The sequence below is a fragment of the Solanum verrucosum genome, unplaced genomic scaffold (assembly GCF_900185275.1).
Source record: "Solanum verrucosum unplaced genomic scaffold, falcon-dt-bn FXZP01000165.1, whole genome shotgun sequence".
NCBI classification, from domain to species: Eukaryota; Viridiplantae; Streptophyta; class Magnoliopsida; order Solanales; family Solanaceae; genus Solanum; species Solanum verrucosum.
The window spans coordinates 1,519,963-1,592,051 of NW_026020340.1; the positions used below are offsets into that span (position 1 = coordinate 1,519,963).

The 72,089-nt window shown below is 31.4% G+C and overlaps 3 protein-coding genes and 1 long non-coding RNA gene across 4 annotated transcripts in view; 3 read left to right on the plus strand and 1 right to left on the minus strand.

Moving 5' to 3' along the window:
* LOC125837231 (pumilio homolog 4-like) overlaps positions 1-4,586 on the plus strand; it is a 6,557-nt gene extending 1,971 nt beyond the window's left edge. The window contains exons 3-11 of the mRNA XM_049516387.1: positions 124-733; positions 825-1,278; positions 1,361-1,502; positions 1,622-1,729; positions 2,045-2,257; positions 2,342-2,452; positions 2,989-3,183; positions 4,022-4,196; positions 4,286-4,586. Of these exons, the coding sequence (XP_049372344.1) occupies positions 124-733; positions 825-1,278; positions 1,361-1,502; positions 1,622-1,729; positions 2,045-2,257; positions 2,342-2,452; positions 2,989-3,183; positions 4,022-4,196; positions 4,286-4,344 (2,067 nt within the window). The 3' untranslated portion in view covers positions 4,345-4,586. The remainder of the gene's footprint in view (positions 1-123; positions 734-824; positions 1,279-1,360; positions 1,503-1,621; positions 1,730-2,044; positions 2,258-2,341; positions 2,453-2,988; positions 3,184-4,021; positions 4,197-4,285) is intronic.
* A 764-nt stretch (positions 4,587-5,350) lies between these two features.
* LOC125837260 (actin-related protein 7) lies at positions 5,351-13,425 on the plus strand. Its single transcript, XM_049516423.1, has 7 exons — positions 5,351-5,576; positions 7,040-7,252; positions 7,942-8,083; positions 9,634-9,878; positions 10,699-10,882; positions 12,759-12,826; positions 13,265-13,425. The coding sequence occupies exons 1-7, from the start codon at positions 5,499-5,501 to the stop codon at positions 13,415-13,417; spliced, it is 1,083 nt and encodes a 360-aa protein (XP_049372380.1). The 5' UTR covers positions 5,351-5,498; the 3' UTR covers positions 13,418-13,425.
* A 2,999-nt stretch (positions 13,426-16,424) lies between these two features.
* LOC125837116 (60S ribosomal protein L38-like) lies at positions 16,425-18,509 on the plus strand. Its single transcript, XM_049516260.1, has 3 exons — positions 16,425-16,518; positions 18,041-18,224; positions 18,350-18,509. Exons 1-3 carry the CDS (start codon positions 16,516-16,518, stop codon positions 18,370-18,372), a joined length of 210 nt encoding a protein of 69 aa, XP_049372217.1. The 5' UTR covers positions 16,425-16,515; the 3' UTR covers positions 18,373-18,509.
* LOC125837117 (uncharacterized) lies at positions 18,042-52,594 on the minus strand. Its single transcript, XR_007443500.1, has 2 exons — positions 52,546-52,594; positions 18,042-18,160 (listed from the first exon to the last, which is right to left on the minus strand). It is a non-coding gene; the product is annotated as an uncharacterized LOC125837117 (long non-coding RNA).
* Positions 52,595-72,089: the final 19,495 nt, after the last annotated feature.

Below are 72,089 nucleotides of genomic sequence, written 5' to 3' on the forward strand. Positions count from 1 at the left end.
CGATAAAATGCAGAAACGTACCTGAATCCATGAGTTCCAATGAAAACAACCGCGTTCTCCTCTACCACTTCTCATGATACTTCTGAGTCTTTTGAATTAAGATGAGATACTTTTATTTTTCAGGAAGGACTTGACCAATCTGCACTCTCGTCTGCTGATCTTTCACACGCTGAAAGCACAGAACACACAAAGACATTGCACACTGGAAATGCTCCTCCTGGCTTTTCTGGATTGGAAAAGATTCAGAATCCTAATCCACATCACCCTGATTCTTCTGCATCTGCTATCAATTCACCGATAAGGAGGAGTGGAACACCTGAGCCTCGTTCATTTACAAGATCACCTAGTCCCAAGATTTCAATTGACATAACTAGCTCAAAAGGCCTCAATGCTGACGTATCTGATCTTACTGCCTCATTATCTCGCCTTCAACATGACGATAATATGCAGCAGACTTGGCTTCAAAATAGAGTATCAAATGGTTATAGGCAGGGCGTGCAACATCAACTAAATGAATACTATGGAGCTGAAAATTTAGGTACTGTTTCTGATTATGCTGACCATAATTCCACATTCTACCTTGATGGACATACGGATTACCTCAGTCCTGAGTTTGTGAGTCAAAACTCTAGAGTCCAACACCATGTCAATAACAATCACATTGTTGATTCTACCGGATATTTACCTGGTGGATACAAATATAATCCGAAGATGGTGTTGAATAACAATCTTGGTAAGGTTTATTGATCAGTCGTGATATCGTGTGCATTTAAATTTTGAATCCTAAAGCCTTTTGTGCTCATGTTGTTTGAAAAATGTGTTAGGTTCTCATTTAAATGGTGTCAATGGGAATGGACGCCATTTGAGGAGTGAGCCGAAATATGCAACTTCTCATGGCAATACAGACTTAAAAGTTCTTGGAACAATGTATGCTGATGCATCACTCCCACAACAGAAGCAACAATATTGCCCGTCCTTAATACGTAATTCTTGTTTAACAGATAGGTATCATGTGATTCATGCTCTTGGCTCAGGCCAAGAGAATAAAATAGCAAATTCATTGTACGTGACAGTAGGATCGAGAAGTCCTATGTATCAGAGTGATCCTCTCCCACAGATTCCTCCTGCCTTGAGAAATTCTACCGATGAATCTAAAAGTTCATGGCATTCGGAGAACGTTGCTGATGGAAGTGTTTTACCGTCTCTGCTGGAAGATCTCAAGAACAACCCCAGGTCGTTGGACCTTTTGGACGTTCTCAATCATGTTGTCGAGTTCAGGTGCATCTAAGCTGCTTTTTCCGTATATACTTTAGCTATATCATCTCTTTTTTTCCTTTACTGCCTTTTTTTTATTACTTAGTAAGGATCAGTATGGGAGTCGATTTATTCAAAAGAAGCTGGAAACTGCCACTGTCGAAGAAAAGATGAAGATATTCCCAGAAATTCTTCCTCATGCTCACAGTTTAATGACAGATGTCTTTGGGAATTATGTCATACAAAAGGTACTGATAGTCGTTTAAACTATCGTTATCTTTTTCTTTTTTCTTCTTTTTCCTTTCCAAACTGTACACATCTTAGATGAATTTTGTATTGATTGTCATTTGTTAATCAATGTAAACAGTTCCTCGAGCATGGAACGGAGAGTCAAAGAAAGGAACTAGCAAGGCAACTTCTCGGTCATGTTTTGCCTCTGAGTCTTCAAATGTATGGTTGCAGAGTTATTCAGAAGGTTGATCCTTATACTTTATCCTGTACTAACTCGATCTAGTTTCAGAGCACAGTCATGTCTTGTGCATTCATATGTGTTTGTCTAGATCGATGACAAATAAGTGCTCCTTTCGTTTCAATTTATTTGTATGGTTTTGACTTGACACGGAGTTTAAGAAAGTCAAAAACTATGTTTTGTCACATCAAAGTAATTGAACTCTATCCGCTATAACAGTTAAGTCAGACGAAGAGATAGAGTACGATATCCTTGCTTAATAGTTCATCCTTTTGTCCCTTTTTTCTGGATTACGGAATGAAACATATTATATGATCACAGGCTTTGGAAGTCTTTGATGTGGAACTGCAGAAGCAAATGGCTACAGAACTAGATGGCTATGTGATGAAATGTGTTCGTGATCAGAACGGTAATCATGTTATTCAGAAGTGCATAGAGTATGTACCTCAAGATCGAATTCACTTTATTGTAGCTTCCTTCTTCGGGCATGTTGTGTCTCTATCAACACATCCTTATGGCTGCCGTGTCATTCAGGTACACTGATATGGTTTTTTTTTTTCGATTCTTTGTTTTGATGTGTTGAGTTCCCTCAACCACTTTGGATCTGTTCATTTTCAGCGAGTCCTTGAGTACTGCAATAACCCGGAGACACAAAAGACCATCATGGATGAAATAATGCAGGCTGCCGGTACTCTAGTGCTGGATCAGTATGGAAACTATGTCATTCAGGTAATCAACTTAAGACATTTTCATCTTGATGTCATCATTACTTTACGTCATTACTTAAGACTGTCTCGAGGCACTTCTCATTTGCCCTGGAACCGCCTTTTTGAATGCTGGCTTAAATCAACTACGCTCTTAGCAATGTAGACCACTAAGTTACAGGAACAAAGCTCTTTACTACACCTACTGATAAAAATTCAGGCAAAAATTAATACGTCGATTACAACTGGCACAAGAGGTTTCTGACTATAAGTTGTATCCACCTTTGCTAAAACGTCTGATATGCTCGACTTTACCTGATTGTATGTGTCCTGAAATCTTCAGCAATATCCTTTAGTTGGCTGAGTATTTAGTTTTTCTGCTGAAAAGATGAATAGGTGTTTATGCAGCTGCTGTTTACTAAGGTACTGGCTTTCATTTTTGAATTTCCGAGTCTGATAAACGTCTGCAGTAGATGATGTGGAATTCTTCGATTTTTTGTATTATAAGTTGCTGCACTTCTGTTCTTGGTTCTTATTTCGATCTTCTCCTTACTTCTCTAGCATGTACTCCAACACGGTAAACCACATGAGAGGTCTGATATAATAGGCAAGCTTACTGGACAAATTGTAAAGATGAGTCAGCACAAGTACGCTTCTAATGTCGTTGAGAAGTGCTTGATTTTTGCAACTCCAGAGGAGCGTCAAATTCTGGTGAACGAAATGCTTGGTTCAACACAAGAAAATGAGCCTCTACAGGTCTTTTACTATTCTTTATTTTCACAGATTTTGCACCATTCTGTTCTGCATTTGAAAGGTAAAATGCTGAAAAGCGGAAAAACAACTACATGTTATCTCTTATTCTTGCATGTGTTAAGTGAACGTTCTACATCCGTGCTTCTGCCATTTGTTTTAGGGTACTTGGTGCGATGAACATTCACTTCGTGAACTATAAAACACTTAAAATCCTGATAATTACGTAGTCTTAAAAAGACCGTCGTAGCAACAATATGAATCACTACAAACACTAGGATGCTAATCAGGACTTCCAGGAGAAGTCATAACATATTTGTTCTTATTATGGAAATCTTAGTCGTCATGACAATAGGATTGGTGAACCATGTAGTACTTCGATCCTTAGTTTAGTAATCGAAACACATAACAAGGTTGGAAAATATATTTGCTTAACTTGTTATTCACAATTGCTGTCCCTTCTCTTCCTTTCTCATCACCCTGTCTCCTCCCTTCCACGTCTATCAGTAAAGTTCAGCATGAAACTCAAGGTAAGTGCACAGAATAGGCTTCTCAGATAGAAACTAAGCTCTAACTGTAGGTAACCGACATGTTCAATTCAAAGACAGGTAAAAGGCTTAATCGAGAGAGTGATCATAAGTTCCAATCTTACGTATAGTTTGTGTGCTGGTCTTTCTCGGACCCTGCTAACACGTGATGCCCCTTTTCTGCATACACACCATCTCTACAATAACACAAGCCTCTCTTTTTCTTTCTCTCCTTGAGCATTTTCATCGTCATACAAAATCTATCGTGTTAAAGCTTAACGATCTTCAATCATGATCACTTCAATTTTCCAATGCAGGCTATGATGAAGGATCCATTTGGTAACTATGTAGTACAGAAGGTTCTTGAGACATGTGATGATCAAAGTCGTGAACTTATTCTTTCGCGTATTAGAATACACCTTACTGCCCTCAAGAAATACACTTATGGGAAACACATTGTATCTCGTGTTGAAAAACTCATCGCGACAGGAGGTTGGTACACCCCTCTCCCTTGATATGTTTCGTGATACTTTAGTCTTTAACAAACTTATAACGATCATTGTATCGTCTTATTTATCCAGAGAAACATGTGGCTTTATCGATGAATTCTTCTCGAGGCAATCCAGTTTTGAAGAACTGAAGACAATTTTTTTTTGTGTACAGCTTGTAAATAAGCAGCAATCCAGTTTTGCTTCTGCCAAAATAATTGTAAATGGAAACTCTGTAATTATTTTTTGGGTAGTGAAATGAGGCGACGTATTATATCCTAGTTGCTACATGTTTTTTTGGAACTATTGTAAATAAGCTGATACTTCTCAAGCATGAAAAAATTGAGGAAACTTTACATATGATTCGTTGTATAATCATCTGATATTTGAAATTCGAAATTCTATTTGTCTGATCCTGATTTACGCTACACAAGACATTTTAAGGGGGAAAACACTTTCTATTAGATTTCTACGTTCCTAAAATTTGAATTCGAGACCTAGAGTGGAGGGACGTTGTTTATATTTGTCCCATGGGTGATTACATATGAAATATGAAAAATGTTTACTTTATTTTTTTAAAATCAACTTTAAGTTATAGTATATGAATTTGACATTCATATCAAATCAATAAATACATTATTATTAGTAAATTATTTAGCTCCTAGAAAATAGTTTCTTTCTACTCTTTAAAAACATTTATTTTCTTCTAAAGTTTGGTAAAATATCTCACTTTTTAAAAATAGGTATTTTTAACCTTCGAAAATTGACCAAACAAGTTAAATGACACTTATAAAGTGGATACAAACACATTTTTATGAGTGCGGATATGGAAAAGTCGCTTCCCTTTTGCATAGGTCTTATGCGCGTGAATTCAAATAAATTCCAATACAAAATAATTTTTACACCAATAAGTGACCGCCTACAATTTTTTTTTTTTTTTGTATTTTATCAAGAGCGTGCAAAATTTATAGTCATAAGATCCCCGTAAAATTAAAATAGGTAACTAGTCAAAAGAATCGTAATTTGAGTGTGTTTAAACTTTTAGGTCATTTATTCATTTTTATATAAATAATAAATTTTCAAATATATATTTCTATCATATCAAAACACACGCAAAAAAAAAAAAAAAAAAACTCTCACCAAAAGCTCTTGGAAAATATAATATAAAAATGAAGAGTAAAAAAGATGAAAAGGGGAAGAAAATAAAAGAGGTGGGAATAGCAGCAAATTCAATTTACTTTCATCAGTTCTTGAAATTTGATTTACTCAGAGAAAGAGAGACAACAATTTCTCAGAGCCTTCAACAATGGAGGCAGTAGTAGTGGATGCTGGTTCTAAATTGCTCAAAGCTGGTTTCGCTATTCCAGATCAAACTCCTGCTATGGTATTTTTTTTTTTTTTTTTTTTTTTTTTACTTTTCTTAACTGTAAAATAGGAACCCCATCCAAAAAAAAAAGGTTCAAATTTGGAGTTTTCTAGTTATTTTACCTCAATTTGCGTGAAAGTTTGGAGCTTTGTAATGGTTATACTGTATCTGTTACTCTTTTCTTGAATTTGGTTGTGTATAGGCAAAGTATAAGAAAACCCCATATGGAAAGAGCTGCAAGATTGGAACTTTCTGCTATTTACTTGTTAATTTTGCCTCAATTTGTGTATTTTTTTGTGGGGGTGGGGTGTTATGGTGGTAATGATGTAGTTAATGTTTTTTGTAACTTTGAGAATGAAGTACAGGAAAACCCATATGAATTTAGCTTCAAGATTGGAACTTTTTCGCTTTCTGCTATTTGCTTGTTATTTTTGGATTTTTTGTAATGGTGATACTGTATCTGTTACTCTTTTCTTGATTTTGGTTGTGTATAGACAAAGTTCAAGAATACCCCATAAGAAAAGAGCTGCGAGATTGGAACTTTCTGCTATTTACTTGTTTTATTTGCCCCAATTTGTGTATTTTTTTTTTGTGGGGTGGTGTTGGTGGTGGTAGTGGTGGTGGTGGGGGTGTAAGATGGTAATGATGTAGTTAATGCTTTTTGTAACTTTGGGAATGAAGTACAAGAAAACACCATAAGGAAAGAGCTTCAAGATTGAAACTTTCTGTTGTTTACTTGTTAATTGCTTCAAACTAGTGTAGATTTTTTGGGTTTTTAAGATGGTAAACTTTGGGAATGAAGTAAAAGAAAAAACCATAAGGAAAGAGCTTCAAGATTGAAACTTTCTGCTATTTGCTTGTTAATTGCTCCAATTTTGTGTGCATTTTTGGAGTTTTTAAGATGGTAATGATGTAGTTAATGCTTTCTGTAACTTTGAGAATGAAGTAAAAGAATAAACCATAAGGAAAGAGCTTCAAGATTGAAACTTTCTGCTATTTACTTGTTAATTGCTCAAATTTTGTGTGGATTTTTAAGATGGTAATGATGTATGCTTTTTGTAACTTTGGGAATGAAGTACCAAAAAACCCCATAAGAAAAGAGCTTCAAGATTGGAACTTTCTGGTATTTACTTGTTTTTCCAATTTCTGTGATTTTTTTTTTTTGGGTTTTAAGATGGTGATGATGTAGTTAAGGCTTTCTGTAACTTTGAGAATGAATGTAAAAGAATAAACCATAAGGAAAGAGCTTCAAGATTGAAACTTTCTGCTATTTACTTGTTATTTTGCCCCAATTTTATGTGATTTTTTTTTTGGGTTTTAAGATGATAATGATATAGTTAATGCCTTTTGTAACTTTGGGAATGAAGAACAAGAAAACCTTACGAGGAAAAAGCTTCAAGATTGGAACTTTGTGTATTTTTTGTGTATTTAAGATGGTAATGGTATAGTTAATACTGTAAATTTGGGAATGTATGGTTTAGGTAATACCAACTCAAATGAAACGCATTCCTGAAGATGATGAAGGTTCCTTGTTTGAGGAAGAGGAAGTGGCTGTGGATCCCATTGAGAGAGGTTTCGTTAAAGATTGGGATGCAATGGAAGACCTGTTGCATCATGTTCTTTATTCTGGTCTTGGTTGGGAAATTGGAAATGAAGGTCAAATTTTGTTCACTGACCCACTCTGCACTCCCAAGGTGAGTTTGATATTCTTAAAAAAAAATTCAGAATTACAGAATTTCTGTAATTTATTTATTTTTGGGGGGATAGTACCAAATTTCCGTAGAAATTAGTGAATGGGTTTTGAGTATGCAAACTACTGTAGTTAGTAATGCACATGACAAGAAAATGATTTGAAGAATTGCATATTGGATGAGCTGTAATGTCAGCTTGAAAAGCTTTACTCCTTTGCTTAGGAATAATAACTGAGAGAGCTTGGAAATCTCACTTTCAAATCCTAGTTACAACCTTTAGTGTAAGCCCATTTCCTCCAGGTTGGTGGGCATGATTAGTATAACCTTGGAAACATGTGCTTGTGGACGCAACATATGGATTAGTCTAGATGCACACAAGCTGGTCCAGAAACCATCAATATTAAAATTGAAAAAGGAATAGCAACTAAGTGAATATGTCCTTGGTGGCATTGCTTTCTGTAATTCGGCATATCTAGTTATGAAGCATAAACAGGATCCTCAGGGATTAGTAATTGGCTTCGTCTTATGAGGTTAAAGAAAAGTCTTGAAATATAGAGAAAATAGTAAGTCATTGGTGCTGGATGCTAGATTTGGCTTTTTTGTTTTTAACTACAACATCAAGTTAGTGTCTTTTCTGTGTATTGGTATGGAAATGTAATTTAATATATATATTGCTGCCTTTGTGTCAACAGGCTGTTAGGGAACAATTGGTGCAGTTGATGTTTGAAACATTCAACATCTCGGGGTTTTATGCCTCTGAGCAGGCAGTATTGTCGCTTTATGCGGTTGGACGCATATCTGGCTGTACTGTTGATGTTGGTCATGGGAAAATTGGTATCTGCATTACCTTTAAACTTATCATCCTTCAACATCCATGTATTTGAAGATTCTTTGCTTTTTCTGACACTTAGTCTTCCGTTATCAGATTTAGCCTACTTATGTAGTCACTAGTCATTAGGTAGTAAACATACTTTTGTTTGTATTTCCTTTGAGTTGCAAAGTATAAGTGAGCAGATACATGAAGGCTTGAGAATGTGGGTATCATTGCAGTATTGGTTGGAAAAACTTAGTAGTACTGTTGGTTTTATTAGTTTCGAGAAACAGATCAGGGTAATAATCCAGTCTGTGGTTACTAGGGTTGATAATGCCCCTCAATGTTCTGCGTTTTCTTCATCTATTTATAGTTGAGCCTTTTTAAGCTGTACCTACTACAGTTAATGCTGATTTATGAAAAAAAAAAATGTACAAATGGGGCCCTTCAACCTTGCTTCAGCCATATCCCTCAAGGACGGCACCACACATGCATCCACTAAAAGCACTAACCTTAAATATGAGCTCTAGAAAAAGAGAAGGGTATCTCATGAAAGGTTTCAAGCTACTGGCTTTCCTGACCGAGGTAATATTTACAAAGAACCAGTACCTGGGATGGTTTATCACTTTGCTTAGAGGTATTAGGGGCACGTGGGTAGGTGCAATCTCCATTGATGAGAAGCATATCCACAAGAAGAGTGTAAAGAAAGAGATCAATGGTTGTAGAAGCCTGATTTTAGCTCTAGTTGACTGGATGTGCACAAGTAAAATATTGAGAACTGCAGCTAACAAGTTGTCTTGAAGACAAAAAGAGGCGATACCTCATTTCTTCCTGTTCAATGCACATGTCCACCTTGTGTTTCCACCTTCTTTGGCCATGTTCACCACTATTGCCCCAGTTTTTTTTTCTCGACATATATTCAAGAGAAGAGTGTGTTCTGGTGGACAGCACATCTGTACAGAACATGATAATTCTCATGACCTTGAATACTTTCTATTCGTCTTCTTGCATCTTAAAAAGTTGGATCTGGTCTTCTACAAGGTGGATATTAGCTTGCAATGTTGTAATATCACTGTTGCATATATATGCTACATATTCTTTCGTATAATTAGAGACTTCATCATTTGAGTTTAGAAGTATTGTAATATGAGAGCTCATTGTAACACAATTTTGCTTTTGAGAAAATTTGAGCAGTAGGATAAATATCTTTAGCACTCATCACTACTAAGGGTTGGTACCCTTTTGATGCTTACATTTTAAAAATAAATGGGCAGAAAGAAAAGAATCTCTTAGCCTCTATTCATATGGAATGGGCAGACCAATGATGCTTTCTTTTCTTGCCTCAGATCAAGGAACTGTGAGAATTGATTTCGCTCTAGTTGCTATCAGAAATATGACTTCTGCTTATTTTGCTATAATGAATATTCAAGTTTTTTTTCGTGTGCTTCTTTTCTTCTAAAGTTAAACTGTTTGTATTCTGTTTTGGAAATGTTGCTTTAATTTTCCTTGTTTTTTCTCTGATCTGTGTTGATTTCTCAGAGTTCTTCCGGTTGTCTTTTTTATGACCTTTTAGATATTGCACCTGTCATTGAGGGTGCTGTTCAGCACATAGCATCAAGAAGGTTGGAAGTTGGGGGTTTGGATTTGACAAAGCTACTAGCAGATGAGCTTAGTAAATCAAATCCCACAGTGAAACTCAATATTTCTGATGTTGAAAAATTGAAAGAACAGTATGCATGCTGTGCTGATGATGATATTGCCTATGAGAAGCTTCAACACTCATGCCTGGAAGAGAAACATACTCTGCCTGATGGCCAGGTTTTTGTGCACTACATTTCAGCTTATAAGGCACCATTATAAGAAGTTGATAGAAAACCAGTTGGTTGTATTTTAATACATCTTTAATTTCTAGAACTTATTCTAGTTTCTTAAGGTAAACATAAGCTTTTGTTTTCAAACCGCTGAAAGAAATCCTTCATTTGATTTCTCTAAAGGGCATTGTGGTGTAGAACAAGCCAGTGAATTACTGCCTTTGAACTCTCGTTTCTGATTGTCTTGTTCCAGCAAAGAGGCTTAAAACCTCCATTTGTGAATTCTTCTGGTGACCCATTATGAGGTTGAAGACTGATCTGATTTTAACATTTCTAGGATTAATGTCTTTCGCTGCCCCATTATGAGGTTGGAGACTGATTTGATTTTAAAAATTATAAGGATTGATCTTAGATGTTTTCTCTGCTTTTTTCTATGGAATAGCAGAAGTTATCCAGTTAGGGTTCCAAAGAGTGCTGCCATGTGCAATACTCATTTTCAGGAACAAGGGAAGCCTATACAGGAAAGTTAGAAAAGATTGAGAAAATGGGGTCTTACCATCAATGTGAATGATGATCCTTGAATATTAGAGAACTACATAGATATCATAAGATAGAAACTAAAGGCTGAGCTTTTTGCATTCCACTAAACATCTTACATTAATAGCAGTAAGGGGAGTTGTATTTTGAGATCATTGTGTATTCCAGTTTAGTGGTTTTGATAAAAAAAAGTTCTTGCAGGCTTTCGTTTATTGTCGTTATGTCATCCTTATCTAGCATGTAGAACTGTTTATGTCTGAATGAATCGCATTTCATTTTTTGTGATTTAGGTGATCACAATTGGAAAAGAAAGATACACTGTTGGAGAGGCATTGTTTCAACCATCTATATTGGGTAATGATACTCATGGAATAGTTGAGCAGCTTGTTCATAGTATTTCGTCTGTGTCATCTGAAAATCATCGCCAGCTGCTAGAGAACACAGTACTTTGTGGTGGCACTGCTACTTTAACCGGTCAGTTTTGTTCATCTCTTTGTTTTGTAGAATATGATTGACAAATGCTCATATTTTCCTGTATTTCTTCACGTCTGTTTGTTACTAAAACTTTTCTTCTTGTTTGCTCTTTGGTTGGTTTTATCTCAAATAGTTCAATTTTATTGTATGTATTTGAAATGCTTTTATTACAGACAGTCCTTTTCTTGTTCAAATTAATGCAACTGAGAACTTCCCAGTGGGAAGTGTGCTATTTCTTTTTAATGTTCCGTTATTGGTATTTTGTTTGGCAAGCTTTCAATATTTATCTACTGATACATTTGAGATTGGGTTGCTTTTCTTTTCCTCTTTAAACCCTTTGCCAATCATAGTGTAGGTGGATAGTCATCCTCAAATTCTCCGATGCCCTAGCCTTCTTTTATGTAGATTATCCCGTCAGCATTTCTTTCTATGCTTGGTTTGGTTTAGGTGGGGTGGGGGATGATATTAAGTATTTTCCCATCAATTGCCTAAGCAGCTCGCTATGACAATCTTGTCAGTGAATTTCACTATAGAAAATCTACTGGCCCAAGTCCAATCCATTGAACGTGAATGTATTTCCAATATACCTTGGGAGACTAGAAGAGGTCTGGTGAGCCGATATTTAGCTATTGGACCATAAGTAGCACTCATCAACAAGAATCCTTCATTGATTGGCTTGTGCTTTATATGCTTGATGGCTACAGCAACTGTTTGACAAACACCGAGTGAAACATTAAGGCAGTGTCAATATCTCCCTTCCTCTTCTCCTAACTAGGAAGTTTGTCTATTCCTGTAATATTCTTAATCAATGCCAACATCGTGATGATAAAACAAAATATTGAAATGCTAATGAGTGTGCCGTTGATCAGAGGGGTTATTTCTCCCCTTTGATTGGTAATATTTCTTCCAAGTTCCAGGACACAAATCCTCTTCTGATCTTACTATCTTTTCTTACCATACTGGTTTAGATTTATAGCTTGCACATTAAAATGACCCAAATGACTAGCGGGAAGAGCTGATCGACTTGTTTATGAACTAGCATTGGTAAGTCCCAAAATGGATAGCTTAGAGGTCGAGACACATGAGTAATAACTTGGAAATGTCCCGGTTTGAATCTCTGCTTCAACACTAAGTGAGAACCTATATGCTTCAGCCTTGGTGGGATAGGTTTGCATCGACACTTGTGTTTTTGGTCTGTGAAAGACTGCTAGTTGTATCAGTCAAGGAGTGTGCAAGGTTGTCTAGACACCACCGTTATTAACAAATTAGAAAGAGCTGGTTTTATAAAATAATAAATAACATAGCTATATCGGTGTAGTATACTTTTATCAATAACAACAAGAACACAACAACAATAATTGTAACTTGAGGTAGATCAGTTTGGAGCATCACATTGAAGAGAAGTAAAATTTGTTCCTCCTCCCCATCACTACTTAAGCTAACATATATCACGAATGAGTGTAAGGTGAAGAGGGGAATGGATCGAGAGACCCTCAATCAGTCAGTTGGCACGGATGGATTGGTCATGCTCAAATTGCCTCCTTCCTTCTGAAGTTTACACTGGCCATTTGTAAAGTCTAGACTCTGGTGTTCCTTGGGTCTTGTGGGCTAACATACATGTGAATGAAACTTGTATATGGTGGAGCGTTTGGAGAGAAATGCTAGGTGCTTTGAAGACGAACTGCTACGTGTCTTTTAAGAACTTTTTTGTAGTTGAAACAGAGTCAATATTACAGTTCTTAGAGTCCTTACGTAGACCAGGATAGATAACTCTTTGGATATTTGTAAATTTGTCTACCAGCATAGCATTTGTGCTGATGAATATACTGTTACCATTACAAAATAAATTAAACTTTTGTGTTGCTCATGGTTGCAGGGTTTGAGGAACGGTTTCAGAGAGAAGCTACCCTTTGCTCATCAGCAGTTCGTCCTTCGCTAGTAAAGGTATCTTTCTTGTAAATCCTTGGTTGACAGCTTAGGTTCTTTTTGCCTCTTTGCCATATTTGTGCCCCTTGTCACAATACCCTACCGCTTTCATCTTTCCATCATAAAAGCGACTTAGGATTGTCAGCCCAAGTCATTGTGAGAACTCCCAACTTAGAGGAAAATGGATTGATTTTGTTTTTAATAACCGAGAAATCTGTCTGGAGCCAACCCTTTAGGCCAACCACTCCTCTACCCTTCTCCATTTAAATAGTAGACTTAGTTAGCTTAGCACAAGGCTCGAACTTGTAACCTATGATACAAGTCCCTCAACCAATAGAGAGAAGGTAGTGCGAATTTTTCCTTAATCCCGAATCAGGAACTACCACGTTGCTTCTCTAATTGAGCGCGATGTCATAAGCTACTTATTGAATTTTGTTTTTGTGATATTCTTTACAGCCTCCAGAATATATGCCAGAGAACTTGACTTCATATTCAGCATGGATTGGTGGTGCTATACTTGCCAAAGTTGTCTTCCCTCAAAACCAGCACATAACCAAAGCTGATTACGACGAGAGTGGCCCTTCTGTTGTTCATCGAAAATGCTTTTAAACACTAGGCGCGACACACTTTGAGTACAGTACTCTTTCCTAGAATGGTAGTTCCATCGACTTCTTGTTTGTTATTAATGCAGTTGCAGTCTTGTACAATTTCTTAGTTTAAAACTACTTCAGTTGATATCTTGGCTACAAGGGATTTTTTATTTTTTTTAATTTTTGGCACCTATGAGAGTGGTAAGAGGATTTAACTATTCATCGTTAATCAGATCTCGGATTTTTAATAGAGTTACTCCGTGTATTCTGAATTTGCATATAGTTTCAAAAGTTATATAGATTTTAATTTTATCTCATGAAGATCGAGAGGTCAATGATCTTTGTTATTCGAACGCAAACTTGGAGTGAGAGAGAGGGTTGAATATATTCACAACATATCAACTTCTAAAAATATCTTTTTTCTTCGAATGCAAACTTGCAACTTAATAATTTATTTAAGGATAATTTTTGGTATTTAAAATATTCAAATTTTATACAAAAATTTGTATGAATAGAACTAAAAAACTTGCAAATTTCAACAAGATAATTTTTGGTATTTAAAATATTCAAAATTTATACAAAATTGAAAGTTAATCACTTTGATTTCTGAACTTAGACTTGCAAATTTCAACAAGAGTCTAGAGGTTCCACTCTCATGAAGTTTTAATACAAAAAAATAATAGAAATTTCTAAATACAATAGATGAATTTATTGATCAATTTTATCTAAAAATATTAATTATGTCCTTAATATCAATATAAGAAGGATTAATTGGAGTTGGATAATCTTGATTATCACTTTCATCATCATCCGACATTATCATGACATCTTCAACTTCTTCTTCGTCTTCCGTTTTTTCTACATATTGTTTTCTTCTCTCTGTTTTAATCCAATCTTCAACACATACTGCCATTTCCGTTGTCTTCCTAAATAATGACCGGTTGTTGTCACCAATCAAAATCCGCGTTGAAACAACTGGAACACTTAACACATCCCGAGCCATTTTCGCAATAACACGTGTAAATTTTGATCTATCCTTCCACCTCTGCAAAATACTAATATCAGACGATTCACCGTGTTGCCTCACATAAGAATCAAGCTCTCTTATTTTACCTATACCTATTAAATTTTCCATAAAATCATCATCATCTTCTTCTTCTTCACTAGAATTATTTAATTTTTCATCATCTATTAATTGCTGATAATAATTAAATAATGCTTCTGTATTTGAAAATAAACTTTCCAAATCTGGTTTTTCTTCCTCACCAATTTCTAAAAATTGATATAATATTCCTGTATATCCTTTTGCATAAATTAATTTTATATTAGGATTTAATACAGCAGAAATTTGAAAAATAGGCGGCATAGGAATAAAATATTTTTTGATTTTTTCTTTTATAGGAATAATAAAGTCTTTATAAATTTCATTATCCTTATATTTAGAAAGTAAATAAGCAAAATCAGCAATATGTCTTAAAATGCCACAAATATTAGGATCACAATTACTAAAAAATTCTTTAATAACATTATGAAATTTTAATAAAATTTTGACAATAACTTTAATAATATCCCAATCTGAATCAAATAAAAAATTAGCAGAATTTTCAATATAATTATTATATGTAACAGAAATTGGCTCCCTATATTTATATGCAACATTTAACATAATGTATAAAGAATTCCAATTTGTAGAAATATCTATTGATATTTTTTTTGGTTTAAGGTTAAAATCATTGCAATTTTTCATAAATTTTTTAATTCTTGTTTTTGATTTATTTTGAAAAATAAATGTTATTGCTCCTCTAATTTTGGTAATATAAGAACTAAAAAGATCAATTATATCATGTACAATTAAATTAAAAATTTCACATAGACATTTAACATGAAAATTTCCATTTAAAGGTGGTACAGATTGTATTTCTAAAGTTGAAATATCATTAAAATTATTATTAAAAGAAATACACATAATTTTATCATTAAGACCAAAAAAAGTCAAAATATCTCGAATAGATGTAATAATAAAAGGACTATTATTTTTATCTTCAATAAAACGACAAGCAATAATACGATTTTCCAATATCCAATCAGAATTTATCCAATGACATGTAACAGTTAAATAATCTAAGTTACGAACATCACTACGAATATCAAGTGCAAGAGAAACTCTACAATCAAGTTTTGAAAATAAATCACGTAAATATTGTTGATATTGTGTATAAAAATTCATAACATCATTTAAACTAGTTATTCTAGGAATACTGTTAATCAAACAATTAGAATATAATCTATTGATATATGCATTAAAATCTTTAGGAGAAGTAAAATCAAGATGTTTTTCACTAGCTATTGATTTTATAATTTCTTTTTTATATTTATTTCTATCACCAAATAATTTTTTATTATTTGAATCATCTTCAATAGTTTTTTCCATACTAGAAACATCCTTAGATTCTTCCTCCTCACTCGATACACTTTCGCGATTATTATTATCATGCATACAATCTTCACCATCCTCTAAAGAATCACCTTCAGACTTACGAGGAAGTTTTTGATTAATAGAAATAGATGACTTGTCTTTATTCTTACGCCCTCCCTTAAACATACCTTTACTCGAAGACATAATGCACTAACAAATTCAATATGTAAATTAAGAGATGGAACGAGTTTACCACAATTGTCGTATCAAGTCAAAACCAGATAGCCGTCGAATAGCAAACAACTTGAGAGATGATTTGAGAGAGAGAAAGTGAGTGACAAAAAATGAACTTTTTTGGGTATTTATAGTTGGGATTTTGGGACTAAAAGTGTAGTTTTTCAAAGTTATATGGAAAGAAAATATATCCGTTATTGGGCCGTTGCCCAACGGCTAGTTAAGGCCTGTAAGGAAGGTGGATAATTGTGCCGGGCCTGCCGGGATCTTAATGGGCTGGGCCGGTTCGGTTTCGGTTTCGGTTCCGGTTCCGGTACCGGTTCCGGGTTAGGGGTAAAATTGTAAAGTGAACAAATTAGGTTTTTTTTAGCGATCCCATTTATATAGTTACCGCCTCTTTGTTATTCCATTTGTCTTCTCCTTCAGCAGCAGCAGCAGCAGCAAAACTCTAATTTGAAGACCTAATCATGGTGGGTTTGTCTTCTTTTTGTGTTTTACATTGTTGAATTTACTATGCTTAGTCATTTTGTTGTGAAGTTTTGTTTCTTAGATGAGTTTTTGATGATTAAATGTTTTGTTGTAGTTTTTTTAAAACTAGTTTGTGTTGTTTGAGGTAAATCTTGAGGCTTTTGGGATGGGATTTGTTAATTATTAGGTTTTATGTGATTTAAGTTTTGTTTTTTCTCTGTTTTTTGGGTTTGTTCAAGTGTTAGTTTTTCAGATGTAACCTAATTTTGTTTTAGGTGCTTTTGAAATTAGTACTTCTCTGGGAGATTTTTTGTGAATAATAAAGCTAAGCTTGAGTGTTGAAGGGTTTGATTTAGTGGTAAGAGCTTAGGTGGTGATGTGTGAGTTTAGTGGTTGATGCAGGTTTGTGGCTGGAAGTATAGTGTCTAAGTGGTAAGACCTTAGGTGGTGATGAGTGAGTTTTGTGGTTGAAACTGGTTTGTGGCCAAAAGTGTAGTGTCTCTTAAGTGGTGGAGGGATGAGAGGAGGCTCGTTATTCGTTGAGTTTTGAACTGTGAGGTAACTTCTAGGAGTTTTCTGTTGTGAAAACAACAGTCCTGATGTATGGGAGATATTAGATTCTTTTGGTGGTGCTTGAAGTGTTATTTTCTGGGACTTTTTTTGTGAATAGTAAAGCTATTCTCGAGCCTCTGGACTCTGACCTTGTGATTAGATCTTAGGTGCTGATGGATTGGTTAGGATCTTGTTTTGCAAAAGCATGGGGTATCTAAGTGGGAAAGGTCTCTGCTTTTGCTGACAGAAATCTAAGTGGAAAAGGCATGATGACATGCTTATTTATTGTCCACTGAGTTAAGAATTTTCTGTTATGATAAAAGAGTCTTCATGTATTGAATACATGATGTGGATATATTAGATTCTTTTAGTGGTGCTTCATGTATTGAATACATGAAGTGTTATTTAGTCCAAGATTTTAGCCCTCTTTTAGTTGCTACTGAAGCAACTGGATATTATCCCCTCTAGGTTCCCTGATTTCTTTCTGAACTTTGTCAGCTCCCAGACTCTTAACTAGCAATGTAAGAGCTGACTGTTTTGCTACTTTACCTTTGTAACTATTATGCATCTACTTGATGCCAGGAATAGAGTTATTTTCTTGTCTTGACTCTCGTACTTCTCTGCCTATGTGTGCATTGTTAGATAATTTTGGTATATGTTGAGCAGTTGGGGGAATGTGGATGAAACTACTTTTCTTCTAGTTGCTAGTAGGTCTTGAATTGGTAAAAGAAATGAAGTTTAATAATTTGATTATAGCTTATATCTTGATGAATGTGATTCCTTGTTTTCTTTTTCCTCGCTTTATCCTACATACATTAGTTCTTACTTGCTAATCAGACAAATGTTTAATGTGCATAGCCATTTGATTTGTTGAGGGTTGTGTATGGGAACTTGATTAGGACTATTTTGTGCAAAATTTTATCCTTGTGGGAGAGATGACTGCTTAACTGAACCTTTTTTTATTGGTTTCAGCCGAAGCAAATCCATGAGATCAAGGATTTTCTCCTAACAGCAAGGAGGAAGGATGCACGATCTGTCAAGATCAAGAAGAACAAGGATATGGTTAAGTTCAAGGTTCGCTGCTCCAAGTACCTGTATACACTGTGTGTGTCCGACTTTGAGAAGGCTGACAAGTTGAAGCAGTCACTTCCTCCAGGTTTACTTATCTTTTGGTGCTTTCACTTTAGCTATGCTGTTCCAGTTGACTAGTTTTATAGTCCTATAGTTGCTACTTATTGATGATCATGAATCTCATTGTTTCGAGTATATTTTGATATGTAGGTTTGAGCGTGCAAGACCTTTGAAGATGGAAGAGTTAATGTGTCCCCTCCCCCCTAGATTGATTAGAAGATACTCGGGAATTCGAAGAACTTTTGTGTTCCTTAACCATTTTCTTATCCTGTCGAATATTTAAAGTTTTGTTCATTCTAGATATTGTGTTACTTTTTCAATTTCCACCTTCGACCTTATTTTGTCGAACCCTTGTGGTGTTTGAATATCGAAATTTTGGTTGATCTGCATGATTTCAATTTCCTTGGTATAATGGTATCTTTAACTTTTCTCAAAGAAGAGGAATGCTAGCTTTTCTTGTTATGGAAAAATAGATAAGGAGATCCAAACAGGGACCCAGGACTTGAAATTGAGATCTGTTGCTTTTATAGAAACATGGTAGCATAATAATTTACTGCATAATTAGTTATCAAATAGGGAAAAAGGGTTGAGAAACACAATAAGTTATCATAAGTTTATACATTTAAATTTGGGGGTTATCATGAGGAATTAATAGAGATAATGGAAATATAACTTATGAAGATAAAAACTATTACTCCCTCCGTCGGGTTATCATGAGGAGTTAATAGAGATAATGGAAATATAACTTATGAAGATAAAAACTATTACTCCCTCCGTCCCATTTTATGTGGCACCATTTCCTTTTTGGTCAGTTTCAAAAAAAAATGTCACATTTTCTTATATGATAAGTATCTAAAGGTACAATTCTTCTTTTATTCTTGTTGGTCTCACTTAATTTTAAAATAATACTCCAATACATTATGATGAGAGAGAAAAGTGAGTTTACTTTTTAAATGACAATTTGATAAACATTTCAAAGTCTTCATTTATTTCTTAAGCTTTGTGCCTGGTCAAATATTGCCACATAAAATGGAATGGAGGGAATAATATATATGAAAATGTAAAATATAATGAAAAAGGAGATATTACTTAGTTTAAAAAAGGAAAATTAATGAAATTAAATTTAGGAAATGACAAGTTTAAAGTTCTAATTAAGTTTGTACGATCAATTTCTCTCTTTATTTATTTAACAATAGGAGAAAATGAAAAGATAAAGGTTTTTTATTGGATGGCTGTTGGCTTGTTGGTTAAGTGCTTTGTTAATGTGGGCACCATCACTTGCCAAGAAATATAACTTTATTTTAAAGTGTCATTCGAAACCCATAAAGCCTCCCCTATGAGCTCTTCAAGTTAAACAAACCAATCAATTAAGATTCATTTTTGCATATGTTTAGATGTTAAATTACTTTACCAGAAGTTTGAACTGTATTATAGCATGTTTGGTCAAGTTTTTATATGTCAAAAATGTTTATTTTTAAAAAATAAGGTATTTAGTCAAGCTTTTGAAGAAAAATAAGTGTGTTTCGGGAGTAGCAAATACTGTTTTTCAATATCTAAAAAAATAGCTTTGGTCTGAAAGCAATTTTTTGAGAAAAATACATTATTTACTTGGCCAGACACTAATTATTTCAAAAAAATATTTTATAAATTTATTAGTCAAGATAAACCACTTCTCGCCAAATTTTTTTGGAAATAAAAACTTTTTACAATAAGTTTGATTTTAGAAGTTTAGTCAAACAGGACTATTAATCCTAAATCTAAAATTCTAATGTTCAAAAATTAGTTGATCTTTTCTCTAATTTGTTCTTTCTTTAAGTGACGACACCACTTTCAGAAATTTTTACGTACGCCACTAAGGATAATTGTGTCTTTAATAATGTTAATGCATGTATTAAAACACATTACATTACTAATGCATAGAATTTCATGGTATCTGCAACAAAATAAGAAATTAAAGTCTTAAACGGCGACGTGCATTGATGGTCCTGTGTCCATGGAATAATGATTGGGCATCTCTAAGTAGAGATTTTACGTGTGTTTTAGTCTAATCTCTGAGCAGAGGTGTGCAAAAATCAAATCGATCGATAAATCAAACTGAAAAAGTGTTATTGGTTTATTGTTATTGGGTTAACAATTATTTAATGATTTTACAAAAAAAATTATCGGGTTATGAGTTCGTTATTGATTTTTTAATATTGGGTTATTGGGGTAACCGATAACCCATTAAGAATATAATAATTTACTATTTTAATTTTTAGTTATACATATATATAATATATTAAACAAAAAATATTAATATAATTAGTAGTATATTAGACTAAATATAAAAACTTTACGCAATAATTAAGACTACTTAGCAGTTAACTCTCCTCTCTACTTTTAGTTATTTAACCTTTAGGGGTCGTTTGGTTTGAAAATGAGTTATGATGGGATAAGTTATGTTGGGATAAGTTATGTTGGGATTAGTTATGATGGGATAAGTTGTGTTGGGATTATTTTTTATTGAGTGTTTGGTTTGTTGTATTCAAAATAATAAATTTTAAGAACAATTTATTTGTTTACAAAAATGCCCTTCATTAATGTAAAAAGTGATATAACAAAAGGGTTGAAAGAGACATTTTTGTCATTTACCTATTTTATCCCGGGATAAGTTATCCCGGGATTACTATACCACCCAAGGAGAAGGGATAACTTATCCCGGTACTAATTATTAATCCCGGGATAAGTTATCCCGAACTTGCCAACCAAACAACAAAATAAGCGGTACTATAATTTAATCCCGGGACTATTTGTTATTATACCTCACACCAAACGAGCCCTTAGGTTTTACTTTTTAGTATTACTTATTTACTTTAGTTAGTTTATGATTAACTAATATTAGCTTTTGCACGATTGTAAATATCTGCAATTTGATTAACGTCAGAAATTCAGATTTTGTGTGTTTTTTTTTTAAAATAATGTAAGAGCTTCATTTAGTTGGAGTCTTTTCTTTATACACGATTTACCATAAGCATGGCCTCATTTGCAACTGTTTCGACATTTGTCCATGATTTGGTTTTATTTGATTCTCTTTATTGCATAAAGGGACCTCGTTTTATATGGTGATCGAAAACTGACCAAGACTTTGTTGTGATGACCAAAATACAACAAGTTGGTCCCTATTTTCCCGTTTGGGATGATTATTTCGATGTATGTGTATTGTTGACACCCAATTTTGGACTTCCACAATATAAATTAATCATCGAGCTTCCTCAATTCCAAACGAACTGAAATAATTGACTTTATAAAATTCAAAATGTTTTTCAAGTCATTTTAAGTAATTTTATCATTTTTATAAATTTTAAAATAATAAATATGATATTTTATATAATTATGTGTCTAATTAGTATATTTTATGAATGTTCGAAAATTGTCTCAAAAAGATTTCAGTTTTATTTAAATATTTGGTTATTTAGTTTAATTAATTAATAACTTATATTTTGAGTTAATTAGTTTATAATTAAGTTAATTATTTTATCTTGTTAAGATTAAGAAGCTCGTTAGTTAATTATATCAATTTGTCTTATTTAATTACTAGCCGAGCTTATCCTAATTGATTAAGTTTGGCTACATTTTTAATCTCCAATTGGCTATAATTTAAATTCATTTGGCCAAAGCTCAAATTCAATTCTAGCCTATTTATTTTAAAAGACCAAGTTGGGCCATTCATTCAATAATTTCCAGCAACCCCTTTTCATTTCAGCAGCTCACCAAGAGCCCAATACTCATTCCCAATTGTCAGCCCAATCTTTCAGCAACAACTTAATACCATCTAAGCCCAAATTCTTTATTTCTCCCTAGTCCAAACTCACTCCAAAACAGTACCCCCAACCCCTGTACTCACGTCTTCTTCCTCAATACAATGAGCATAACCTAAAAAATTAGAGAAATAATTCGCCAAAACTCAAATCAAACCCGAATCGTGGACTAGCAGCCCAGCTCACTCGTGCGTGTCCAATCCTCCCTCTCTCCTGTGACCTCTCCATTTTCAAAAATCATCCTTCAACATCCAGGTGTCTCAATCGTGTTGCTCCTTTGTCCTTGCTCGTCAAATCAACGATCCTCCACTCAATTCCGTTGGAAAGTCGTACTAATTCAACCTGGCAAAATTTGAATTTCAAATTTAAAATGTCATCCAAATCTGCCCGTTTTTCCCCATATCGATTCCATTCTCCCTCTATAAATACTCTCATTCTGTAAAAAGGGGAGGTGAGCTAGGATTAGAGAGGAAAAAGATTGGAGAAAATATTGAAACTTAACTAGCATTAGAGAGGAAGAAACGGACTCTAACCATATAGTTCTTGAAAGCATAGAGAAACCAGAATTTCCGATTTCGTTCAGTCTTTACTCTAGCTTGTTCTGTTTGTTCGTTCCAATTCTCGGAATCGTACCTTAGTGGTGGTGAAGTCTGTTGAGATTAATTAGGCCCTAACTAATTATATGTAATTGACATATGTAGATTAGTTAAAGTGACAGTTGTAGAAAGTTTGTTACAATTAGTTAGATGATTAGTTGTCACATGGTGTAGATATTTTCCATCTTTTCATACATGTGTATAAATACAGGAAGAATGAGGAATTGGAGTTTAGTTTTTCTTTTCCCAAATTGTGATCTCGTCCATCTTCTTCATGTTTCTGTATCATCCTCAATTGTTAGCATAAGCTCCATTAATGGAGTTCTCAACTGCTCAATTACAACTTTGACATGGTATCAGAGCAATATGTGCTCTTCTCTTTTTCAAATTCCGTTACATTTGTTCTTCCTCTGTTTAATTCACATTCCAATTCTCATCTGGAATCCTCGTTGCAATTTGCTCTCGATTGCAATTCTCGTTTGTTTCAGTTTCGACTTTGATTGCATTTTTCCTGTCAAGTTTCCTTCAAAAACATGGCTCCAACAAATGAAACAAATCCAAATCCCACGAATCTAAATCCCGCACCACCAACCATCGATTTCAATGATCCTTTGTACATGCATCCATCGAAAAATGTCGGATCTTCAATTACTCAGTTTTCTTTGATGGAACAGGATATATATCCTGGAGGCGTGGTGTCCTTCGAGCCCTTTCTGTGAAAAATAAGATCGGCTTCATCAATGGAAAAGCTTAGAAACCAGATCCAAGTTCGCCTGCATTTGCCTAATGGGAACGTTGCGATGACATGGTCACATCGTGGATTCTCAATTCATTGTCAAAGGATTTAGCTGATAGCTTGCAATACGTCAACAACGCGAAGGAATTATGGGATGAGTTAGCCGATCGTTATGATCAAACTAATGGTGCGAAACTGTTTCAGCTCCAACAGGAGATCAATGACCTCGCACAGGGAAATCTGGATATCACAGGGTATTACATCAGACTTCGTCGACTTTGGGAAGAGCTCTCTACTTTGGACGCCAGCACTCAGTGTACATATCTGTGCAATTGTGGTGGTTAAATAAAAATGCATAAGGCAGAGCAGGATTGCAGACTGATTCAATTCTTAATGGGACTAAACGAGGTGTACACTGTGATGCGAGGTAGTATCCTAATGATGAACCCGTTGCCTACCATGCCACAAGCTTTTTCCATTCTAGTTCAAGAGGAGAAACAACGAGAGGTCAAGCCCTCTACTCGTATTTCTTTGGCCTCTACTTCTCTCAACGCTTCCACATCTCTTGGTGCTGTTTCTAAGAGTAATAGTTTCAAAACAAACTATTCCCAAAATAAGCACACAAATGGAAACAATGCTTATAGAGGTCCTACAAACCATTTTCAGAACTCTAACAGGAACAACAACACCCATCCTTTTCCAGATATCAACAGAGTTAACTTGTTCTGCGACTATTGTAAGAAGACTGGACACACAGAGGCTAAGTGCTACAAACTACATGACTTTCCCCCAAATTTCAAGTTTACTAAGAGTAGGCACTCCGGATCAGCAGCTAATGTTCACTCTACATATGACGACCCTAGCCAGGGAGCTCAAGGTTTGACTCAAGTTCAATATGATCATTTGGTGAAATTGCTTGAAAATACTCAAATACAGGGAACAGGTAGGAGCACAAAGGAGTCTGCGGACAACATCATGAGTGGAGCTGTGAACTTTGCAGGTATCATGGCTTGTCACTCCTCTATTACTGAAATTGGTGATTTCTTATGTAATTGTTCCAAGCTTACTACTGAATCCTAGATTATAGACTCTGGAGCCTCACACCATATGACTTTTAATAAAACATTACTCACCAATATCAGACCTTTACTTTACCCCTTCCTAATCACATTACCTAATGGTTATAGAGTTAGAGTGATAGAAATTGGGGATGCACATTTAAATTCAACACTGATTTTATACAAAGTATTGTTTATACCTACTTTCAAGTTCAATTTTGTCTAAGTACATTGCTTAGCTTCTCATCTCAAAAACACAGTCAGTTTCAATGATATTTCATGTTTTCTGCAGGGCCCTTCACTGAAGAGCCCTCTAGAGATTGGTAGAGCAAGGAATGGTCTTTACTTCCTGTGCTCAAAATGCCACAATGCTGCTATTTCAACTTGTTCTTTTGGTTCTTGTGTTTCATCTGATTGTCCTCCTTTGCATAATGCCAATAAACAAGCATTACATTTTCCTGCCTCTGTAAGATTTACTCATTCAAGTAATAAAAATGCTTGTTGTAATACAAAATCGACTGCCATTTCTGGGAATACTTCTGCATCATCAAAATGTTTTTCTCTTTGTACATCTCATGGAGACAGTGTAGATTACCTGTGGCACACTAGGCTAGGACATGTTCCTTTTGTCAAAATGAAAGGTATCCATACCATACCTGTTAAATTTTCGCCAAAACAACCTTTTTTGTGCACCATTTGTCCCATGGCTAGACATGCAAAGTTACCTTTTCCATCTAATGCTACCACCCTTTCCACCAAGATTTTTTATCTCCTCCATATAGATTTATGGGGGCCATACAATATACCAACTCATGATAATTACAAATATTTCATCACAATAGTTGATGATTATAGCAGGTCAACCTGGACTCAACTGATCAGTTGCAAAACCAATACTCTACAGTCCATAAAGAATTTTACAGCTCTAGTAGAGAATCAGTTCAACACAACCATTAAGTCTAGTAGAACTGACAATGGTCTTGAGTTTGTCAATAAAGAAACGACTGTGTTCTTGCAAGAAAAAGGCATCATACACCAAAAAACTTGTCCATATACACCACAACAAAATGGCGTGGTGGAAAGAAAACACAAATACCTACTTGAAGTTGCAAGAAGTTTGTTGTATCAATCAAAACTTCCCATGAGATATTAGGGGAAATGCATCTTAACTGCAACCTATATTGTCAATAGACTCCCTTCTACAGTCATCCAAAACAAAACTCATTTTGAAGTCTTATACCAAAAACAACCCACATACTCACATCTAAGATCTTTTGGTTGTCTTTGCTTCCCTAGCACCCTTAAAACTCACAGAGACAAGTTTGAACCACGATCCACTCCACACGTTTTCATTGGATACCCTTTCAACACAAAAGGTTACAAAGTACTAGATTTGACCACCAAGAAAGTACATATTTCAAGAGATGTATTGTTTCATGAGAATGTTTTTCCTTTTTTTCTTCCTTTTCCTGATTCTACTTTTAGTTCTGTACTGAGACATCTTAATTCTAATACTGATTTGTTTCATCCCACAAACAATATTTTGAATAAAACTCATGATTTAAATAAAGACAACCCCATTATTGTCACAAATAACACTATTGAGACCAACCTGCCACATACCACACCTATAAATATCACTGGAGACTCATTTGATGAGACCACTCCTATATCAAACTCTCTAGAAATAATTACTGCATCATCTCATCCAGAGATACCTTGTTCACCTCAGATTACCACTACTACCCTTTCCAGCTCACATCCTCTACCTGCACTTAGGAGAACAAGTAGAATCCATACTGTGCCAAACTAGCTCAATGAGTACAACTACATACTCCCTAAACTACAGCCTCAACCCTCACCATACCATCCTCTTTATATCACTGCTCAAGAACATGTTTCACTCACTAGTTTTAATTCAGAGAGTCATCAATTAGTTAGGAACATCACTCATGATAGTGAGCCAAACTCATATGAAGAGGCAATCATGAGCCCTGCTTGGCAATCAACAATGACACTTGAATTTGAAGCTTTACATGCTAACAATACTTGGAATCTAGTTCAATTACCTGCAGGAAAAAAGGCAATTGGGTGCAAGTGGGTTTACAAAATCAAACATAAAGTTGATGGGACAGTCGAGAGATTCAAGGCTAGATTTGTGGTAAAGGGATACACTCAACAAGCTGGCATCGATTATACTGAAACATTTCCCCCCGTAGTTAAGATGACTACGGTGAGGACCTTGATCAGTTTGGCAGTAAAGAAGGGCTGGGATTTATATCAACTAGATGTGAACAACGCATTTTTACATGGTGATCTAAATGAAGAAGTTTATATGGAACTCCCACAAGGACTCCAAGTTGGTGAAAAGGGACTTGTTTGCAAGCTAAATAAGTCTTTATATGGCTTGAAACAAGATAGCAGGCAATGATATGAGAAACTGGCAGAAGCATTGTACTCAAGAGGATACTCACACTCCACCAGTGACTATTCTTTGTTTTACAAAAGGGACAAATCATCCGCAGTGTATGTTGATGATATAATTTTGACAGGAACTGATCTGGCTGAAATTACATCCCTGAAGTTGTTCCTACATGATCAGTTCAAAATCAAGGATTTAGGGAGGCTCCATTATTTTTTGGGTTTAGAGATTCTTTACAAACAAGATGGTGTGCTTATCACACAAAGAAAGTTTACTACTGATTTGATCAAGGAGTTTGATTGTCATCATCATAGTCCAACTTCTTCTCCCTTTGATGTTGTTGTCAAACTAAAGTCACATGAAGGCACTGTGCTGCAAGATCCAACATATTATAGGAAATTGGTAGGAAAATTAAATTTTCTTACAAATACTAGACTAGACATTGCATTTAGTATGCAACATCTTAGTCAGTTCCTACAGACACCAAAAGAGCCTTACCTAAAAGCTGCCCTTCATGTGTTGAGGTACTTGAGAAATGATCCTACACTAGGGATTTATTTATCTAAAGAGCCGAACTATACTATCACTGCCTATTGCGACTCGGATTGGGCTGCAATGCCCTGACTCCAGAAAGTCAGTAAGTGGATATATAGTGCTTATAGGGAATTGCCTTGTGAGCTGGAAATCCAAGAAGCAAACGACTGTCTCACTTTCTTCAGCAGAGGCAGAATACAGAGCAGTAAGAAAAGTGGTTGGAGAGTTGGTTTGGATTGAACGATTGCTTCATGAATTAGGTAAGGGACCTTCCTAACCTATATCAGTTTTTTGCGACAGTCAAGCAGCTATACACATTGCAAAGAATCCCGTATTTCATGAAAGGACTAAGCACATAGAGGTTGATTGTCACTTCGTTTGAGATAAGCTTCAAGAGGGACTTGTAACTCTTCACCACATTCCAACTGTAGAGCAATTAGCTGACATATTAACCAAGAGTCTTACTGGCCCCAAGCACTCAGACATTTTGCACAAGTTGTCTGGAAGTATCTCCCTTCCAACTTGAGGGGGGGGGGGGGGGTGTTGAGATTAATTAGGCCCTAACTAATTATATGTAATTGACATATGTAGATCAGTTAAAGTGACAGTTGTAGAAAGTTTGTTACAATTAGTTAGATGATTAGCTGTCACATGGTGTGGATATTTTCCATCTTTTCATACACGTGTATAAATACAGGAAGAAGGAGGAATGGAAGTTTAGTTTTTCTTTTCCCAAATTGTGATCTCGTCCATCTTCTTCATGTTTCTGTATCATCCTCAATTGTTAGCATAAACTCCATTAATGGAGTTCTCAACTCCTCAATTACAACTTTGACAAAGTCGTTTCAAGCTTGTTGTCCCACGTCGCTGCTCCGAAGAAGGTAACCTCTCTTCCTCTTAAATTTGTTTTGCCATTTCGGCTGAATTCAAATGTATGTAATATGGATTTAATTTACTTTGTGGTTCGATTTGATGATTCCAATCTATGATATGCTCTTCTTGATAAAAGATGTGGTTGTGTATCATTTTAAAGTGGTAAAATAGTAGGCAGAATCTCGAAAAGCAAATCGATGTGGAGGTTGTGTGTTGTTTCGCCTATTGTTCGTGGAATATGACAACTTGTTTTCTCCATTTCGAATCTCATGGTCATTATACTCGCTCTAAGTTTGGTTTATGCGTTTGTTGATCACCAGGACATCATCCTGTCTTTATTTTTTGTAGTAGTTTTCTTGTTTTGGCTATGTGTTCTGAAGGTGTCAAAGAAATTATTATGTTGTTTCTTTTCTTTGTAATTTCGGGTATAAATTAGCAAGTTTCGTTCACATCAGTAGAGCTCCGTTTCTTTATTGTCATCTTGTAGTGTAAGTGTTTTTCTTTTCGATATAGGACAATTCGTTATGTTCTCCTATAGTTGATGCCTCTCTGCTTTGTTTCCTGCCAGTAGTAGGTTCATCTATATTTTGTTTTATGTTTTTAAAAAATACTTTCCTTTTAGGAAGATGATGTGTTGTTTAACTGTGGTTCAAGCATTGAGTCAACTTAGTACAACATGCCTTGAATGAGTTCTTATTGCTTCTTTGGTTATGGGTTCTGCAAAGGACATCTAATCGTGTTTGTTTGCTCGTTTGCCTTGATTAATTATCGCGGTATGCAAAGATATTTCCTTTCAATATTAATTGAGTTTAGGTTAGTTCATGAATTAAAATTGATGTATTCTATTTGACCAGAAAATTGAGTTGATTGGGCATACCTTGAATTTCGATTGTTGAGTAGCCGCATTTTGAGCATGAAGTAGCACATTTGTTTGTGTTCTCTTATTCTTCCACTTTGGTTATTGTTTTTCCACAATACTAATTCTTTTTTTAATTTCTTATTTATGTGAAATCTGTCCGAGTTCACCATGGACTCCTCCCCTTGCATTTTCTTGTTGAGCCACAAAGGCTCAAACCCTTTCCTTCGAGTCGGCCAGCCCTTGAAATTGATGAACAGGTGTCGGGAAAGCCATACAAGGTTGGAAGTTGACTTCTCAAGTCCCAAAAGCCCCCAAAAGGGGCTATATATGTGATGTATACCTGCTGTATACATTGATATACGGGGGAAAATACTGAAATATAGATCTAAAACGCGGAAATGCGGGTTAAAATGCAGCAGCTACAGGTTGAAATAATCACAGGGTCGGAGATGAAATATAAATCCCGTATACGTTATATACTTGATGTGTATACAAGGCTCACTTTGGCCAAAGCCCAATTTTACTCGATTTTGCCATGGTTCCAGCAGATCCTAGCAGAAAATTGCCCAAAAGGTCCAAAAACGTGACCAGGAACAGAATTTTGAGTGAATACACCCAAAATCAAAATTTTAGTACTAGGACAGGTTCAACAGATTTAAAATTTGGGCCAAAAGCCCAAGTCCAATATTCTTTTCCTTTCCTTTTCTCTATTTGTTATCATATTCGATTAACTTTGTTTATTTTATGGTTCAATTTAATTATATTCCCAAGGATGGTCATTTCATTTTTCAAGTTAAAGTATATATATTTTATTATTTAGTTCTTATTTTAACATATTAGTTTTATCGACACTCAATTTATTCCCCTTTAGAATAACCCCCCTTTAATCCTATCTCCCGTAAGATGATTAAAAGAATAATGATAAAGAGAGTTTTTTTTACTTAGTTAAAATTTCAAAATTAGTCAAAGTCATTTTTAGTCAAATTGCTGGTCAACCGCAAGTTAGCGGACATTCTGAGGGCCTAACACCTTCTCAGAATGTACATTGAACTCGAACCCTTTTCAATCGATTTTATCTGTTTAAATCTTTTGAAAACCTTAAGTTTTTTTCTTGATCTTTACTAAAAAAATTAAGTGGTGACTCTGTTCTTTTGGAAATTCTTAAACCATAAGTTTAATCGATTTTTTTCGAAAACTCAATCATTTTTCTTTTATATATCTTTTCTATTTTTATAGTAAAACATGTATCACGTCAAAATGTTGGATAAGTCATATATTTGTTTTGAAAACATTTTCTTATTGGTTAAATCGAAACCGAACCGTTAAAGACCTGAAACCGATAAATTGAAAACCGATAATAAATATCTTATTGGTTTGGTTATCGGTTTAGCATATTTAAAAATCGAAAACCAATAAATCAAACCGATAATACTTAAAACTGAATCGAACTGACCGATACACACCCTTATCTCTGAGTAGAGAATTTACCTATTATAATACCTTCAATTAATTACTTTTGAAAAAGGTAAAACTTCTCGAGAATCTTAAGTTTTTAATTCATCCATTTTATAATTAATAGGGGTAAAATAGTAAACTCATTATGTCAATTAATAGGTGTGTCAATTCAAAAGTGGACAAGTAACTAGGGACATAGGGAGTATATATCTATTTAATTTACATATTATACATACATACATACATATATATAAACAACCGAGGTTGTTGGGTGGTGTGGCACCCCACCATTGTACATAGATCATCCCTGGGTAAACTCAGGATTTGAAAACTTCGGGTGCATCAATATCATAAACCCCCTTTAAATTTAAGACTTATAATAAAAACATTAACATGTGGTTTTGGGTAGGCTTGAACCCAAGTCGCAACGGCGAAGCGCTACCCTATATCACCAACACCAAATGCCATCTTGTGCGTTGTATATATGAGTGCACTGTTTTTAAAATTTGTTTTTTTATCAGTTTCTCAATATATATAAATATATATATAGCATGTTCGTGCTCAGTTGCGTTGCGTACGCAAAATTTTCTAAAAATGATGTCGTCACTTAAAGAAAAGAACAAATTAGAGAGAAGATCATCTAATTTTTGAACATTAGAATTTTAGATTTAGGATTTAATAATTTTGTTTGACCAAACTTCTAAAATTAAACTTATTTTAAAATGTTTTTTTATTTTCGAAATGCTTTTTCAAAAAAATGATTTTGGCAAGTAGGGGGACAAGGATATCTAGATTCTAGTGCTTTTGTCAAACATGGAAAGAGGCTTCATTACTCAGTAGCTTCACTTTTTCTTCCCTTATGTCTTTGTGTCTTCTTGCTCACTTTACAACGTCGGCTCTTTATTCATTTTTTCATTTAAACATTTGTATATATAGTATTTTCATTACTATTTAGTATTTTCTTTGTATTAAATTTATTTCTCTTATTCTTTTTGTTGGTTATTGATTTAAGAATAATATAAATAATACTATAAATCACAATAATTAATAACATAAATATTTAAAAGTTATATAAAAAAAAAATCGATTGACTCTTGACATTTTATTGGTACCACATAAAATTGGTTAGATGATAAACATATATTATTTGAAATTGACGTAAAAGTATTAGATCACAATAATTAATAATTTTTTTTAAAAAAATACATATAAAAAAATCACTTGACTCCAAAAAATCTATCAATGTCACATAACTTTGGACATGAAAAGTAGCATATACTATTATTTGAAAATTACGTTAAAAAGGTATTATAAATTATAATAATTAATAATTTAACATATTTCAAAGACCAAAAAAAAGTTAATTTTTGAAATCCTATATATGCCACATAAATTAAAACAAAGAGAATAATATATACTATTATTTTAAAATTATGTAAAAAAAAGTACTATAAATTACAATAATTAACAATTTAAAATAGACCTTAAAATATTTTTAAAATCATACTATAAAAAATTTGATAAATTCACAAGTTTCATGATATTACATAAATTGAGACAAAAAAATTAGTAATATATATTGGTCCCCATGTTGACACGGAGTCTTGTATCTAGTATTACTTATATACTCTTAAGTAAGGGATGAAGCATTTTTGACGCGCACATGTGTTCGTTTAACATGTTACTTGTTGGTATCAATGGATCTTCTTGTGAAGAGAAAGTGACCCTTCTTAAATTAAAGTGTGTCACATTCATTAAAAAATTCCATAAAAGAATAATAATTTCTTGTGAAGAGAAAGTGACTCTTCTTAAATTAAAATGTGTCACATTCATTAAAAAATTCTATAAAAGAATAATAATTAAAAAAATTAAACTAAATGAACTAAATAATCTTAAATGACAGTAAGAAAATATTATAAATTACAATAATCAATAGCTTCAAATATTTTTTTTTAAAAATATATAAAATTTAATTGATGCTTCAAATTCTAATTCTGCCACATAAATTGAGACATAGAGTAGTATATATATATATATATATATTTATTTTTTATTTATTATTTATTTATTTATTTTTTTTTATTTTTTTTTTATGACAAGGAAAACCCGTAGCCGCTACCCTTTGGGTGAAAACAGGGTAAAACCTCCGCTCCTATGCAATAGCTCGCAAATCACGTAGGAGAGGTAGCCCGCACTAGGCAAGCCCAGTGCGATGAGCTCAACCCAGAAGGCAAACCCCTTGCTTTCGCTGGCAAGGGGTTTCGAACTTGAGACCTCCAACATGGAAGTCCCAAGCCCAAGCCACTGGGCCACCCCGAAGGGTTAATAGTATATATTATTTTAAAAATTACAATGAATTACAATAATTAACAACTTAAAATATTTTAAAAAAATTATAATTTTTTCAATGAATTCTTAAAATTTCAATTGTGTCACACAAATTAAAATTGAAAAAGTAACATATATTGAATTCGTGATGGCATGGGTCCATATCTAGTCTTAAGTACGAAGAGTCATAAAATACAAATATAACATAATACCAAAAATTGTTAGGACCGAAATAAGCAGGTGTAATGCGGAAACTAGCAAAGCAAACCTCGAAAGACCATGAGTAAGAAGACAAACGAGAAACACACCAAAAGAGACAGATTTAACGTGGTTCGGTCAATCGACCTACGTCCACAAAGGAGATGAACAATCTACTATAAATATGAGAGTACAAAATATAGAGAGAAACAACCTCAAACAATTCACTCGGAATACAAGGAGGTACACAAAATTCTCCCCCATAACCGCAACTCTCAAAACCCTAGGACTACATTGTGAATGCTAATTAAGTTAGAAGGAACAAACCTATATTTACAGAGTCCTAAACCTTTCCTACAAGAAAAGGACTAGTAAAATATTAAAACCATTTCCTAAAAGGAAAACCTATTTATAGTAAGAAATCAGGGCAAATAAACCCCAACAAAAATATCATCATAAAATTAACTAGCTACTTTTCCATATTATATTACTCTATATATATATATCAGTAAAATTACATGATTGATACTTACTAAATAAGGATTAAATTTTAAGAAAGATATGGTATATATCACCATGAACATGCACATTACTGTTAAGTTTGTTCTCAACATTTCGTTGATCTTTACTATCCTAAGCATGGCTATTTGGTGGTGGCACCGCCGCCGTAGTGGCAACGGCACAGTACCGGCAACGGTACCGGCCATAAATTCATCCATCAATTTCTCAGTTGAGGACGTCTAAATAACAACCCCGTCACAGGTAATTAACAACATTCTTTTAAATGTGGATATTGATGCAGTAAAATATGTACCGAGTTTTGCCTTGATTTTCTTACTTTATTTGACTCAAATTGTGATCGGCCATTTACCTCACTTCCCTCCGGATTTCATCAAGTACTGGTCATGCTAGAGACATAAACAGTTATGGATAATTAAATTATGAGATCCTTCCGAATGAGCTTAGAGAATCTTTTTTATGCTCTTTCGTTTTCTTAATTGAAGAAATAATTGAAAAATAAAACAGCAAGTACAAAAATGAGTAGAGACTGGTACGATTCAATTCAACATTTTGTTCGTTTGAGTTTGATTGTGTCGTAACTCTATAATTTGGATTAAGTTTATCGTTGGATGAACTGCATTGTTGATATTGATCCCAAAAAAAGACTATAGGATCATTTAAATTCCTCGAAATGAAAATGATTGCCATAAAGTACCTGGTGAAAAGTGATTCCTCAAGAAAAATTGATAATCATCCTCGTGCCAATCACAATATGCTTAATTTGCGGCAATTATTTTCATTCTAAGAAATCTTAAAGAATCTTATAATCACAACTAGTTGAGTCAAAACTCAATTCCAAATTAAACAAGAAAATTCCTCCATTGGAAATTTTGGAATGAAAATTGTACAATTGTTTTCTGTGAGAAACTCTATAACAAAAATATGTGTCTATTTAAAAAACAAACGAAAACAAAAATATGTGTCTATTTTCTGCACTAATTATTGTTTTTAATTTGTGTCAGATGTGTTAAGGAAACAATCTATCAAAGCAGCGCACATCGATCAGCAAATTAGGAAAGGAGTGAAAGATATTCTATTAATGTATTTTAATTAATTAATGTGATATGTATTCTATTCATGTATTTTAATTAATTAATGTGATATGTATTTGGTTTTCATGTAAGAAAAATATTTGTTGTTTGCAATATCGATTAATAAATCTTTATATGCTGATATAATTTTTGAAATTGACATTTATATTAACTCATGCGAGAACTTAGCCAATATAAATGCTTTGAACTTGGCTTGGTGTTTGACGTCCCTTATGACCCTAGATCAATACTCTTGATACACTTGGTAAAGGACTTTATAACACATGAGCCATGAGCAAGTAGGACATCACCCAGTTCAAGCTCATATACTTGTGACAAACAATTCAGATTTTAAGGGTAGAGTTGCAACGTGTTGTAGAATAATTTAGGTCTTAAGTTAGAAATTTTCCGAGTGTTACCGTATAATCATTTCTAGTTGCCTTTCCTAGTTAATTAGCTACGTTTCATTCTGGTTATAAGTAGCTATTTAATGACCTTTCTTATCTTGATTTCCATAATGATTCATAATAAGAAGCAGGGGCTGTATACATCTGATATACAGACTATGCAGAAATTATACAACAGATTGTATACACTGGTATACATGGGCCAAAGAACAAGTGTGGCAGCAGCTGAGGGTCCAAAACCAGTCCAGGCGGACAACATCTGGATTTTGGGCCCAATAGTCCATTTTTTGGGCATTTTGTTAGACCTGGATATTTTCTTCTTTAAATGTTTATTTGAATGTGTTTTAACTCTTAACTCTAAATGTTTTGGTTAATTTAATTAAATTCCTTAAAGATGAACTGTTTTTGGTTATGATAATTTATTCCATCTGAAAATTTTCATTTAATTTGTTTTCTTTACTTTGCCATTTTTAACAAAAAAATGTTTTCCTTCTTAAATTATTTCAAGTGTTCAAGTTCATTTCTTTTCAATTGACTTTTTAAAATGATCATTCTTTAATTAACTATTTTTCAAAGTTAGTCAAATAAAATAATTTTTCAAGTTGTGGGATAATCTTATGTCAGCGGACACTTCAAATTCTTTAAAAACCTTCTTGAAGTGTATATAAGAACCTTGAATCATTTTTCTCATAACTTTTAGGCTTAATTTTGTTTAGAATCTTTTAAGTTTTCTTAATTTCTTTTAAAAAATTAAGTAGCTACACTTTTAAAAAGTGATTTTCTCTTAAACTTGAATCAATTTTTTGAAACCAGTTATTTCTTTTTTTTCGATAAAATAATGAGTATTATTGGGTATCAACCTCATTTAACATCAACCCAAGAGATTTACATATTAATGTTGTTGCATATTTATTAAGTATTATATTTTAGAAAGATTAAATTAAATATTATATAATTAAGTGACGATCCTAATTAACAACAATCCAAGAGAGTACACCACTGACTATAGGATCCTTTAGATTCCCCGAAATAAAAAACAATCAAAACTCAATTACCCGATGACTTTTCAATAAGACCCTTAGTCAATTCTCAACTGCACTTCTAATTTTTTTATTTTGTCAATTATACCTAGGGCACTAATTAATGTTTTAATTTGTGTAGATGGGTTAAGGAAATATGTATTTGGTTTTTATGTAACAAAAATATTTGTTGCTTGCAAATAAACCCATTCATTCTTTCTTGTCTTTTGAATACACCATACATTTTCCATGTAATATTATTTGTTGATACTTGCTTTACAATATGCAAGTAGTTTAATCAATTCATTTCATTGAACATTGAGTTATCCAGAGAATTAGAGATCAACTCCCCGTTGAGCAATTTTATATTGACAAGCCATCGTTGAGCAATTTTACATTGACTTATTACCTTAATAACAGGCCACCGTTGAGCAATCTTATATTGACTTATACATAAAAGTATTTACTTTGATATAATTTATAAATATTTTTTATATTATAAATAGTTTTTAGAGTATCTTTTAACATATTATTTCATGATTGGGGATTAGAATTTTGAATTGTCCAATAAAAATTATAATATGTAGCAGGGGCGGAGGCAACATATAATGAGGGGGTTCATCTGAACCCCCTCGGCGAAAAATATTACTATTTATACATGGTTAAAATTATTTTTTAGGTATGTATAATAGATGTCGAACCCCCTTCCACTAGTTCGTGTGTTTACTTCTCAGATTTTGGACCCCTTATTAAAATTCATGGTTCCACCACTGATTCGTAGATATTACTTACTCTAATAAACCTCAAATCAATACTAATGCTAATATGAATTATTTGATCTTTATTTTTTACATTGATTTAGATAATTTTAATAATTTTTACAACTTATAAAATTTTAAATTTATATATAAAAATACACCTTAAAAAATTGTGTACACAAATAAACGTTTCATTTCATGTAGTAAAAAAGAGAGTCAAGAATCTCTCGGGATTGTTGAGGCTGCTTTTCAAGTGGGACATGTTGAGTCCATTCATTAGTGATTTTTGAAAGAAAAAGAGAGAATTCTTTTTTTTTTTTGCCATAATAATTTTGGTCATAATGACCCGAATGCATATTCACATTATAAACTGATTTTCCTTATCACCTCTTACCCTTGCAACTTTAGTTATGATAATTTATTCCATTTGAATAATTTCATTTAATTAATTTTCTTTACTTAGTCAATTTTAACAAAAAAAAATGTTTTCTTCTAAAATTATTTCAAGTGTTCAAGTTCATCTCTTTTCAAGTTACTTTATAAAATGACCATTCTTTACTTAATTATTTTTCAAAGTTAGTCAATTAATTTTATTTTTTAAGTCGTAGGATAATCTTAACAGCGTGTTAGCAAACACTTTAAATTTTTTGTAGAGACAAAATACTAGATAATTTATCCTCATCTCTTCTAGCCTTGGTAAACAGAATTATCTGATATTTATTACTAGTCCGGAACCATGATTAATAAAAAATAAGTATTAAAAACACCTCCAAACTCGACGTGAATTGTTAGTTTCATCCTCGAACTATTGACAGTGACTTAAAAACACCCTCTTACTTGACTAGTTGAACTTAAATACACCACCGATTTTGCAACATGAAATACACCCCTAAAAGATGAAAAACATTCTGCACCTCTACTTGATTTAAGTTACACAAAAATAACATACACCAATTAATTTTGTGGATTCTTATGCTAGTATAGTATTTTAATTTTTTTTCATTTCTACTTGATCGGGAAAATATACTAATGCATACGCATTTGTCTGTCTATACAAATAAATGTTTTGTGTTCACATATACTTTGGAAGTCTTCGAGATATAAAAAGTTTTCCTGATTTGGTTAGTCTTGGTCCAAGACTCTTGGATAGCTAAAAACAAATTATTCCACTGTTGTACATTTTGTATAATTCGTGTGTACGTTTGTATAATTGAGTTATTTTCGTTTGTATTTGATATAAATATGATAAAACTTGAAATAACGAATTTATACAAACACAAATATCTCAATTTTAAACAATTATACAAAAGTTATACAAATTATATTATATAAATTTCAAAAATTATACGTTTATACAAACTTTAAAAATTATACAAAAAAATTTGAATGTAACTGAAGATAAAACTAAAATACTAAAGAAAATCACCGTCGTATACAAATACAAATCAAACAAAAAGTTGTTAATAGTAAATTATATAAACTTAAACCACAACTCACGTAATTAACTTTAAATTATAAATTAATTATACCATAGTTATATTAACTAATTAACTAGTACGTATATATTTATAATTTCCTCAATTTTATATCATTGAGTGACACATTGTTGTGTGGTCAAGTTAGCACAAAAAAGATACGGGTTGGACCCACCTAACGCAGTTAGAACGTATTTTGATTACTTGTATACAATTGACAATATAATATAATATTATATGTGTGATGTATTGATTTTACGCCCTATAAAACCACACTTGGTTATGCGTTATTACATGCAAGTGAAAACTACAATATTACAAAGATTAAGAATTAAGATCGACATGATTTATATTATCATGAACATCAGTATTACTATTAAGTTAGCTACTATTGCAACCATTTTAGCCCTTGCTATATGGTGGTGGCGCCACCGCCGTCTGCCACTGGCAACGGCACCCCCCATAAATTCATCCATCAATTTCTCACTTGAGGACGCCTAACTAACAGGTAATTCTTTTTAATTTTCTCCGTCGGACTACGTCACTATCCGTTGTGGGGCACGTGGATAGTGATGTAGTCCAACATAATTAGATATCCTTAGTTTTAGTTATATTTTTCTTAAACTTATTGTGCTATAAAAATGTTTATTGATTTAAATGGGCGGTATGATGTTTTATACATCGTAAAGTTTTATACTCCTCTGTCCCTAATTACTTGTTCACTTTTACCTTTTTAGTTGTTTCTAATTATTTGTCCATTTTGACAAATCAAGAAAAAAAGACAAACAAATTTCCTATTATACCCTCAATTAATTACTTTGAAAAAAGTATAACTTCTTCAAGATCTCAAGTTTTTATTCATTTGAATAATTTCATCTAATTAGTTTTAGCCATTTTTAACAACTTAAATTATTTCAAGTGTTCAAGTTCATTTCTTTTCAATTGACTTTTCAAAATTATCTTTTTTTACTTAATTATTTATCAAAGTTAGTCAAATAAAATAAGAAAGTTAAAATTATTTTCTCTTAAAGTTGAATTGATTAATTAAAACAAGTTATTTCCTTGATTTCTTTTTAGGGAAAAGGGTCAAATATGCCCCTAATCTATTCGAAAAGGTCTAGATATACCCCCATGTTTAAAGTTTGGCTCACTCGTGCTCTCGCCGTCCAACTTTTCGTCTAGATATGCCCTTATGGGCGTTAAATGCCAAATGGAATTGCCACGTCATTTTTACATTACCACGTGGCATTTATATTAAAGGGAAAAGGGTCAAATATACCCCTAAACTATTCGAAAAGGTCTAGATATACCCCCTTTTAAATAAACTACCCAACCCGTTTTCAACAAAAAAAATTCGGTAAATCCCGAAAATGAGTAATTGACTAATAAAAAATAGTAAAAATATGAAGAAAAAAAATATAAAATTAATGCCAAAAATTCACAAATAAATATAGTAACCTTAAATTTAACAATTTCAACAATTTTTTAAATTTTTTTTTTTTTTTTCGATGAATCCCGAAAATGAGTAATTGATTAATAAAAAATATGAAAATGACTTTATGCTGAATTATTAGGTTATATTTTTTCAAGTAAAAGAATGTTTTTATTAATAAAAAAATTGTATCATTTAATATTTTCAAAACATATTAATTCTTCTTTTAATCAAATGCATTAATAATAATTATTTTTATTTAAAATTTCGTAAGAATAACTTCAAAAATGTTATACAGGTTTGTGATAATAAGTGTTTTGCTATGGAACCCCTCCATAAGAGAATCACAATTAAACGGTTTAAGAGTAAAAGAGAAATTGAATTTGGGGCCTGAATTCTCTGCTGTCTGAAAGGTAGGGTAATGGCCCATTTCTGAGTCTGCTGAAACTTTTGGGTTTTGGCCCATTTCTGAGCCTGCTGAAACAATAAATAATTTGATTATAGCTTATATCTTGATGAATGTGATTACTTGCTAATCAGAAAAATGTTTAATGTTCATTGCCATTTGATTTGTTGAGGGAACTTGCTTAGGACTATTTAGTGCAATTTTTTATCCTTGTGGGAGAGATGACTGCTTAACTGAACCTTTTTTTATTGGTTTCAGCCGAAGTAAATCCACGAGATCAAGGATTTCCTCCTAACAGAAAGGAGAAAGGATGCACGTTCTGTCAAGATCAAGAAGAACAAGGATATGGTTAAGTTCAAGGTTCGCTGCTCTATGTTTATGTATTACTTGAAGGAATGTTAAATAATATATGTTGTCCTCGTATATTTAGGACTTGAACTCGTGATCATATGAAAGAGATTGTTATTCTTGTTGATGAGAGGATTCAATAATTTATTGTATAACTAGTTATCATATATTATGCAAGGTTTAATATCTCCACATATTTAAGTGATTTCTATTACAGTTCAAATTCAGATTTGATTGTTTATTCTAAAAGATTTATATAGATTCATAATTCATTTAGAGTTCTCTAAATTGAAATATAGCTTACTTACAAGAGAGATATCAATAGTTACAACTAGAATTTTCATAACAAAGCGACTAAAACGTTAGTTCAAAATCTACGCTTATCGCGCAACTCTATATCACTAGTATATATACCTATAGAAAATCTATCGTACTCAAAACAAGAATGAGTCATTTATTTGAAACATCAAATGTTTTTATTACATCAAACCCAAATATCACATTAATTAAATACACAGGGTACACTAGTAGAATAAACCAACTATATTGTATATAAACTCATTTTGCTGATGTACGCTGCTTCATAAATGCTTCATTTATCCTCATCCCTATAACACAAATTAAAACATTAATTAGTACCAAAAAAACATTCAATTTAAATAAGGGTAATTAACTTTTTTCTTATATACAATTAATTAATAAATTATTTTCAATTCAATAGATTATGGAATCATCTCAACCTTTGATTCCTCCGTTATTTGTATTACATGTCTTTTATATGAGTTAATTTGTGTTGTCTGGTCTTATTAGAGTCGTATAATTAAAAATTGGTTCTTTTTTTTTTGTGTACAGTTTTTGGCTTCTTTTTTTTTTTCAATTTTGAACATCCCCTACATCTTAATATATGCTCGTACATCTTGTCTATAATTAATTGTGCTAATTTAAATTTGACAATCATTGTAAATTTTATTATAAAATGGGCAAATTATATCATCTTTCAAACTAGAGAATTTTATGATATGAATTAAAAAATAATTAAGTAGATATGATTGCATCAAGTCTTTCATGATTAAAATAAGTTGTAGGACCAAGAAGGAGTCAACAATTATAGTAATATAGTCCAATGAGCATATGTCAAAGAGTATTTTGGTCGAGCTTCATGTCGTAAAATACCAAATACATTTATTATACTCAAATTATTATAATAAAACAGATATTTAGTGACAATAAATTTTTATTTCAACAATATTTAGCAGTAGTTGAGTTTAGAGTAGTAAAAATCCTTAAGCAAACATTTGTATAAAGTGTTAATTATAAATATTCATATTTATTACTGTCGCTAAATTCTTTATTATAATTTGTTGTAGTGAACAAAGAATCTAGCTATAAAAAATAAATTAATGGAAAAAGACATAAATTCACCTCTGAATTGTTTTGAAAAATCAGTTACACACTTAAACTATCATGTTGATTTATTACACATTTTTACGATTTAAAAAATGAATTTATTTACCCCTTAAAACTAACATGGCAAAAAAACAAAACACATTTGGTAAATAATAAAATAATAAAATAAATCAAAATCCTTTTTCCACCACCACCTCCACCCTACCCCCGCCCCTAGCCCCCACCCCTCGTTTTCTTGTAATATAAATCAATCAAAATCTTTTTCCACCACCTCCACCCTCACCCTCTTTTTCTTGTTAAAAAGGTAATCAAAATCTTTTTCCACCACCTCCACCCTCATCCTCTTTTTCTTGTAAAAAAGGTAATCAAAATCTTTTTCCACCACCTCAACCCTATCCCCACCCCCAAACCCCCCCCCCCACCCCACCCTCCCTCTTTTTTCTTGTAAAAAAAATTAATCAAAATATTTTTCCACCACCTCCACCCTATTCCCACCCCACCCCTCTTTTTCTTGTAAATTTTTTTAGTCAAAATCCTTTTTTGATCACCACCTCCACCCTACCCCCACCACTCTTTTTCTTGTAAAAAAAATTAATCAAAATCTTTTTCTTGTAAATTTTTTTAAATCAAAATCCTTTTTTCATCACCACCTCCACCCCACCCCCTCTTTTTCTTGTAAAATTTTTTAGTCAAAATCTTTTTCCACCACCTTCACCCTATCATTTAGTGTGATGGTTGGTGAGTGTAAAGAAGAGGGAATTGAAGGTGTGAAGAAGAAGAAATTGAAATTGATAAGTGTGGTGATGGTGACTTTGTCCTTTTGATGGTGATGAGTTTGGTTATAGGTGTTGAATTTTGTGGTGGTTCTTTACAATATGGTGACAATGGTGATGGTTTCATGAAAGAAGAAGTAAGTGAATGATTTCTTTTTTTCGAAATTTGACATGGCAGTGAGATGGCATTAAAAACACTTCACTTTTGAGTAGCACATGTAATAGATCGTCATGATAATTTAATTGTGTAACTAACGTAATCTCTTAGAAGTGAAGTTTCATAACTTCCACTTTTATGAAAGGTTTTCTTTTAAGTGGAAGTTATATTCCTGAAAAATAAGAAATGTTTTTACTAACATATATCATTGATTAAATAATTATATCTATTGATGACATAAAAACGATAAATTTGAAAGAAAGTAATTAACATTATATTTTATTGATTACGTGAAACACTATTTATTTTACCCCAAAATGAAAAAGGTACCTTTGTAACTTAGTTAGACATCCTCAAATGAGACGTGGATGGATGCCGTGGCGGTGGTGGTGGTGGAGGAGCGTCATGTTCATCGGCATTATGGTTGTTCTGATGGCGGCAGCGTAGGATAATGTGGAAGCACCACCATAGAGCTACGGTTACAATAGTAGAAATGAAGGCAAATTTGAGAGCCAAGTTAATTGTTATGTGGATGTTCATGATCAACTCCATGATAAACCTAAATTATGAATTATAATATATAGTTTTATAGAAGAGTATTACATTGGTTTGATATTGCATGATACCGTCATAGTCATACGTTGAATTAATTAAATATGGAAAATGATAGGTGCGCAGCCACTACAAAAAAAATCATATATTGCTGCAAAATTAGCTGTAGCTAAATATGAAAAAATTTCATGGCTAAACACTTTAGCTACAATATTTTCTTCCGTAGCATTCGTAGCAAGATGTAGTGTGGCTAAAAGTTAGCTACAAACTTTACATGGTCCGTGGCTGAGAACTAATATCTATTGCTACCAAATTTTTGAGTTGTAGCTGTACTGATAAAAAGTTTTTGCCACGCAAAATATATATATAGCAAATAACTTTATTCTTTTGCCCCGTCAAAAATGATTTATAGTTATCTTTTTAGATACAGCCACAAAGCTATTACATTGTAGCAACATATTTAATTTGGTTTTCATGTAAACAGAAATGTATAGCTATTTCTGGCTATAACATGAAGTATTTGCCACAAGCATTTTCGAATTATAGCTAAAAATTCATATCTTTAGCCATGAATATATAGAATTTTAGCTAAAAATCCATTTGCTACGTGTCACGACCCAAAAATGGACGTGATGACACTCGTCTTATTCCACCAAGACAAGTCAGCCTAAAACTCAACCATTACAATAAAATGCGGAAATTTCATAATTAACTCAAAAATACCCCAAAAATCTGGTTGTCACATGTACAAGTCTCTAAAGTATTACAATTGATTCAAAAGAAATACACAAGTCTCAAATGACCTTGTTTCTAGAATAGAACAAAATCATAAATAGGAGTAAGAAGGTCTGCTGAGATGACAAACAACAACTCACAAATCTCCAAGAAGCCTCGGAAAAGAAGAGAATATATCACAAAGGTTCGGGCTAGTAACCTACAAAAAAATGTAGTAGCAAGGGGTGAGTACCAAACCATGCGGTACTCAACAAGTAAACCTCTAAACACAAGCTAAGGGGATAGAATACGGGTACTCCTTACACCCAACCGAACCTCCACAACTACAACCTGCATAAAATCAGCCCAACTTAACAATTCACAATTCACATAGCACATATCTCAACAGTAACATTCTAACAATCACATATTCTCAACAACAAGCTCAATATTCATCAATTACAATCTCCACGACTACAACCTGCTTAAAACCAGCCCAACCTAACTGTTCATAATTCACATAACACACAACTCAACAACACACTCTAACAATTACATATCCTCAGCAACAAGCTCAATATTCACCAATCAAAATTCCACAGAAAGGCACTCACAAGATCAACAAAGCACAATATCAAGTTCACTAATGATAAATATATGCAATGCAATGAAATGCAATGTCAAGTATAGTGATGCATGTCTGACCTAGTGATACACACCCGCTGTCTCTCAGTCCAAGACCCATGGGGGGACATATTTGTCAATGCATCCATCGCGGCGCGCGATACGTCCCTCGATATATAGTATCCATCGCGACGCGCGATACGTCCCTCGAAATGGTACATCCTCTTATCACATAACACTTATCACAACCATATCTCAGAACTAATGCAAATGACATGTTCACACAAATAATGAGGAGATGACCATTTTCATAATACACAATTCACAACAATACAACTGTGATACAATATCAACAATGATTCAACAAGCCTTTCAACTCAGTTTCAAACATCACACGTCAACAATTAAGCACATTGCCTTTTATTACCCCCTTTTCATCATTAGAAAATAATCAATATGTACAAGTCAACCCATCACCAAGTCTCATTACCCCCAAACACATATCACAAGGAAATACACGAATTCCATACACTTAACAAGGGTTTAGAAATCCACTTGCCTCAATTAATTCGCAATTCACTCTGAGACTTGAGCCTTTCCTTTTCGTTGAGCTTCCAAATCAATGCAATCTATTCAAGTACATAGTCACAATAAGATTCCGAAACTAACAACACTCATGTTACTATGGGCTTAGCCTAAACCCAAAAGCTTACCCAAATTTATAATTAAGTTCCTAAGTCTTGATGCCCATTAACTTGTCAATCCTTCCAATTCCTTCAAATACCGTAAATCTAATGACATCCACAAAATACGATACACCTAATATTTAATTACCTATTTTAATATATCAAAACTAAAATTACTGATAATAACATAAGAATTATAGATTTTCGGAACCACTGATTACGAAATCAGTGGTGGGAATCGATAAAATCAAGACATTAATATGTCACCTGCAGGTTCCTAACTTTATAATATGAAATCATTACTTTATCCCCACAATTTTCAAAACCCACCAAGTATACAACAATGACATTATTCCTTTCCAAGAAATCAATTAGGTCTTAATATATATAAAGTAACAATCTAAATCCTTTAGTGAGCATTCAACATACTACTTGAAACTGTAGCGTAGCATTTATGGAATATATATATATATATATATATATATATATATATATATATACTCCTAACAATTCAATTCCTTTAATTTCAAAAAATTGATGACAAACCAAAAAGGAATATAATAATAATATTAGCACTGTTTCTTGTCCCTTATTATGTTCAAAGCCGCCAGAAACAATGCAGCAACACAATATGACTTCACCATTGCCAACTTTCAATTTAATACAACATATATACTAATATAATAATATTATATATTGGCTACCTTCACTAAATTCCAAAAATCCCCACGAATCACCACTACCCACTCTAATTAATTTCATATAAAAATTGAATTTAACAACATAATCAACGGTTGGAAACCAAAGGTTGTAAGTGTAGAATTTACTAAATTACAACTAAATTGCTTACTTGAAAGTTGAATGGTGGCGAAGATCTCTGTGTTTGTGCTCGCCGCAAGCGCAGATGATTTCTTTCTTCTCTTTTCTAAATTAATTAGGTATTTAAAGTAATAATTCTTACTAACCTATTTTTAATATTTCAGACTTGATTCATTATTATTAAAAATAACCAAATTACCCGCAAATTAATTAATTATAGTTAAATAACTGTTCAAAATTATCAAAAATGACCTTTCGGGTCATTACACTACGAAAAGTCAAAATTTATATACATGCTTTTTTTACGTGATATATATAGAAAATTTGTTGCATTCAATATATAATTCTATTATTATTAGAGATTTTTTCGCAAGCTTTATTAGTTCCCAGAGCTGCATAATGTAGCTATGAATTATTTTTTAAGATTTCAAAACACTTCCTAAATTACATATAATTACAATTTACAATTTTAAAAATATTTATAATTATATACAACTCCTGTAATACACTATCTTGTTTGAGTACAAAGCAGTATAGTCTTCTCTTATTTCTCCTTCCACAACGTTCAATTGAATCTTAGCTTGATTGACACCGATCTTGGCATTTAGATGCTTTAACTCCATTGATATACCTGTCAAAATGATGAAGTATTTCAGCACCAAAAATCATTACCAACTAATTATAGATGAGAGTGTGTGTATATATAATATTTCAGGAAGAAAACAAATTTATTTATATATATCATTAACTAAAAAATTTGATAGATACAAACAAAAAAATGCAAGAAAAAAAAAAAAAACAAATCAATAAACTTTTACTTCTTAAAAGAATCTTCACCTCAATTGTGACATTTTTTGCGGTCTGCGAATTATGACTCCTCTCAACACTATTCAAACTTTAAAATCTTCACGATCTGTTCATAAATAAGATGTAATATTTTTTAAAAGATCTGAAATAATCTAAACCCAAAAATCTAAGTCAAATAAGTGAAACATAAATTCGAAAATTGTAAATAAGAAGATATGAACATACCTTGAATTTAAAAAACCTACAAAAAGAAAAAAGTTAATTAGCAAAACATTCTACATAAAAAAAAATGCAAATTAAACAAGAAAATGAGATAAAGAATAGTGGGGAGGCGATGGGTAAGGAAAAAGGGATGGGTAAGGAAGGGAGGGTAGGTTTTCTAATTTGGTTTAAAAGTTTTGGGGGGGAATTTTGGCTTTTTAAATTTTTTTACTTTTGGGGGGATATATTTTGGGTTTGGATCTAAACGTGGAAGGATTTTAATCCTTATAATTTATTTTTTATTTAATTATTAATATAAGAATGTTATATAATTGTGCATGTGGTGGCACAAAAATTAGCTACAAATTTCATTTTCATAATAAAAGTATAGTATGTATGTGTGTATATATATATTTTGTATGTGCATTTCATGTAATTTTATATAGATCTGTTCGAACTATTATAATTTTACAAAAATATGTGCGTAATGAATAATAAAATACAACAGTTACAAATAAATCTTAAAAAATATGATGAGAACTCCAAATGAGGCACGTATTTTAATTTTTAAAATTAATTTATTTGAAGAAACCAACTGTAAACTTTAAACTTTGGTTACTAGTGTGCAAATTTTCAATAAAGTCAAAAATAACCAATTTGAGCCCAAATAAAAATACAGTCTTACAATAATCATAAATTCATATTAAATTATATAAAAGAATTTTAATTGGAGGAATCGCGAAGATTTACCCTTCTTTATGTATTATAGTTTTGTTATTTGAAATTTAATTGACACTTATTTATATCAATATCACGTATTTATTTAAAACTTATAAACAAGACTCTATCAAGTTTAATCGAGTCAAATGACCTTTAATAACTCTAAACTATTAAAAGATATTGTCCCAATAAATCACATATGTGTCAAATAATAATTCTAAAAACACTTGGTCAGGATAAAGTTTGACTGAGACTTATTGAAGGTTTACTAATGATAAAATTAGTTAATTGAAGTAAATATAATCACTTATTTATTAGCTTAAGTTATATTTAAGATTTGCAAGCTATAAAATTGAGTTGAATCGAACAATTAATACTTCTAGTTATATTATATTGATAAAAATATTATTTTGATGAAACAAGTTTAAGTCAAACAACAATTTTAAAAGCACTTGATCAAGATGAAATTTCAATGAGACTTGAAATTATGTTAAATTCGATATAATTAGTTAATCCAAATTAACAAGATATAGTCACTTATTTATTGAAATTATATTTGAATATAAGTAGAGTTTAAAAATTGAATCGGATCAAACAATTAACACGCCTAATTACACTAGATTAGTATTGCTATAACTACATTTCAACTCGTGATAAAAAATAATTATTAACTATGAAATTTATCAAAATATTAATTTTGTGGTTATATTATTTTGTTATGACAAATAATTATAGCTATATGAAGACCATTATTACCACAACTTTTTAGTACTCGGGAAAAAATATTTATTTAATTATAATAGTTTATTTTAAATAACTCTTTTATGGCTAAAACATTACTATTGATATAGCATGTTTCAATACGTGGAAAAAATTAATATATGACTATATCATTTAATTATTGCTATTTGCTACATTTTATTTTATTTTGTAACTTGAGGCAAAATAATTTATTTAATTAGAATATTTTGTTTCAAATAGTTTATTATGGCTAAAGTGCTACTATTACCACAAGAAGTTTCAACTCATAGCAAAAAACTACTAATTGGGTACGAAATTTTACTATAGCAGAAAAGGCGTGGATATATATCATTTAACTATTGCGTCAAGTTTTTATATTTTGAAGCAATAATATTTATTTAGCTACAATATTTTGTTTCAAATAATTTATTGTGGCTAAAGTGCTACTATTACTACAATAAGTTTCAACTCGTAGCAAAAAGCTACTATTCGCTTTGAAGTTTTATTATAGCAGAAAAGACGTGGCTATATCATTTAACTATTGTCACATGTTTTTATAATTTGAAACAATAATATTTATTTAGCTACAATATTTTGTTTCAAATAGTTTATTGTGGCTAAAAGGTTACTATTGCTACAATAACTTTTATGTCGTAACAAAAACTTATGATCAGTTATAAAGTTTTATTGTAGCAACAAAATTGTAGCTATTTAGCCAATTATTGCCTCGAGTATTAATAATCGTAGCAAAAATGAAGAATTGGCTTTGTCAATTAGATTTTCGTGGCTAAGAAAATTTACGAGTTAGTAGATATCTACAGAAGTCAAATTTGTGTGGCTATTATGATGTAATTGCTACGAATTTTATATTCATAGCTTAAATTTTGTAGCTATAGATACTGTCACACCCCTTTTTGCGCATGGCGGCGGAAGGGTTTTTCCAATTTAAGTGACGGTATTGATTTAGGGATTATTTTTAATTTTCAGAGTCACCACTTGGAATTGAGTTATGGTGTTCCAAGTCACCTTTTTGTTTAATCCCTAATCATAAGGAAATGACTCTTTATTTGGTCTGCGAATCAGAAATTTGGGTAAGGAATTTTGTTGACCGAGGGGAAGGTATTAGGCATCCCTCGAATCCCGTGGTTCTAGCACGGTCGCTTTTATTGACTTATACTTATCTTGATGTATTTTTTGGATAATTTGTGTCTATATGCCATGGTTTGCTTATTTTTAATTGTTGAATTTTTATTAGTCTTAAACCGGATGCATAACTGTATTATCGGTCTTGACATTTGGAGACATAACTGTCTTCCCCTCTCGAGTTCATCACACCTCATAATCTCAATTTACACTTCTTGGTTTGAATTAACAAAATTAATTATTAAAATAATTTGGTCAAGGTGTGTAACCGCATCCTTGAATTTATTAAGTATCTCAAAAAGATGTGGAACCACATTCTTAATTGAGATGAAATTTAATTATTATTACTCATATAATGTATAATAGAGCCTACTAAATACCTATGATTATACTAAAATAGTCTAAAAATAGATAGAGACATCAAAATATTATAGTGTTCAAAATTTTCCTATATTTCAATTACCCCCACTCGGCTTACTAAATTTAATTATGTTGAATCTTATCATCTTGACGCAATTATGCTTCCAGATATTAACAAAACAGAGCATGGTTAATTTATATATATACTTTTTACTATTCTAAATCTAAATAATAAATTTGAATAAAACAAACATATGAATTAAAATCACGCTTCAACTAATGATTAATGACACATGTTGACCTATTTTATTAACAATAAAGTAAAAAATAAATAAAAAAATCTTAAGATAAATTTTTTATTTTTTGTAAGTTATTAAACCAAATCTAATAATATAATTAATGAACCCATAAAAAGCCTTTTTTAGAGAAAAGATTAAAAAAAAAAAAAAACTTTAGTATTTATACTAAATTTAAACTAATATTATCTACATGTCATATAGAATAACAGAAACACTTTGTTTTAGATAACTTTTGTACTTTTCTTTTTTTTTGCACATTTTGTTTTATTAATTTTATATTATTTTTCTTTCATTCTACTTCTCTCTTCTTCTTTTTTTATTTTTTGTTCTCAGTAAGTTTTTTTTTTGTTTTTTAACGTTCTGTATCATTTTTTTTTTTTGTTTTTGTTTATTTACATTCTGTTTTTCTTCTTTGCTTTTTATTTTTAATTTTTTGTTGTGCTATGTTTTTGTTTCTTTTTTTTTCTTTTGTTTCATTATTTTTTTTTGTTGTTCTTTTTTTAAATATTTTTTATAATATTTTTTTGACATTCTGTACATTTTGTTTTAATTTTTTTTTATCTATTTTAATTCAATTCGTTTTCTTCTCCTCATCCTAACAAGTTTATTATTATTATTTTTGTTAGAACCCTAAATATCAAGACAACACACATATTATAGCATAAAACATGACTTAATACTTTTCTAAATACGATCAAACAAAGAATTCATTCAAATTAGTAAGACACAAACATAAAAAACTTTTATAATTAATTAAGGAAAAAGAGCGAGAAATGGACTCTTAAGCATGTAAGAAATACTCACATGTCATATAGCATGTTCGAATATATTTCAGTACACAATATTAATAATATTAATAGATTGAACACATACGAAATCTGAACAACTTCAATATATTGAAATTAATTCTTGCACAATAATGACATAAAATTATGCAAAAAATAAAATACAAATAAATGTTACCTCTTGTGAAAATTAGTTAACGAGAAGAAAGAACAAATAATCAGGAGCCACTAACTTGAAACCGCGAAAACAGATTTCCAGATCTTCAATCACAATGTGAGAAAGTACAATGTATGTATTGCTTTTTAATTAATGCCTATATCTTTGTGTGTGCCTTTTTTGTGTGTCTATCCTTTCTTTTTTTTTACTGTACGTATGTGTCCTATATATATAGGATAGGTTTTTTTCTTTTTTTGCAGATTTTTTGGTACGTGTGTGTGGGGGTCTCTTTTTGTTATTGACTTTTTCTTCCTTTAGTCATGTGAAGTGGGAGTGTAGAGAATTGTGGGAAAGTGGGAGTGTGGGGGTGTATGGTATTGTTGTTGTTTATTTATTTATTTATTTTAAAAAGCAGCAAAGTGTTTTTGCTCTTCTTTTCCTTTTATTTTCTTACGTGTAGTATGTTTTTGGGTAGGTATAGGAGTGGGGTAGGTTTGTTAGATTAATTAGGTTATTTTTTATTTTAATTTTAGTTTTATTCTACTTTTAAAAGAATAATAACTAACTACAAATAATAAATTATAATAACATATAAACTAATTATTTAAAATTAATAAAAATCTAAGAAAAAGTCAACTAGCTATATATATAAATAATACTAGCTTATTTATAAAAACTTAATTTCAAATATAGATTTTTTGTAATCTTTCATTTCTTTTAAACAATTGACAATAAAACTTACCTTAAAAAGTGATTCTATTTTGTTGTTTTCAAATCTTTTAAAATAAACTTAATAAAAATAAGAGAAAGTCAAAATATTTAATTTATATTTATAAAATATTTCAGCTCTAAAAATGGTGTAAAATTTTAAGTTCGGTCAAAAATTACGTGTCTACAGATACATTGTGTTGTAGTGAGCATTTTAGGCCTGGTTTCAAATTTAGATTAAGACATCATTACACGTTTTAGCACTTGTTTTCAAAAAAGCCTTTTTTTAGGGCTAATTTCGGGGCGCGGCATATTAAAAATGCTTCGCGACGTAAATTAAAGACGTAGATTCATAGGGTGTAACAACGATAATAAAAAATATATAATTTGAAGCAAATACCTTTACACACTCTCTGTGTCCGACTTTGAGAAGGCTGACAAGTTGAAGATACTCCCTAGATTGATTAGAAGATACTCGAAGAACTATTGTGTTCCTTTACCGTTTTCTTATCTAAAGTTTTGTTACATAAATGTCCCATGTCTTTTTCAATAATGACATGTGACATATGAGAAAGCTACATATTGAATATAATAGTAATGCAGCACGTTATAACGTTGATTTCGAAAAAATATTGGAATAAAATGATGAAAGTATTATATATTCTAGAAGGACATGTCATTGCGTCAGAGCTGATGTGAATGGAATTTATAAAGAGTTTTTGTAATGTAAAAGTCAATACGTTTGATTTCTTTTTGTAATAACAGTGGTGCTGAGATCAGATTGCATGCATCTTGGTTATCTTACACAGTTACAGGTCTGATGACAAGTTTGGAAGAATTTAGTAAAAATTATGAATTCAATGTATTATATTATTAGACATTGTTAATTTTGGATAGGGGTGACAATTGAATGGATTAAAATGGATCAAGACAATAAATAGGTCAAGACTTAATTTAATCCAGATTTGTTTGGGCCAAAATGGGTTTAATAGAATTATTAAATTTTATTTTATATGAGATTTTAATGAGGTTTTATTACTAACCAGCATTAAAAGCAAAGAAAATGAACTGTTATTTTAGTTTTATGATGACTATATTTAATGAACCGGCTGATTAATTTTCTGCCATGTGAGAAGAGAGAATAAAGCAAGTGAATAGTGCAATTAATGTCCGAGATTGCTATGATGTGGGACTAAGAGAAAAATATAGTACTCTTCTCTGTCCCTAATTATTTGTTCACTTTTGAATTGACACATCTATTAAAATAATTATTGATATAATGACTTTATCATTTTACCTCTACTAATTATGAAGGGGATGAATTAAAAACTTAAGATTTTCAAGAAGTTCTACATTTTTCAAAGTAATTAATTGAGGGTATAATATGTAAAAAAAATTGTAATTTCTTAATTTGTCAAAATAGACAAGTAATTAAGGACAACTAAAAAAAAAAAGTGGATAAATAATTAGGAACTGGATACCTAAAATATTCTTCTTCTTCTTTCTATTTTAAGAAAAAATCGTTTTTTTAAATAATTGTAGCATTCAGATTAGTACATTAGTAAAAAAATAATATTAGGTGGCTATTTCTATTAAAAAAAATAAAAATTGAATTGGTGTAAAAAGAAAAAATATATATAATTGTTTCAGATAAAAAAATTAGGAAGCTTAATTTCCACTAATTCATTGAGAATTTGTTTTTTCAGCATACATTTTTACGTGGACCTAATTCGATGGAAAAAGAATATTCTAAAGCACAATTATTTTTACATTTACGGCGGAAAAAACATTTGTTACTCGTAAAGGCAATATGATTAGAAAATTTGAAGGTGTACATGCATGAAGGTTGAAATGAATTGAAAATATTAACGAAGTTCCTAATTTAAGTGTTTTTTTTTATTGAGCAAGACACCCAAGTGAATTGGATGACCATTTCTTTATAAACTACTCATGTTCTTTAGTTCTTTCATTACAACCTTAGATATGTCATTTAGTCTTTTTTTTTGGTGTGCAATTAATGTATCTTATTTATTGGTAATCGAGATATCAAACTTTCAATTTATATTTTGGAGTTAATCTAGCATTGATTAAACAAAGTTTTTCATTCTTGTTTATATGAATTGAAACAACTAATCTACAACGTTGGAAGCACGAACGCTCTTATACTAGTTTATATATTAAATAGGAGTAGATCATTCACCTCATACATGATAAATTTTAAGAAAAGAAGTTATAACATGACATATTATAAAATATATATATTAAACTCATAAAGTTTAATATTCTTTAAACATAGATAATGAAAAATCTATCGTACTCAAAACAAGAATGAGTGCAAACATCAAATATTTGTATTACATAAAACCCAAATATTACATTAATTAAAATACACATTCATTTTGCTGATATACGTTGCTTCATAGATGCTTCCTTTATCCTTCATTTCCTTATCCCTCTGCACAAATTAAAACATTATTCATTAGTGCCAAAAAAACATTCAACTTACTATTTACATAGGGGTAATTAACTTTTTTTCTTCTATACAATTAATTAATTAATTAAGTTTTTTCAATTTTCAATATATTGTGGAATCGTCTTAACCTTTGATTCCTCCATTATTTGTATTACATGTATTTTATATGAGTTAATTTGTATTGTTTGATCCTAAGTTAATCTTGATGCATGCTAACTTAAATTTTTATTGATGATGTGATCTTTTAACCATCGTGTCTTCAAGAATAGCTTATTGGAGATATTTCTCTCTGGTTTTTTTTCAGTATCTTAAAAGGTCAGTTAATCTTGAGAATTTATTTAATAAAGTTATTAAATTTTATTTTATATCAACAAAATACTCAATTTAGACATTATATTAATTAAATCACTCGATCAAATTTAGATTACTTTTTACCCCATAAATTAAAGATAATTGTGATTGTAGCCCGCGGTAGAAACAAACATTGAATTTTGGGGTATCTATTAAACTGTTTGAGATATTAACAAATTTATCTAGTAAAATCATTAAACTTTAATGAATATTAATATTAGTAAAAATCTTCAGTAAAATAGACATGCTCTCAAAACGGGGATGAAAACCGGTTCGGTCATTTTGGTTACTGGACCGGATTTTACCTTGTATGGTTGTGTACTTTTCAGAGATATTGAGGTTACAAAACGGGGATGAAAATCGGTTCGGTTATTTTGGTTACTGGACCGGGTTTTGCCTTGTGAGGTTGTGTACTTTGCAGAGATATTGAGGATACAAAACGGGGATGAAAACCTGTTAGGCTATTTTGGTTACTGGATCGGGTTTTGCCTTGTGAGGTTGTGTACTTTGCAGAGATATTGAGGGTACAAACGGGGATGAAAACCAGTTCGGTTATTTTGGTTACTGGACTGGGTTTTGCCTTGTGAGGGTGTGTACTTTGCAGAGATATTGAGGGTACAAAACGGGGATGAAAACCGGTTCGGTTATTTTGGTTACTGGACCGGGTTTTGCCTTGTGAGGTTGTGTACTTTGCAGAGATATTGAGGGTACAAAATGGGGATGAAAACCGGTTCGGTTATTTTGGTTATTGGACCGGGTTTTGCCTTGTGAGGTTGTGTACTTTGCAGAGATATCGAGGGTACAAAACGGGTATGAAAACCGGTTCGGTCATTTTGGTTACGGGACCGGGTTTTGCCTTGTATGGTTGTGTACTTTTCAGAGATATTGAGGTTACAAAACGGGGATGAAAACCGGTTCGGTTATTTGAGCTACTAGACCGGGTTTTTAGGATTAATTACCTATGAATTTTAAGGGCCTTGTTAGTTAGACATCCTCAAATGAGACGCGGATGGATGAGTTTATGGCCGGTGGCGGTGGTGGTGGAGGATATTAGCAAAGTAAAATCATTAAACTTTAACGAATAATATTAACACTTGTAAGCCATTAATTAATTACCTGTGAATTTTGACGGCCTAGTTAGTTAAAGACGTCTTCATCAAGAGAGATGTGGATGGATGAGCTGTTTATGACCGGTCCCGGAGGAGCTTCATGCTCATTGGCACGGAGGCGGCGTATAAAAATGCGCAAACACCACCATAGAAATGAAACTATGGTTACAATAGTACTTAAAATCAAGGCAAATTTGAGAGCGAAGTTAATTGTAATGTAGGTGTTTATGTTGAAATCCATGATAAAGCTTAGTTATGAGAGTCCAAAAACAACTATGGTTTTATAGAGGTTTAAGAGAATTAATATTAGGCGTAAGTGGAATATGCAGTACTTTAGGGTGCTAAATCAACCTTAATATTTCCTATTTATTATATATCTTTTTTTTTATAATCTACTTTTTTAAAGATTCGAAAGTCATTACAATAAAAATATTTTAAAAAAAGATACCTAATAATCTTTAAAACCAAGAATTCAATTTTCTGAAGGCACTGGTTGCATAGGTCAAAGAAATACACTCATGACTCATCCTAGAGTGAGTATCATGTTAACTTTGCACATGCTGAGAGTTGGCAAATAAACTATTTATATGTTTATTTTCGTCCCTTAAATATTTTCTTTATTTTCGGGTCAATTGGAATCGAGGGAGGGAGATCCTTAACTGTCTTTTAATTATATGAGATGATATTCAATTGGATTGTTAAGTTATTTTGTGTGTCTCATATTAGTTGATCGTCTTATTAAAAATAGTTGTCACATATTAGTCGTCTACCACCTTACGATATTACCCTTGCAATTTTATTTTTTTTGAAAGTGTTCACATTTGTTTGTAAAATTCCTAAGAAGTTTTTTAAAGGGTGAATTAATTCATTAAAAATAGAGAAATAAAATTGAACATGAATTGTAGTAGAGTAGTCGTTAATATAAGTCGTTTGTTGGTCAAAATCATTAGTAAAAGAAGAAACTTATAGATCCGCTTTTTGTCAAAGTGGGTCCCTAAGTAGTGGATTTTGTTTGGAGTTAAAGTTGCTTTTTGGGTGCTTTTTGGTTTGGTTACAGTAAATTGTAGTAGTTTTGTGATCGGAAGTTTTGTTCACCTCATCTTCATTTACTTTTGGTGGTAGTGTTTCTAATTAAAAAATTAAAACTTTAAGAGGTAGGTCATCTCTGTGATATCCTTCAGCTAGAACTATAATCAATCACCCTTGATAGGAAGAGCCAAGCAACCAAAAAAAAAAATTACATATGTTCCTGCAATGCTAGCATTTAAGATTAGTCAAAAGCAAGCAATTACAATTTAATTAATTGGCTGATCCCAAAATGAATTGAAAAAATTTATTGTACAACACTGTATAATATAGTAATTATTTCTTTATATTATGTGCAAAGTGTTCACCTCCAACAATCAATCCAGAGTTTCAACTTGCTTCTTGTTTATATATATGTCCCAACTATGTGGGATATCAAGAGTTCAAACAAGAAACTGCATTGTGGTGCTTAGAGAATTAAAAAAAAATTAAGTTCTCTGCTTATTGCTTCTTGTATATATCAAAATATTCATATCCACTCACTTACCACCAATTCAAAACTCACAGATAAAATCATATGCAAATGGGTCCATTTTTATGTTAACATTGTCTATATACTTGCAAAATTAAAGATTACCAAACTATGATACTAATCTTATTGCCCAAATCCAATTTATGGATCAGATGAATTCCAAGGATTAGCTATTGATCCACCAAGATAGTGGACTAAAAATTCAACATGCAGCTCAAAGGATTGAACTATTGTGAATACATATTCTAAAGAATCGTACATTCTAATGTCATTTTTCTTCCATATCCAAGAAATTGGAGCATGTATATTGAGAGATTAATAAATGAATAACTCTACTATTATACATATAAATATATTTTCAACAGTACAATCACAAAAATCAAGTTTAGGTAATTAAATTCATGTGCACTTCCATGGTGGAGAGAAGTATAGTTGATGTGCGCTACCAAAAGATATATTCCTTTCAATATAGTTTTTCTTCTTTCGCTCTTGACTACATTCTTTACACCACTGCAACAAAAGAAGAGTACGACAAAGAGGTAAAATATTAATTTAAATGAAGCATAGTAAACATACCTTAATAAACACGACATATGTAAGGGTCATAAGTACATATAACACAAAATATAAAATAAGAAAGCAAAAAATTAGATAAGTTAGAATGTTTAGAAAAATGTAGAGATAATTAGAAGCTTAAAACTTAACTCTTTATTTGTAGCTTCATACCATGTAGTTGGAAATAACATTTCTCAGCTTATGTCTCCTACCTACTCGAGGTAGAGGTAAGGTCTGCGTACACTCTATCATCTTAAACCCCCTTTGCAGATCCATACCAGGTAAATGATACATATAAAACCCATTAGAAAATTAGTTACCTTAACCTTAGAATCTATTTTGCAGCAGAAAATACATGAATGCAGAAAGTTATCTAGGGATACAACATGTAGATAGTCTTCAGTTAAAATGCCAAACACGTTGATGGCATCAGATATCTGTAAAAAGTCATTACATTAGCCAGAAATAGATTTAAGTATTTCAAAGAATATATATATTCATAACCGAAAGCACCAAGAAGGTGTTACAATATACAAATTAAAATAGACAGACGCATTATTGAAAGAGCGTCTTTACTATCAAGGAAAAAAGACATTTCAAGCCTGAAGTGACGCTCTTTCTCCCTCTTTCAGAGATGCAAATCACAAAGTTTGAAAGAGATGTCAAAAAGTTTGAAGTGAGAATAGCAGAGATGCAACATGTTCTTGACGCGTATTAGCAGCATATACACTTGTTTAATGGCCAGGCAACACACCAGAATAGAACAAACACGCACCAGAAATAAGGATCAACACAGATTCTCTATTTGTATGAATGTCATCAAGATTGCTCCTAATAAAATGTCAAAAGCCTAAGTCATTTTTTTGTGTGTTCTGTTCACCCATTTTAGTACTTGCAAAGCTTGAAATTTGAAGTAGAAAATTTAAGAGGTTCTCTTGTTGCTTAGCAACTGACTGTCTGATTGTACCGCCATGCCGTGAAAGAGATCGACCACACGTGCGACGTAGCCAACTTTTCAGGACAAATGAGTCTTTTTAGGTAATACATAGAAAGCCACATTTTTTTCTCCTTACACTACAATAACTTTGTTTTGTTCTTTTAAAAGTTACCTAAAATGGGTATTACTTAAAGAAGAATGAAGCCCAAGATTAAGTAAGATAGCAGTCATAAACAGGACTTAAATGTCAAAGTTACAATCTCTAATAAAACAAAAGAAATATTATAAAAAATCATAAATTAGCATAGCAGTCATATATGTTGCAAAACACTTACTTAAAAACAATACTGTATGACAAAAGATGAACAAACACCTTGGATGAGTAATTTTGCACTTGTAAAATAACTTATGAAGAAAAGAGAATAATTAAATTAAATAAGAAGAAATGTACATGCATGTTGTTACTTGATTCGAGATCATCTATTGAGCTCATAAATTCACCCTCACAGAGAGATTTGAATTTTCTAACTCAAAATTCATCTTTTGAATCTTGATTTTGCAACAACAGATATAGATAACCAATAAACTATCTTTAACCGAGAAAATAACATTATGTTCTATTGAAGTAAAAATGTGATGACTTTGAAGTAAAGTTTAAGTTCTAGAAATGACTACCATGGAAATTGCAATGGAGAGAAGAAGAGTAAAGCGGAAGGTGTGAGAGTCTATGAATTGGGATATTTCCTTTTCTATTTTTTTTTGACATAAAATACGGGCTACACATGTACAGAAAGCAGTACACATTACACACTTAAGAAAAAGTAAAAGTAGTTGAAGTTACTATTTTAACCCTACTATTTGTAGTACAAATTATCTTGCCTTTTGTACCACAATTTGATGCTATGTTCGTCCTCCCAACTCCCACTTATTAATAAGGGTAATAAATAAATAAATAAATATATATATATATATATATATATATATATATATATATATATATATATATCCTCCAATTTTAGTGTGTATAAATAGACACTTAAACTTAAATAAAATGGAATGAGTAGACATATGAATCATACGTGGCATAATACATGTATGACGTGAATTATCAAGTAGGATGTGATGCAAGATGCATGTGTCTATTTGTTTTAACTTCATACAAGTTTAATCAACTAAAGCTAAGTTAAAAGACACGTTTATATATTATATATTATGTCATTTGACTTTTGTCATTTTCATTTAAATTATTTTATATTTTGATTGATCTTTTATATAAGCTGAAACAATTGACTTGCAGTGTTGGCCATGTGCTCAGCACGGGCGCTCTTATATTAGTAGTATAAGAAAGGTCGGATCAAATTTTTAAAGCATTTTTGGATTGGTTTTTCGCTTATGACTTAGCTCATGATTCATCTTTAAGGGATTTAATTAAATTAAATCAAACAATAATGTTAGAGTTAATCAAAAGCAAATAATAAATAATCACAATTTAATAGTTTAAGAGGAAAAGAGAAATTGAATTTGGGGCTTCGAGCCTGAATTCTCTGCTGCCTGAAAGGTAGGCTAATGGCCCATTTCTCTGAGTCTGCTGAAACGTATGGGTTTATTTGCTGTGTATATCATCTGTATATATTTATCGTATATCAGAGTATATCAGCTCCTTCCACCTGTGTATTAGCTTTCATTTCGTTTGTACTTCCACTTCCTTTTCTAGAAGACACCTAAGGCTGACTCGATAATGAATCGGGTTTGGGAGATGGGCTGGAAATTTGGAAAAAATTGGGCTGATTGGAATTGGGTCGTTGGGCTGCTGAAAAGTGGGCTGAAATTGGGCCAAAATTGGTCTTAAAATAGGGTGAAATTGGTTAGATTTGCAATTAGGAATGACTACATGAATTTAGATTATAGCCAAATGGAATTTATAGCATAGACAAATTGAATTAATTTAGTAAATTTAGCTAATGATTAAATAAGATGAATTAGCATTGATTAATTAACGAGCTTCTTAATCTTAACGAAATAAAATAACTAACTTATTTATAAATTAATTAACTCAAACATATAACAATTGATTAACTAAACTAATTAACAAAACATTTAAGTAAAAATAAAAAAAATTAAATGACTTTTGAATGTTCATAAAATGTACTAATTACATATATAATTATAAAACCATACATATTATCAAAAATTATATTAAAAAAAGACAAAATTGTTTAAAAAATAAATTAAAAATATTTTGAATCTTTATAAAATTAATTATTTCAAATCGTTTGAAGATAATGAAGCTTGATGATTGATCTATGTTGTTGAGAGTCAAAATTGGGTGTCAACTAAATAACATTTTTGTAAAAAAAAAACTAAATAACAATTATTAATTTTTGTAATAATTAAATTTTACGTGAACAAATATACATAGCAAGGACGTGCTATAAGATTTATGTTACACTAGATAAGGGACCCCGTGTCAACACGGGCCCAATATATGTTATTTTTTTAAAATTTTAATTGATGTGATACAAATGGAACTTGAAAAATTATTCAAATTTATAATTTTCAAAAATATCTTAAATTGTTAATTATTTGTGATTTATAGCATTTTCGACATAATTTTAAAATTGTATATATTGTTCCCTTTTATCCAATTTATGTGTCACAGATAGAATTTCAAAATTTAATCAATTTTCTCTTCATATCTTTTAAATATTTTAAGTTGTTGATTATTATAATTTATAGTACTTTCTACGCACTTTTTAAAATAATATATGTTACTTCTCATGTCCTAATATATGTCATATTTATAGAATATTGAGAGTTAACCAATTTTTTTATGTCTTAAATACTTTTATGTCATTTTCATATAATATATGTTATTTCCTCTAAACTATTTTTTGTGGCTCTGATAGAATTTTGAGAGTCAATCGAATTTTTTTATGACTTTTAAATATTTTAAGTTGTTAATTATTATCATTTGTAGAAAGGTCAAGTAACATGTGTAAGACCACAAGATTAAACAGAATTTTAATAAATTTGACATATTTTAAATTTAAAATCATAATTTTTCTAAACTTCATTTTGAATCAAAATAAGTCAAATAAATTGAAACGAAAAAAATATAATCTTTGAGTTTTTTTATTTCCTTTCTATTATGTCTTATAAATTAAATATTAATTAATACTTGAAGATATTAGACAAAATTTTGAATGAATTACACATGAAATAATGACCTGAAAAAAAAAACAAGTTAAATATCAAAAGGCGTGGTAAAGAAAAATGGGATGGGCTTCAGAAGTAAATGTTTTAAGAGCAACTTTCATGTATATCAAATATAAAAATCATATTTGTTGTTATAGTTATAGTTTGCATAATTGCGCTCCATAGCAAATTTTATGTTTGCGATGGAACTTTTGATTTGTATAATTCGCTAGATACATCCAATTTTATACAAATTGTTCAGTTTTGTATAAATTCATTTATACATTGTAATTTGTATAATATAATCTGTATTTGTATAATTATAAGTGTATAGGACGAAAATATATGTATTTGTATTTGGATATACACTTTTCTCTTGCTTTGTACAAACACAAACACAAACACATTTTTTACATTTGTATACCGAATGGTAATTGTATTCCGAAAATGACTCATTGTATATCAAACCAGATGACAAAAAAGGGGATGTTTACTGCAAATTACAAATAAAATAAACTATGGTTATAACATTTAATTTGTTATTTCATACCATTTTCCAATGTTTTTTTTCATTAAAAGTAAATGTTAAAGCAAACTTATATACTCCTCCATCCCATTTTATGTGGCAACATTTGACCGGACATGAAATTTAAGAAATAAATGAAGACTTTGAAATGTTTACCAAATTACCCTTTAAAAAGTAGACTCACTTTTCTTTCTCCTCATAAATGTATTGGGATATTATTTTAAAATTAAGTGGGACCAATAAGGGTAAAAGAGGAATTGTACCTTTAAATACTTACAATATAAGGAAATGTGACATTCTTTTTGGGACTGACTAAAAAGGAAATGGTGCCACATAAAATGGGACGAAAGGAGTATAAAACACTGAAATACAACCTCTTTAAAGCTTGAAAATAGTAGAATGTCAAGAAAAATAAAAAAGAGTGAAACAACAAAAGAAGCTGGCCCACTTGTAATAAATAATTAGCTGAAAAAGAGGTATAAAGCAACCCTTGTGCTAGGTTTTATGTCCAGTGAAAAGAAGGTACACATATAAAAGCATTGAAATACAACCATTTTAAAGCTTAAAAATAGTGTAATATCAAAAATGTCCCCGGCTAGAAGCACGCATGTTGACCATGACCTGCTTCCTAGCCTCTTCTATATTAATAAATATTAAAAAATAAAATAATGTAATATCAAAAATGTCCCCGACTGGAAGCGCGCATGTTGTTCATAATCTGCTTCCTAGCCTCTTCTATATTAAAAATAGTGTAATATCAAAAATGTCCACAGTATAAGCTTCTCTTTCCTATGAAAGGATATTGTGGTACTTCTAGCCCACTGCCCTACCCTGCCATTACTATACATGGTACACTCTAATAAAATAAAAAAATCACTAAAAATTCTAGTGAAAAATATTGAGTGGCTAAATTTTTAGGGAAAAAAGTCTGAAATATATTTGAACTATCGAAATTGTTGTAACAATATCGAACTTTGGAAAGGATCTTTTATCCCCCTGCACTATTTAATAGTGTAATTTAAAGGTATGTATGTGTCCATGTAGACATCATAAATATTGCATTATTTTAAATAGTAATGTGTCCACGTGGGCACATATATATCTTTAAAATACACTATTCAATAGTGCATGGGGTAAATGTCCTCCATAAAGTTTGATATCGTAACAACAATTTCGACCAAAGTTGAAATATTTTTCAAACTCTTTTCCCAAATGTTTAAATTAAAGTGGTACTAAAAAAATGTAATTATTTCATATCAAAAATTAGAAAGCTTAATTCTCATTATATTTTATTGTAAATGTGTTATATTTTTTAAAAGAATTTCAATATTTTTTAAAATTTAAATAATTTTCTTTACTTGTTTTTAAATGTGTGTAACCATGCTCTTGATCTGATTCAGCAAAAAAAGTGTCACATAAGCTTAGTCAACGGTCAAAGAGGTTTAAAATGATGTGTTTTAATAACTTCAAGTGTTCAGTTGGCAAAGTCTTGAATATAAGGGTCTAGGTGATAAATAGAGTCAAATACATGGATCTCCTAGGTCATTCTGTCATTTTAGTAAAGTGGACAACTATTATTAGACGGAGGAAGTATAATCCAAAATGGTTTAGAATTTAATTATAACATTAATAGACCATGCATGCATTTGTTATCAGAAATAAATTGTACATATTTTTATTTTGATAATAACTATTTTGATATAGATATATTTAAAAAAACAATTGTTTATAGTATTTTGTCCGTGCTTTGAACATAAAAAGTGAAAAATCAATACATGTGTAAGCGGAGCTAGCAGGAAGTCGAGCGGCACCTTTTCGCTAGTAAATTACATTATATATATAAATAAATATTTGGTTTAATAAATATATATATATAAGTGTTGACACTTGTTGACACAAGTTGAAGATTAGTACAGTAGTTAAGGGGTTGTAAAGAAAAAAAAACTTGAGGTTGTGTGTTCTATCTATCCGTAATAGCAGCGTTTGTACATGTTTACTTTATATTTTTATTTTGACACGTCTTAATAAAAATTTCGACTCCATCACTATGTGTTGTGACACGTCAGGAGCAGAGGTGGACCCACATGCTATTGTAGGGTGCACATGCACCTGTTAACTTTCGAAAAAATCATGTATATATTATATGTGTGTATATCTATCTTGTGAAACTGACAAAAACTAAATATATTTTTTAGTGTCCCACAAAAAGTGTAAAATGGTGCTTTTGTACCGGTGGTTTAATCTACAGATTCCCAGGGGACGAGGGTTCAATCCCAAGATGCCATGTGTTGTGACTCGTCATGCTGAATACAGTCAGGAGTCGTAAATAGTTTGATAAAATTATTAAATTATTCTCTTAAACCTGTATAACTTATCCAAACTATCGATTGAGTATTAACATAATTAAGGCTTAAGAGATTATAGTATATTATATATCATGGAGTTCATCATCAACATCAACATCAGCATCAACATTTCAATTAAGTTAGCTCTCAAAATTGTCTTCATTTCTACTATTGTAAGCATAGCGCTATGGTGGTCCTTTCACACTATCATACGCCGTTGCCGCCGTCCCAACAACCATAATGACGGTGAACATGAAGCTCCTCCGGCACCGGCCATAACTAATTAACAATTAACAAGGCCGTCAAAATTCACAGGTAATTTTGTTTCGAATCCTCTTGTTGCAGTGATTTTGTAGCCGAATTTGCCTTGCTCTTTTTTGCAGGCTCTGCAGCTGTTGTTCAACCTGTATAACTAATTACTTCTTCATAAAAATCATAATTGTTTAGAAAAGTCACAATTTTTCATAAAAGTCATGATTCTTCATTTTCTATTCACGTTTTTTAAAACTCAACACAACCTTCTTCAATGCCTCCTCCTCAGTATCATCTTTACTAGATTCATAGCTGATTTTAGGGGTTTAGAGCCCGTTTGGATTGACTTAAAAAAAAATAGCTTTTAAGTCAAAAAAATAAAAAATATGGGGAGACCTACTTTTGGTTTCTGACTTCTTTTAAGTCATTTTTTACTTTGTCAAACACTTCGTAACTTATTTTAAGTCATTTTTGTTTGACTTATTTTAAGTTATTTTTTATATTTGTCAAACACTTCAAGTAGTCAAAAACTGATTTAAAAATAGGTTTAACCAACTTTTAAGTCAATTCAAACGGGCTCTTAGAGAGAGAAATGGAAGTATATTCATGCAAAAAAATTTGTCCAATTGAACGTAAAGGCATTTACAAAGAGTTTTTTTAATACAAAAGTCAAAACGTTTGACCTTTTTTTAAAAAAAAAAACAGGGGAAAATGGATATATATATTTCCGAACTATCGTAAATAGTATGCAGATACCCTTCATCATACTTTTAAAACATTGATGTTCCTGCCGTCCAAAAAGTGGAGCATATTTGTGCACATACGTGTTTTCTTAAAATAATTGTATTATTAAAGATTCTTTTATTGCGTATGTGCACAAATACGTACACTAAATTTGTTTGTTGTTTAATACTCCCTAATATGTAATTCAATTAATTGTATATAGATAAACGTTAGTTAATTTTCCCTATGTAAATTGATTTTTTTCCGCACTAATTAATGTTTTATTTTGTATCAGAGGGATAAGGAAGCATCAAGCAAGCAACGTAATGAGTGAAAGATTTTTAGCTCGTTAATTTATTCAATGAAATTAATGTACTATATCACTATAACAAAAACAATTTTTAGCGGTAATAAATATTGACATTAATAAAGAGTGCTAAAATCTTACCGGTATTAGTTAAATGCCATTGGAACCAATATCGCTAAAGGCTTTAGGGACATATACAAAAAGTGTTAATTGCCACTAAAAATACATATTTAGTGACAATTAAAAATTAAAAATATTTGAATTTTATGTAATAAAAATATTTTATGTTTGCGAATAAACAATTCATTCTTATTTTGAGTATACACGATAGATTTTCCATATGTATGTTTCTAGAATTATTAAACTTTATAAGTTCAATATTTTACAACATGACCATTGACCATGACCATGGAATATGCACCACCATAGAGCTATGCTTACACAACCTTTGGGTTTCAACAACCGTAAAATCACATGTCCAAATATTGATTTCATGTCATGAATTCAAATCATGAGATGAAATCACATGTCCAAACGTTTATTTAGTTTGAGGTGGAAATTATTGAGTGTACAAATAAAATCGCACATTGATTTAAGAATATTGGTGAATCGTTTAATTTTTTATTTATTTATGGGCATTGCAACTTAATAATACATTATGCAATAATTTGGTACCCAAATTAATTTTTTAAAATATATAACTTCTACTATTATATTATAAATAAGAAAATCAGTTCGATCCCTTCATAAACCCATAAATAAAAAAGTTTAAAACCAAAACAAAAGGCTCTTATTCACACACCACAAGGTGAATACACGCATTATAATTTTTTGTTGAAAAGTTCAATTTTAGATGGACAAGCAAACTGATCCATATCGTTTCAAAGACCATTATACCCTCAAACTTCAAAAAATTGGCATATTAAATTAATTGCTTTTAGAAATAAATAATAAGCTCAGTCACTTTCATTATTCATTATTCATATAAAAGATGTTCATATAAATTCTAAGTCACTTTCATATTCTACTTTCTTTTTTCTTTTCTACTATAGTAAAAGAGTCGGTAAAATTGAGTATCAACATGTGTGTTTGTGGTCGTTTTATTATTAGCTGAGGATATTGTGGTAATTTTAGCCGCTGCCCTATCTTGTTATTTTTTTTTCATTCGGTGTGTAGAGTCCACATTAGAGCTCTGACAATGTAATGACCCGGTAAGTTATTTTAGGGAATTTTGAACTATTCGTTTAACTTGAGTTAATTAATTGATGGATAATTGTAGATAAGTGACTTAATCATAGTTAATGAGCTAAAGTGATAATTTATTTAAGACCCTATACCATTTAGCCTATATTTATTAAAGTAAGTTAGTAATTTTTTTCTCTTTTAATACATAATTAATGTTTCTTTAAAGAAAAGAAGATATAACCCTAGAGAGAGGCTCACCTTCTGCGACTTCAACAAGAAAGTGACGAACAACGGTAACTCCAACCAAACTTCAAGCTTTGTTGATGTATATTTGATTGTTGGATGTGAATAACTTATTATTATTATTAAATGGATTCTTGATAGACATAAATATAATTGCAATACAAAATGGTAAGTGGAATATATTTGTTGCACCGTGCACAATTGACAGTGACTTAAAAACATCCTCTTACTTGACTAGTTCAATTTAAATATACCATCAATTTTGCAATATGAAATACACCCCTAATTTTTTATTAAATTTAAAAGTGTTTTCAATGCTTGTCGAAAATGTTTTATTAGGAGCCCCAATATGCTCTTACAAGAGTCCAAGAATAATGATTCTGCTGACGTCCTTAGGCTGACTTTTGCCGTTTAGATTTTTGTTTTGGATTAAATGAAAAACTGATTAGTTTAAATTACTTTTTAGCTTTTTATTTGTTTCTAATACATATTTTTTTCATTTTAATTTATTTATTCTACTTTTTTTTTAAAATTAATTTTCAAAGTTTAACTTTCTACATGTTTAATATGTTTAAGATCACAAAATTAAATGACAGTTTAATAAATTCTATATATTTTTAATTTAAGATTATAAATTTTAAAAATTATTTCAACTTTCTTAAACTCCACTTCAAGTTAAATTTTGATAAACAAATTAAAATGATGGGAGTATCCCTGAAACAAAATCAGGCGCAGTTTTGTAGGAATCTTTTCTCTTATTTATTACTCCCTCCATTTCATATTAATTGAATTGTTGAGATATTTTTTATTTTTGAAATTAGCTTAATTGTTCAATTTTCAAGACTATTTCTAGAATGTTTTTTCAATTTTATCTTTCATTAGTTAGTAATGAAATTAGTTATTAATTGATGTTTAGTTATTTTAATCATAAATTTGACAATTATTAATAATGGTAAAAATGAAAAGTTATGCCTAATTTATGTCTTAATGTTTTTTTTCTTTAAGGATGTGAAACACCTCAATAATTCAATTAATTTGAAATGGAGGGAGTATTCCTATATTATTAGGCTGTAATGTTTGAGCTAAAATCAGGACTCTATCTTCCAAAATTCTTTTAATTAGTCAATTAAAATATGAATATCTCATGCACAAAATAAAAGAATGTAATTAAATAGGGGAAATATAATAAAAAGTCAACAATGCCTTGGCTTATTTATTTGACTTTGCACTAATGTTTTGTTTTTATTCGATGTTGTATATGTCTACTGTTCGATATTGCATCATGTCTACTGTTCGACTCTATAAAACTAACTAAAGCATTGGGCAGATATTACAAAGATTAAGAGTTAAGATCGATATGATTTATATTATCATGAATATGAGCATTACTATTAAGTTAGCAACTATTGCAACCATTTTAGCCCTTGTTATGTGGTGGTGGCGCCGCCGTAATGGCGAAACTACTCTGCCAACGACGGCACCGCCCATAAATTCATCCGATCAATTTCTCACTTGAGGAAGCCTAACTAACAAGGCCGTCAGGTAATAAACAACCATTATTATTTTTTTATTTTTAGAAGGCAACGATACATGTTGATAGTTGGCGAAAAGATTAATTTTTTTTTTTTTTTAATTTTTACTAAAATATCAATCATTGTTTTCTTAATAGGTGTATCACTTTAAAAGTGGACAAATAATTAGAAAAAAAAAAGAGTAAAAATTATGATTTCAATCTTATTGTGTCATAAACAATTTTTATTGATTCAGACATGGTGAAATTTGGGTGTGTTTTTATGTCAATCATTCTTGTTTTTTTTTTTTTTTTTGGTTTCCCAAAATCGGGAAGTCCCACATTAGGGGTAAAGCGCGGCCTAATAAAGGCGACTTCGTATCCAAGGAGGCTCGAACCCAAGACCTCTTGATTAAGGATGAAGGAGTACTTACTACTCCACCACAACCCTTATTGATCGTACCATTCATGTTTTCTGTGGAGAAACCCTATAACAAATTAAAAATATTTTCTGCTCTAATTATTGTTTGTTTTAATTTGTGTCAGGTGCGTTTAAAGAAACAATCTATCAAAGCAGGAAAGGAAAGGAGTGAAAGATCTGTATTTGTTTTTTATGTAATGCGATATGTATTTGGTTTTGATGTAATGTGATATGTATTTTATTGATGTATTTTGATTAATGTGATATGTATTTGGTTTTTATGTCAGAAAAATATTTGTTGTTTACTATTTTGATCTTTAATTTTCACAATTTTTTATTATATTTATACTCATTAAATGGATGGATTGAGCTTTATGATTTCAAGTGAGCCATTCATGAAAGAAAAAAAAGACACAGATTTTTCCTTATTAATGGATATGTGTGAATGGTATAACACATTTTAATTAAAGTCAAAACTCATAGCATCCCTTTGACTCGAAAATGAATATGCAAGTCCAATTGGGAGTCAAACGAGAGAATTCGTGTAAAGAATAAGAATTACTAGTAACTTTAACCAATCAGAGCTACTACAACTTTTTAGAGAAATAAAAGCACCTCATTAAAGAAACAAACAACTACTACTTCCTCGATCCTTAATTAATTGTCTACTGAGTTTATCATTTTATTCTTATTAATTATGAAGTATATATTTTTAAAAACTTAAGATTTTGAAAAGGTTTTACATTTTTCAATGTAATTTACATTAATTGAGGCCATAATAGGATTTTTTTTTGTTTTTTCTTGATTTGTTAAAATAGACCAGCAATTAAAAAAAAGAAATATGAACAAGTAATTAGGGACGGAAGAAAGGAGTATCATTTAGCAAGCATGTGAAAGCAAAAAAAATTTAACATGGAAATTCACTTTTGAAATTAAAATTGTGTTAATCCCAAATTAGAAGCGCCATTTCTTCCGTAGATAGCCTTGAAATGCAAAGGCCTCAATTGCATGATCGAAACATAAACAAAACAGCATATTGATAAATTCAAAAGAAAAAGAGCTAAAGCTAAAACATAGAATCATAAGAAAATTATCTACACCCAAACAAACAAGATTCTAGATAGAGAAGATTACCTTCGACGAGCAGCAAATCAGAGAGCAAAATAATTCAGAGTTGACGAAGTCAAAGGAAAATCAGTTGAAGATGGTTCATAAAAGAGAGAGGGTTTGGATGAAAGGTCAACAAAATACGGCGGATTTTGTGGGATTTGGGGAAGAAAGAAAAGGCAGTGCTAGGTTAGCTTAAATTTTGGCCTTGATTAATGGGTCCAAATAAAAAATACTAGCTTTTGGCTCCTCCTTAAAGTGATTTTTGCACGTGCTTGTTTTCATCAACTGTTTTGTGTTATTTTGGTAGCAATTTGTAATACTAAAAGGAACTCAATGAGAATAGAGGAAGGAGGTTATGTGAATAAAATTATCAAGGGTCAGTAATGTATTTGTGTTCTGTCAGTTATTTTGGTTTTGAGTTTCGGAATAGTTATGAAGTTTAGTAATTAGATTTCATAGGTGAATATGGGGTGGGTCTAACAAATTATTGATTTTTTAAATATATATCCTTATGCTATTTTTATTCCTTTTCTGTTTTCCTTTATCATGAAAGACAAAATGAGTATATTGGAATAGAAGTTTCTATTGTGATGATGCAATATCGTGTCATAAATAGTACGTGAAAGCCAGACTTCATGTGTACCTGCTCTTCAGTTTCTTTGTTTTACCTTGGTTCACAACTTGTATAGTTTATTAACATGTGTAATCATGTCTTTATTGAATGTTGTGAGATCAATATTTAGGGCTGAGCAACCCAAGTGCCTATAGGGATGATTTTTATGGTTTTATCCATTGAGAGTATTTTTTCTTTATTTTATTTTGGCGCAATTAGCTGCGGAAACATGGACTATATCTATAGCTTTATCTACCTGTGCTGAAAGATACAATACTATTAAGTGCATTTTATTTCTTCAACTTTTCCTTGTCACTTTTATTCAATGTTTCGGCAGACCTATCCTTTATTTTGATCTGAAAGTTGTTTCTAGATTTCACCGGATAAGTATTTTTCTAGATAAAAGATAAACTTTTACTATGAGATGTTAAGTCACTCGTTCACTTTAATGTTCAGCTCAACAATGATATTGTGAATGTCATCAATATATCCTTGAAAAAAATCTTGGTAGTTTTAATGCAGTAAATAATA

Excerpts from the sequence above, each read along its gene's own strand:
- LOC125837116 (XM_049516260.1), top strand. Across the intron at positions 18,225-18,349 it reads GAAGCAGTCACTTCCTCCAG|GTTTGAGCGTGCAAGACCTT; the intron begins GTTTACTTATCT and ends TTTGATATGTAG.
- LOC125837260 (XM_049516423.1), top strand. The coding sequence starts at position 5,499 with ATGGAGGCAGTAGTAGTGGATGCTGGTTCTAAATTGCTCAAAGCTGGT. Across the intron at positions 7,253-7,941 it reads ACCCACTCTGCACTCCCAAG|GCTGTTAGGGAACAATTGGT; the intron begins GTGAGTTTGATA and ends TTGTGTCAACAG. Across the intron at positions 9,879-10,698 it reads ATACTCTGCCTGATGGCCAG|GTGATCACAATTGGAAAAGA; the intron begins GTTTTTGTGCAC and ends TTTGTGATTTAG.